This window comes from Triticum aestivum, chromosome 3D, assembly GCF_018294505.1.
Source record: "Triticum aestivum cultivar Chinese Spring chromosome 3D, IWGSC CS RefSeq v2.1, whole genome shotgun sequence".
In the NCBI taxonomy this organism is placed as follows: Eukaryota; Viridiplantae; Streptophyta; class Magnoliopsida; order Poales; family Poaceae; genus Triticum; species Triticum aestivum.
Window position 1 is genome coordinate 91,035,881 of NC_057802.1, and position 72,089 is coordinate 91,107,969.

The following is a 72,089-nucleotide window of genomic DNA, read 5'->3' on the forward strand; positions in this document are numbered from 1 at the left end:
TATGATGCACAGTCAAAAAGATATGCTATTTTCAAGATGCCCACACAATGTCGAGTGTGCGAAAAACAGAGAAAACGAGGGACGAAGTTTTGGCAAGTGTTGGACGTGGTGTGCGTAGATGACAATTGGGACCCACATGTCAATAAAGGCAGAGGCAAAAATTTTGGAGATATTTTCTCTGCACAGGTGGAATCGAACCCGGGCGGAACAGCTGTCGGGTAGTGTCACTCGGCCACTAGGCTAGTTCAGTTGTTTCGTTACTAATAAGGCACTTCCTCAGGTGGTCGGATCTCCTCCTGCGCCTTTGTGCGCTCGCCGCGACGCCGCTGTCTGCCGTTGTGAACATGCTGAACAAACGAGAGGAATCTGGAGAGGACTGTACATGGAGAGGCGGACAGTCGGGACCCACCAGGTCTATGGCCGTACGCAAGCAAGTGCCTCATCGAAAAAATACTTCCTCCTAATGCTATACTGACGTTGGGGCCCACGGGTTTGTCAACATAGTTACATTTTTTAGGTGCTTCAACGTAGTTACTATAGGAGATAAATTCACAACGAAGCTGGGGAGCTGGCAGGTATCATTTATTATCACTGGGGCAGCAAGTATCAGCTGGGTTTTGGGCTGCCCCGTCTAGGCTTTCTTTTTTAACATGCGCAGCCCACGACCTCGGATGGGAGGTCCATAGGCCTGTTTGTATTTTCTTGAGGGCCGTCATGTATCGACCGGCCTATGGACCTCCCATCCGAGGTTTTATTTTTCCTGAAACATCGGCAGCCCAATTTATGTATTTTTTTGAAGAAAACATAGAGGTCTGTTCTATTTTTCTATATAAGAATAGGAACGCCTGGTCCAACTTATGTTTCCCTTCTAACTATATTATATATATTTAAATTATTTTATATGTTATTATATATTATTGTATTGTCATCATATATTTAACAGATACTTACATATGTAAGAAAACAATATCCCACATCTTATTAACTTATAAAAATAATTTCTTAACAATAAAATCCTGGATTTTTTTGGCAACGAAAATCCTGGTGATTGTGTACAAAAGCTTGGTAAGATTAAGGACCAATGTAATAATAAATCACTTATTATTTAAATATATATATATAACAAAATGCTCAGCCCCTGTTTATTTTTTGATAACATTGCTGCGCCCACCCCAACATTATAATTAGAATAAGCCCAGCAAAATCGTGTATTTCGAGAAAGTGTAAATGGCATGTAATTTTTTAGGAAAAACATAAATGGGCCGCATGGACGCTACATTATTTGTTCACCCAGCCCAGCCCAGCCTCGCTGTCGTCCACCACCTTGGATGCGCTCGGCACGGAGTGGTCAACGTGGTCAACGAATGACACCATCGGAAGTAGACTGTGCGTGGAGAGGCCGACAGCTGGGTCCACGGCCGCACGCAAGGAAATGCCTCCTTATTACGCACAAAATAATGATTCCTCCACCTGACAGCTGGGACCCACCGGAAGGGCCTCTGTATTTCATGAAAAACGTTCCCACCGCTGACAGGTCGGACCCACCAGCTATATCTTCGCACGCAAAGAAGTGCCTCCTTATTACGCACAAAAAAATGAATACCCCCTGCTAGCTGGGACCCACAATAGTGGGAGGCTGACTTGTGGGCCAACTAAGTTGACGGGGACGGAGGGCTTTGTCAACTTAGTCAATATGAACGATTCTAGCTCCAGTGACCGTACGATGTCCATCCAACGGTCGTAGTGCTTCTTCAACCCCTGGTCTTCTTGCTCCAGCCGCCCAAAGCAGCGCCGGTCGTGCCTCGTGCTCCTGCCGCCCGTGGCCGGCTGCGATGCCGCGGAGGCCTCACCGCCCCCTACTACTCCCACCGCTGGCCAGGCCATCCCTCTACTCACCCACACCCCCTGTTATTCTGCGGCGACGGCAGCCTCACACCGCAGCGAACCAGTGAACCCTCATACTCCTCTACGCGTGGGCATCCACTGCCGCGTCCTCCCCGGCTCCGCGTCGTCCCCTTCCTAGGCCTCGCCGTCGTCCACCGCCCTGGTGCTCTCGGCGCGGCGTGGTCAACGTGGTCAAGGAACGGCTTCCATCGGACGTGGACTGTATGTGGAGAGGCTGACAGCTGGGTCCACGGCCGCAGCAAGGAAGTGCCTCCTTATTACGCGGAAAATAATGATTCCTCCACCTGACAGCAGGGACCCACCAGACAGGCAACCGTATTTCATGAAAAAAATGTTTCCCCCTGACTGCTGGGACCTACCAGCGACATCTTCGCATGCAAGGAAGTGCGTCCGGGCAAAAAAAAGATTCGCCCCCCTGACTACTGGGACCCACCAGCTACATCTTCGCACGCAAGGAAGTGCCTGACAGTCGGGACCCACCTGGTCGAAGCGTACGTAGCGTTGTCATTCTGGTCGCGAACGTGTACGTACATACTGGTCGATGTAGACGCACACACGTGTCGTAGTAGAGGCGCGCACGTAGCATGTACACGTACGTATAGCAGCCAGGGTGCAAGAAAGTAAATACGTCCAGGTACATACATACGGGCGGGGTCTCGAACACCTACTCGCGCGTACGTACGGCCAGGGCTCGTGTACATGGTTGGGTCGGAACGGAGAAACCGCATCGTCGTCGTGTTCATGGGGAGGCAACGAAATGCGTCGTGTTCATCGGGAGGCAACGGAACGCGTGGGAGCCAACCCGGCTTGGACGGAGCAGCCGATGGAAACGAGGCCTGGCGTACCGCAGAACGGAGGAAACGGCCTTGTGTTCGACCGGTCATGTTTGAAACGGGATCCTGTTCATCGGGAGGGGTCTGGCGTACCGCAAAATGGAGGAAACGGACCTCCTACGGTCGAAACGGGGGTCCTGTTGATCGGGAGGGGTGTGGCTTACCGGAAAACGGAGGAAATGGACTTGTGTTGGATTGCTACAGTCGAAACGGGGGTCCTGTTCATCGGGAGGGGTGTGGCTTACCGCAAAACAGGACTCCACAGGATACTGTTCATCTCCACCGTCGACCCCCTCGAGCCTCCACGGGCTACTGTTCATCCACCGTCGACCTCCTCCAGCCTCCACCTACGACTGTTCATCCACGGGCTCCTATTCATCCAGCCTCCACCGCGCGCTACTCCAGCGGCCACTATTCAACCAGCCCTCTCCACGGGCTCCTGTTCAACAACCCCTCCACGGGCTACTGTTCATCCAGCCCTCCACGGGGTGGTCCTGCTCATCCTGCCCTCCATGGGGTCCTGTTCATCCAGCCCCAACCGGCTCGATCGATCGGGGTCCTGTTCATCCAGAGACAACACCACGGGGTCCTGTTCATCCACCCCCACCGAGAACTGTTCATCCAAACCCCCCCGGCAACGCTCACTGTTCATCCAGAGGCAGCATTGATCGGCTTCAGTTAGCAGAAGTAGCGAAGGAATCGCTCGATCGGGTTCAGTTAACAGCCATCGATCGATCGCTCGGGTTCAGTAACGCGTAGCCTGCAGCGCAATCGCTCGGGTTCAGTTAGAGCCCAACGCCTTGCTCGGGTTCAGTTAGAGCCCAACGCCTCGCACCCACGCGCGTGCGTGTACGAGAGAAACGTGCATCGCTCGGCCTTGACCACCCACCATAACCGGGAACACCCCAATATTTTCCTCACCCTCGCTCCTACCACGGTTTTTTCCGTCATGGACGGCCCAAAGAATGTCATGCAGCTGCGTCTCCGGCCCGCCCAGGACGAAAAGCCCATTTTCTGTCATGATTTTTTGTCATAGAAGTAGGACCCCACCACATCTATGATGATACCGTGTTTTGTCACAATTTTTTTTAACTAAGTTTTGTCACAATTATTGCCATAGAAGTGTCATAAGTATGACAGAAAAAAATTCGTTCGGCCCAAAATGTCACGGATGTGTCTTTTTTTTGTAGTGTTGCCTCAATGCTATTATTTCCAATCGATGCGGTGTTTATGCTTCTTGATGTGGCATGGTTCCTCCTTTCATTCTCGCGGTAGCTTAGTGCTCTACACCGACAGGACCCAGTCCCGAGGAAGGCTTTAGCCGTCGTTGGTATGCAGGTTGTGATGCCGTGGTCAAGGCCAGGAGGTGAACAGCCCAAGGTCCAGTAAGAGCCCCTGAGGCACGATGCTCAGGTGGTCCCCTTTGGCGCGCAAGCAGCTCCCGGAAGACTGAAAGGGAAGCATCCTTGCCCGAGAGAGGTCGTAAGAGGCAAAACGCTGATCATAAGGTTCACGCTTGCGAGTATGGGGTGACTTATCTTGGCGAGCTTGTGGTGATCCCTTCGCTATGAGGACAACTTTTGGCGCAATTCTTGGCCGCGAACTGGTGGTGGTGCTCCCGGGCAGGGCTCGCGCCGACCCCTTCTTCCCCGCTCATATGGATGCTCTACGTCCTTAGGTCCCATCCCTCGAGCAAGGCTCAGCCGCCACTGGTATGCCTGGTCGTGATGCCGTGGTCAAGGCAAGGGGATGAGGGCTCGAGAGCCAATAGGAGTACCTGAGGCGCGATGCTTAGGGGCCCCCCTTTAATGTGCAAGCGATTCACGTGAAAAAGAGAGTGGCTGGCCTTGCGAGGGGTCGCGACTCGAGGCGCTTGCAGGGCCGCTCGTGGCCCCGGCTCCGAAGGTCCCTGTGAGTTAGCCGAAGAAAGAAAACATGGCACATAGTCGCGCTTGCCGTCCTGCCAGTGATCTTTCTACAAGAAGACGAAGGCACTGAGGACCCGGTGAGGTGACATGCGCGGGGCCGGCCGCGAGCCAGAGCTCGGTCTCTCAGATTTATCAGCACTGCAGGGACGGACCCGAGCACAGGCGCCATGCCAGCAACCCCTATTGCAGCATGAGCAAGGGGCAGGTTAGCGACGCGTAGAGGCCGCGAGGGGTGACTCCATAGGTAATGGGAGAACAAGGGTAATGTTAAGCAACCATGATAACACAAGCATGCATACTGGTCCGGAGTACATGAATCAAAGTGGTGCGGCTGCGGGACTGGGCCTAGCAGCTTGAGGATAATGCAGCCCGAGGGGCACCCTCAATTGAACAAACCAAAACGTCACCTGGCAACGTCGTCGTAGAAGTGTTGGGGCAGCTGAAGATACATGCCCGATACGTCCATTTTGCATCATGTTTTCTTACAGTTATTTATAATGTTTTTATCCATAATAATGCTTTTTGGAGTAATTCTAATGTCTTTTCTCTCATAATTTGCAAGGTACACACCAAGAGGGAGAATTCCGGCAGCTGGAAATCTGGACCTGAAAAAGCTACGTCGGGCTACCTATTCTGCACAACTCCAAACAAGCTGAAACTTCACGAAGATTTTTTATGGAATATTTAAGAATTATTGGAGCACATAACTACCAGAGGGGGCCCAACAGGTGGGCACAACCCACCTGGGCACGCCAGGGAGCCCAGGCGCACCCTCGTGGGTTGTGCCCTCCTCGGCCCACCTCCGGTGCCCATCTTCTGGTATACAAGTCATTTTGACCTAGAAAAAAATAAGGATAAGGCTTTCAGGACGGAGTGCCGCCGTCTCGAGGTGGAACTTGGGCAGGAGTACTTTTGCCCTCCGGTAGAGCGATTCCGCCGGGGGAACTTCCCTCCCGGAGGGGGAAATCATCGTCATCATCATCACCAACAACTCTCCCATCTTGGGGAGGGCAATCTCCATCAACATCTTCAACATCACCATCTCATCTCAAACCCTAGTTCATCTCTTGTATTCAATCTTATTACCGGAACTATAGATTGGTGCTTGTGGGTGACTAGTAGTGTTGATTACATCTTGTAGTTGATTACTATATGGTTTATTTGGTGGAAAATTATATGTTCAGATCCATTATGCTATTTAATACTCCTCTGATCATAAGCATGTTTATCATTTGTGAGTACTTACTTTTCTTCTTGAGGTCACGGGAGAAATCATGTTGCAAGTAATCATGTGAACTTGATATGTGTTCCATATTTTGATAGTATGTATGTTGTGATTACCTTAGTGGTGTCATGTGAACGTCGACTACATGACACTTCACCATATTTTGGGCCTAAGGGAATGCATTGTAGAGTAGCAATTAGATGGTGGGTTGCGAGAGTGACAGAAACTTAAACCCCAGTTTATGCGCTATTCCGTAAGGGACCGATTGGATCCTAGAGTTTAATGCTATGGTTAGAATTTATTCTTAATACCTTTCTCGTAGTTGTGGATGCTTGCGGGAGGGTTAACCATAAGTAGGAGGTTTGTTCAAGTAAGAACAGCACCTAAGCACCGGTCCACCCACATATCAAATTATCAAAGTAGCGAACACAAATCAAACCAACATGATGAAAGTGACTAGATGAAATTCCCGTGTACCCTCAAGAACGCTTTGCTTATCATAAGAGGTCGTTTTGGCCTATCCTTTGCCTCAAAAGGATTGGGCTACCTTCCTGCACTTTTTTTACAACTATCGTTACTTGCTCGTTATAAATTATCTTGCTATCAAACTGCTATGCTACTTACAATTTCAGCACTTGCAGACATTACCTTATTGAAAACTACTTGTCATTTCCTTCTGCTCCTCGTTGGGTTCGACACTTTAACTTATCGAGAAGAGCTACAATTGATCCCCTATAATTGTGGGTCATCAATGCTATTCTCTGGCGCCATTGCCGGGGAGTGAAGCGCCTTTGGTAAGTGGAATTCGGTAAGGAAACATTTATATAGTGTGCTGAAATTTATTGTCACTTGTTACTATGGAAAACAATCCTTTGAGGGGGTTTGTTCGGGGTATCTTCACCTCGTCCGGAACCAAAATTAGCTACCCCTCAACCTACTGCACCTACTGAAAATATTGAATATGAAATTCCTTCGGGTGTGATAGAACAACTGCTAGCCAATCCTTATGCAGGAGATGGAACAGAACATCCTGATATGCAATTGATTTATGTGGAACAAATTTGTGGATTGTTTAAGCTTGCAGGTCTACCCCGAGATGAAGTGATGAAAAAGGTTTTCCCTTTATATTTGAAGGGAAAAGCATTGGCATGGTATAGGCTATGCGATGATAACAAATCATGGAATTGGAATCGCTTGAAATTGGAATTTCACCAAAAAAATATCCTATGCATCCAATTCATCGTGATCGGAATTATATAAATAATTTTTGGCCTCGTGAAGGAGAAAGTATCGCTCTAGCTTGGGGGAGGCTTAAGTCAATGTTATATTCATGCCCCAATCATGAGCTCTCAAGAGAAATTATCATCCAGAACTTTTAAGCTCGGCTTTCTCGTAATGATCAAACCATGCTTGATACTTCTTGTGTTGGTTATTTTATGAAGAAGACTATTGAATTCCGGTGGGATCTTTTGGAAAGAATTAAACGCAACTCTGAAGATTGGGAACTCGACGAAGGTAAAGAGTCCAGTATTAAACTTAAGTATGATTGTGTTAAATCTTTTATGGATACCGATGCTTTTCAAAAGTTTAGCACTAAATATGGACTTGACTCTGAGATAGTAGCCTCTTTTTGTGAATCATTTGCTACTCATGTTGAACTCCCTAAAGAGAAGTGGTTTGAATATCACCCACCTATTAAAGAAGAAATTAAAAAACCATAACCAGTTAAGGAAGAAACTATACTTTATAATGTTGATCCAGTTGTCCCTTCTGCTTATATTGAGAAACCACCTTTCCCTGTTAGGATAAAGGAACATGCTAAAGTTTCAACTGTGGTTAAGAAAAGCTTTGTTAGAACACCTAAACCTGATGAACAAATTAAAGTAGAACCTAGCATAGCTATGGTTAAAGATCTCTTAGAGGAAGATATGGATGGGCATGTTATTTACTTTTGTGATGAAGTTGATAGAATTGCTAAACCTGATAAAAAAGATAATCATAGACATGTTTTTGGCATGCCTGTCATCCCAGTTAAAGTAGGAGATCACAGTTATCATGGTTTATGTGACATGGGTGCTGTGAGTGCTATCCCTTACACTTTATATCAATAAATTATGAAAGACATAGCACCTGCTGAGATAGAAGAAATAGATGTTACTATTAAACTTGCTAATAGAGACACCATATCACCAATTGGGATTGTTAGAGATGTTGAAGTCTTGTGTGGGAAAATAAAATACCCTACTGATTTTCTTGTTCTTGGTTCCCCACAAGATGATTTCTGTCCCATTATTTTTGGTAGACCTTTCTTGAACACAGTTAATGCTAAGATAGATTGTAAGAAACATACTATCGGTGTTAGCTTTGGTGATGAGTCTCATGAGTTTAATTTTTCCAAGTTTAGTAGAAATATTCATGAAAAAAATTTGCCTAGTAAGGATGAATTAATTGGTATTGCTTCTATTGTTGTGCCACCTACTGATCCTTTAGAACAATATTTGCTAGACCATGAAAATGATTTACATATGCATGAAAGAAATGAAATAGATAAGATTTTATTTCAACAACGTCCTCTACTTAAATACAATTTGCCTATTGAAACTCTAGGAGGTCCTCCTCCACCTAAAGGTGATCTTGTGTTTGAGTTAAAACAATTGCCAGACACTTTGAAATATGCTTATCTTGATGAAAAGAAGATATATCCTGTTACTATTAGTGCTAACCTTTCAGAACATGAAGAAGAAAGATTATTGAAAGTTCTAAGGAAGCACCGAGCTGCTATTGGATATACTCTTGATGATTTAAAGGGCATTAGTCCCACTCTATGTCAGCACAAAATTAATATGGAACCTGATGCTAAACCCGTTGTTGATCACCAACGTCGGTTCAATCCGAAGATGAAAGAGGTGGTAAGAACGGAAATATTAAAACTTTTGGAAGCAAGTATAATTTATCCTATAGATGATAGTAGATGGGTAAGTCGTGTTCATTGTGTCCCTAAGAAAGGAGGTATTACTGTTGTTCCTAATGATAAGAATGAGCTTATTCCACAAAGAATTGTTACAGGCTATAGAATGGTAATTGATTTTAGAAAATTAAATAAAGCAACTAGAAAAGATCATTACCCTTTTCCTTTTATTGATCAAATGCTCGAAAGACTATCTAAGCACACACACTTTTGCTTCCTTGATGGATATTCTAGCTTTTCACAAATACCTGTTTCTCAACCTGATCAAGAAAAGACCATTTTACTTGTCCTTTTGGAACCTATGCTTATAGACGCATGCCTTTTGGTTTATGGAATGCACCTGCTACCTTTCAAAGATGTATGACTGCTATATTCTCTGACTTTTGTGAAAAGATTGTTGAGGTTTTCACGGATGACTTTTCTGTTTATGGGAAGTCTTTTGATGATTGTTTAAGCAATCTTGATCGAGTTTTGCAGAGATGTGAACAAACAAATCTTGTCTTGAATTGGGAGAAGTGCCACTTTATGGTTAATGAAGGCATTGTCTTGGGTCATAAGATTTCTGAGAAGGGTATTGAAGTGGACAAAGCTAAGGTTGATGCAATTGAGAAAATGACATGTCCTAAGGACATCAAAGGTATTCGTAGTTTCCTAGGTCATGTTGGTTTCTATAGGAGATTTATCAAAGACTTTTCTAAAATTTCTAGGCCTCTTACAAATCTTTTCTAAAAGGATATTCCTTTTGTGTTTGATGATGATTGTCTTGAAGCCTTTGAAACACTCAAGAAAGCCTTAATCTCTGCACCGGTTGTTCAACCACCTGATTGGAACTTGCCTTTTGAAATTATGTGTGATGCTAGTGATTATGATGTTGGTGTTGTTCTAGGACAAAGAGCTGATAAGAAACTGAATGTTATTCAATATGCTAGTAAAACTCTAGACAGTGCTCAAAGAAATTATGCTACTACTGAAAAATAATTCTTAGCAGTGGTGTTTGCTTGTGATAAATTTAGATCTTATATTGTTGATTCCAAAGCAATTGTTCCCATAGACCATGCTACTATTAAATATCTTATGGAAAAGAAAGATGCTAAACCTAGACTTATCCATTGGGTTATTTTGTTACAAGAATTTGATTTACATATCATTGATAGAAAAGGAGCTAAGAACCCCGTAGCTGATAACTTGTCTAGGCTTGAAAATGTGCTTGATGACCCACTACCTATTGATGATAGTTTTCCTGATGAGCAGTTAGCTACAATAAATGTTGCTAATAGTACTCCTTGGTATGCTGACTATGCTAATTACATTGTTGCTAAATATTTACCACCTAGCTTTACATACCAATAAAAGAAAAAATTCTTCTATGATTTAAGACATTACTTTTGGGATGACCCACATCTTTATAAAGAAGGAGTAGATGGTATTATTAGACGTTGTGTACCTGAGCATGAACAGGGACAAATCCTACGGAAATGTCACTCCGAGGCTTATGGAGGGCATCATGCTGGAGATAGAACTGCTCACAAGGTATTGCAGTCTGGATTTTATTGGCCTACTCTCTTCAAGGATGCCCGTAAGTACGTCTCATCTTGTGATGAATGTCAAAGAATAGGTAATATCGGTAAGCGTCAAGAAATGCCTATGAATTATTCACTTGCTGTTGAACCATTTGATGTTTGGGGATTTGATTACATGGGACCTTTTCCTTCCTTTAATGGGTATACACATATTTTGGTTGCTGTTGATTATGTTACTAAATGGGTAGAAGCTATTCCAACCAGTAGTGTTGATCACAACACCTCTATTAAAATGCTTAAGGAAGTTATTTTCCCAAGGTTTGGAGTCCATAGATATTTAATGACTGATGGTGGTTCACACTAGTGCTTTTCGTAAAATGCTTGCCAAGTATGATGTTAACCATAAAATTGCATCACCCTATCATCCTCAGTCTAGTGGTCAAGTTGAACTTAGCAATAGAGAAATAAAATTAATTTTGCAAAAGACTGTCAATAGGTCCAGGAAGAATTGGTCTAAGAAATTAGATGATGCACTTTGGGCTTATAGAACAACATATAAAAATCCTATGGGTGTGTCTCCTTATAAAATGGTTTATGGAAAAGCTTGTCATTTGCCTCTTGAGTTAGAACATAAAGTATTTTGGGCAGTTAAAGAACTCAATTATGATTTGAAAGTTGCTGGGGAAAAGAGGTTATTTGATATAAGCTCATTAGATGAATGGAGAACCCAAGCTTATGAAAATGCAAAATTATTCAAAGAAAAGGCTAAAAGATGGCATGAAAAGAGAATTCAAAAGCGTGAGTTTAAAGTCGGAGAATATGTTCTTTGGTACAACTCTCGTTTCAGATTCTTTGCAAGAAAGCTCCTCTTGAAATGGGAAGGCCCATATGTCATCGAGGAGGTTTACTGGTCTGGAGCCATCAAAATAAATTATTCCGAAGGTACTAACCCGAGGGTTGTCAATGGGCAGCGAATAAAGAATTATATCTCAGGTACACCCATTAATGTTGAAAGTAATATTATCCAAACTTTGACAACGGAAGAACACATAAAGGAGTCCTTCCGGAACACTCCAGAATCGTGAAAATAAGGAGGTACGTGATATGGTAAGTAAACGGACTCAGAAAAATCCGCAAAAATATTTTGGTCAGTTTTGGAATATTTTAGAATTTTGGAAATAAATAAACTACCGGGAAGCGTCCCCTGGTGGGCACAAGACACCAGGGCGCACCTGGCGTCCCCTTCCGTACTCCGTTTTTCTTCCGTATACTTGTCCTCCAAGACAAAAAAAATCTATATATACTTCCCGAACCTGTTAACCACCGTATCGCGGAGAAATCCTCTGTTCTCTTTTCTTGATGTTTTCTGTCTGATCCCATCCACCATGGCCACTTCAAGCTCCTCCAAGGACAAGTTCCTCAAGAACGTCATCACCCCATATCCGCGGGAGGTGGTGCAGCACCCTGAGGTCATTGAGATGCATGAGGGGATGCTTCACCTTCGCGATGTGCCCTGTCCCAAGGGGACGGGAACCGTGGAGGCTAGGCTCGAAGCTATGGAGCAAGACGTCTTCCGGTGCAAGGGGGTGGTGGAACATGGGCTCCATGCCAATCACCTCATGATCACGGATCTCTCCTGCGATCTCAAGGTGGATGGCAAGCCCATGAAGGACATCATCTCCACCCTCAACGAGCAAATCAACTTCCTCCAAAGCCAGATCTACGACCTCCAGAACCAAGTCTTTGAATATGAGGCAAGGTTTAAAGGTATGAGTTTGGCTGCTAGTTGCAGGACCCGTGAGACTCACTCATCCTCTTATGATGGTGGACCACTGCCATGGAAATCCGAGGACAAGACCTCTTCTTCATCACCACCACCATCTTCTTCACCACCAAAGGAGAACCGAGTATCGGGTATGGGCACTCCCCTTGGCTTCTTCCAAGCTTGGGGGAGGTGCCCCGGTATCGTATCATCCCACTATCTTTTTACTTTTACTTATCCTAGTTCAATCTTTTTGCTTTAGATGAAATAAAGTTTAGTTCGATCCTTTCTTATCTGTGAGTTTGCTTAGTGATCTATCATTGTAATCGTGTGCAAGTTATATAATAAAGTTTAGTTTGAGTTTTTGCTTTCTTTACTTTCAGGTTGCAAATAAAGAAAAGAAAATAAAGAAAAAGAGGAAAGAAATAAATAAAGAAAGGAAACAAGTCAATAGATCATATACTAATCCTATGGTAGGTGATGGCACCACATAAGGAAAAGTATAAGTAGAAAATTGTATTAGAGATTGACAAACATAGCATTAGTCAATGATGCAACTCATGAAAGAATTAATAAGGGAAGAGAGGATTCACATATAAATATACTATCCTAGAAATCTTTTGTGATTGTGAGCCCTCATCAAAATATTATATCCCAAAATTGTTGACGTTGGACAAGGAAGACAACTTAATGATTTATGTTTGTTTATATTCACATAGAAGTCATATTCTCATAGATCCTTCAACATGTTGTGCTTGCCCCTATCTTTGCTAGCCAAAACTTCCGCACTAAGTAGAGATACTACTTGTGCATCCAAAAACCCTTAAACCCAAATATTTTTCAAGTGTCCACCATACCTACCTAGGGATTGAGCAAGATCCCTCAAGTAAGTTGCCATCGATGCAGAAAGGCAATAAAAAATTGCTTCTAAACATGTGAGATCATTTAGGGTAAGAGAAAATTGAGCGTTGTACGAACTTGGATGACAAAGAATAAAAGCGACATACTGCATAATAAAGGTTGTCATCTTAAGGGGCAATACAACGTGACGTTCTCTTGCACTAAGGGATTGAGCATGCAAACAAATAAGCGCATGGCAACCTCTGCTTCCCTCTGTGAAGGGCCTATCTTTTACTTTCATGTATTTACTTTTATGCAAAGAGTCAAAGTTTACCTTCTATTCCCTTTTATTTTTCTCTTTTGGAAAGCATCATGTGGTGTGGAAATATCTTGGCACGTATGTCCAGTTGAATATAGATAGCATGAGTTATTATTGTTGACATCACCCTTGAGGTGAGTATGTTGGGAGGCGAAACTATAAGCCCCTATCTTTCTATGTGTCCGGTTGAAACGTTTTGCTCATGTGTATGCGGTGAGTGTTAGCAATCATAGAAGACTATATGATGGTTGAGTGTGTGGACTTGCCTAAAGGCTCCAACACGTGACTCTTCCTGAAAAAATGATGAATTGTAGTTGCAAAGTTGATTGAGAACATAGTTTGTTGGTTTCTAATAGAGTTCTTGCTTTATACTTCGATTATGTGATGAACTGTTACTTATTCATGAGAAGTGTATGATAAAAGTTCTATGATAAAAGTCCTCTATTTAATTTTGTTGTTGTTATAATAATCAACATGATGCTTCTATGTCTGTATTTTGTTTTTATCGACACCTCTCTCTCTCAAAGCATGTGGACATGTTTTCGATTTCGGTTTTCGCTTGAGGACAAGCGAGGTCTAAGCTTGGGGGAGTTGATACGTCCATTTTGCATCATGTTTTCTTACAGTTATTTATAATGTTTTTATCCATAATAATGCTTTTTGGAGTAATTCTAATGCCTTTTCTCTCATAATTTGCAAGGTACACACCAAGAGGGAGAATTCCGGCAGCTGGAAATGTGGACCTGAAAAAAGCTACGTCAGGCTACCTATTCTGCACAACTCCAAACAAGCTAAAACTTCACGGAGATTTATTATGGAATATTTAAGAATTATTGGAGCAAATAACTACCAGAGGGGGCACACCGGGTGGGCACAACCCACCTGGGCGCGCCAGGGAGCCCATGCGCACCCTAGTGGGTTGTGCCCTCCTCGGCCCACCTCCGGTGCCCATCTTCTGGTATATAAGTCATATTGGCCTAGAAAAAAAGGAGAAGGCTTTCGGGACGGAGCACCGCCGTCTCAAGGCGGAACTTGGGCAGGAGCACTTTTGCCCTTCGGCGAAGCGATTCCGCCGGGGGAACTTCCCTCCCAGAGGGGGAAATCATCATCATCATCACCAACAACTCTCCCATCTTGGGGAGGGCAATCTCCATCAACATCTTCAATAGCACCATCTCATCTCAAACCCTAGTTCATCTCTTGTATTCAATCTTATTACCGGAACTATAGATTGGTGCTTGTGGGTGACTAGTAGTGTTGATTACATCTTGTAGTTGATTACTATATGGTTTATTTGGTGGAAGATTATATGTTCAGATCCATTATGCTATTTAATAATCCTATTATCATGAGCATGTTTATCATTTGTGAGTAGTTACTTTTCTGCTTGAGGCCACGGGAGAAATCATGTTGCAAGTAATCATGCGAACTTGATATGTGTTCGATATTTTGATAGTATGTATGTTCTGATTCCCTTAGTGGTGTCATGTGAATGTCGACTACATGACACTTCACCATATTTTGGGCCTAAGGGAATGCATTGTGGAGTAGCAATTAGATGGTGGGTTACGAGAGTGACAGAAACTTAAACCCCAGTTTATGCGTTATTCCGTAAGGGACCGATTGGATCCTAGAGTTTGATGCTATGGTTAGAATTTATTCTTTATACTTTTCTCGTAGTTGCGGATGCTTGCGGGAGGGTTAATCATAAGTAGGAGTTTTGTTCAAGTAAGAACAGCACCTAAGCACCGGTCCACCCACATATCAAATTATCAAAGTAGGGAACACAAATCGAACCAACATGATCGAAGTGACTAGATGAAATTCCCGTGTACCCTCAAGAACGCTTTGCTTATCATAAGAGACCGTTTTGGCCTGTCCTTTACCTCAAAAGGATTGGGCTACCTTGCTGCACTTTTGTTACTACTATCGTTACTTGCTCGTTATAAATTATCTTGCTATCAAACTGCTACGCTACTTACAATTTCAGCACTTGCAGACATTACCTTACTGAAAACTACTTGTCATTTCCTTCAGCTCCTCGTTGGGTTCGACACTCTTACTTATCAAAAAGAGCTACAATTGATCCCCTATACTTGTGGGTCATCAACGCCGCATAAGTCGCTCCTCACGAGTCGTCCGGCTCCTGAGCTTCGGTGGGCTCTGGAGGTCCGGGAGGCTCGCGAGGGTCCGGCGTCTCCTTCGTCAGGATTGCCTGGCGCCTGGCCTCGTGAGCCGCCAAGATGCCCTGCATGTAGCGCTGGTGCGTGCCAGCCATGTTCAGCAGGCCGAACGGCATGCAGACATAGCTACGGGGGCAGCCCCCACTCCGGCCGACACGGGATGACCGGAAGCGCTCCTGAGAAGCGGCCCTGTTGAGCCCTGGGATGTTGACGCAGACGCGCAGCTCTCCACCCATGTCAGGGGCAGTAGCTGCACTGAGCGATGCGGGGCGGCGCTCGTTGCGCATGGCTCGTGCCTCCTGAAGCTCTTCGATTGCCTTGGTAATGAACTCCAGAGCACCTGACGCCTCACGCCCTGCGCCCTGCTCGTGGACGCGCGCGTTGAAACACGCCTCCACATGGTGCCTGAACGCCTCCCTCGTGACGCTGGCCAGGTCAGAGGCCCTTCAGAGGAGAGCCCCCGAGCCCAACCTAAGAGGGGCGCCAGGCGCGCCTTCCTATGCGAGAGAGGAAGGCACCCCAGCAGTGGGCGCAAGACCTGAGGCACAATCATCAGACGCCCCAGCCTCCTGAGGGCCTCTAAGGAGGAGCTGCTTCTTCTTCTTGGGGACGGCCTCAGGAGGATGGATGGCGCCCTCGTCATTTGAGTTCTCGACTGTCGTGGCCTGGTAGGCACGCTCGATGGAGCACACTGCATCCTTTTCGTCGCAGGCAACCGCGATGATGCCACCACTCCCTGGCATCTTGAGGACGTTGTAGCCGTGGTGAGTTACTTCCATGAACATGGCGAGGGCCGGATACCCGAGGATGGCGTTGTACGGGAGGCGAATGTGGGCGACGTCGAAGTCGATAAGCTCGGTGCGGTAGTTGTCGCGCTTGCCGAAGGTGACAGGGAGGCGAATCTGCCCCATGGGAACAGTGGAGCCATCAGTCACCCCTGAGAAGGGCTTGGTGGGGAGGAGCTGGTCGTAGGGCATCTGGAGCCTCTCGAATGTCTCAGCAGAGAGGACATTCAGTCATGCACCTCCGTCGATGAGTGTCTTGGTAACGAGGACGTTGCTGATGGTCGGTGAGCAGAGCATTGGGAGCACGCCCGCGGTGGCTGCACACTTGAGCTGATCCATCGAGTCAAAGGTGATGGCGTACTTGGACCACCTGAGGGGACGCGACGCCTCGAGCTTGGGGAGGGCCGCGTTCACCTCATGAGCGAACTGCTTGAAGACGCGATGGGAGGCGGGGGCCTGAGCGCCACCCAGGATGTAGGCTATAGCACGAGGCTCTTGGAAGCCCCCGGCCCCATCATCTTGGCGGTGGTCATCATTCCTCCTTGGTGGCGGCGACAGCGGAGGAAGGCCGGCGTTGCCCTAAGGACAATCCTCACGAGGCTGGTCCCTCCAAGGGCCGTCGCGAGGCTGGCCCTGCCAGCGGTCCTCACGAGGCTGATCACGCCAGTCCTGGCGGGGCTTGCGGTTGTCCCGGTGGCCTCCACCACGGCCTCCTTCGCAGTCGTAGCCACGGTCGTTGTGCTCAGGGCGGCGGCCAAGGCGCCCATCTCGGATGGCCCTGAGCTCTTGGCAGTCGTTGGTGTTGTGGCTGTGGATGTTGTGGAAGACGCAGAACAGGTGGCTGCCCTTGGAGGACTCGGGGTAGTCACATCCGCGCTTCATCTCTGGCTCGGCCGCGAGCACAGCCGAGCCCTTGCGCTTCACGTCTTTGGCCTTGGCCTTCTTGTCTTCAGGATCTGTCTCCGGGAGCTCAAGGAGGGAGAGGCAACCTTCCTCTGCCCTCGCGCACCTGGTTGCCATGTTGAACATCTCCAGGGCCGAGCACAGGTCCTCGTGTATGGCGAGTTCTTCCTTCATCTTGACATCTCGGATGCCATCAGTGAATGCTGAAATGATGGCCTCGTCCGACACCTTGGGGATCTTGAGGCGAACATTGGTGAAGCGCTGGATGTATTTGTGCAAGGTCTCCCCTGGCTGCTGCTTGATGCGCCACAGGTCGCCCACAGCAGGGGCGCGGTCCCGAGTGCCCTGGAAGTTGGCGATGAAGCGCTCATGTAGCTCATCCCAAGAGGAGATCGATCCCACTGGAAGGTTCAGGAGCCACGAGCATGCGCCATCCTTGAGAGCCATGGGAAACCAGTTCGCCATGACCTTCTCGTCACCGTTCGCCGCCTCGATGCTCAGCTCGTAGAGCTGGAGGAACTCAGCACGGTCAGGGGTGCCGTCGTAGCGCAGAGGCAGATCTGGCTTGAACTTGCTGGGCCAGACGATGCGGTGCAGCTCCGGAGTGAACGCTCGGTAGCCTGCCACGCTCACGAGAGCCCGTCGCAGAGGGGGGCCTGCTCTTGATGCCCGTGTGCTGCCGCCTCGGGTGGCACACGGTCCTGACGTGGCGGTGCTGGGAGCGCACGTGCTTCCCCTTGAGGCCGTTGCACCACGTGGCAGCTTTCTTCGTCGCGAGCAGGCGCCCTGCACGGTGGGTCGCGCTGGGGGCCTCTCGCCTTGGCTCGGGGACGACATCGCGCAGAGAGGAGGAGGATGTGCACCGTGGGTCACGTCGCCCTCCTAAGGCGACGGGGGAGGCAACGAGCAAGACGGTGCGGGTGCTTCTCCAGCAGCTCCGACGAGCTCGGCGATCTGGTCCAGCCAGTCCTCGTAGAGGTCATCGGTCGGACAATAGCGCAGAAGCTCGCGTGCCATGAGCAACGTAGCCTGTGCGTTCACCGGCCTGCGACGAGCATGGGTAGATGAAGCAGCGGCTGGAGTCAACGACTGAGTGGCGGTGCGACCATCACGCCGCACGGAAGGTTGCAACGACGAGGCCTGCTGTTCGTGGACCACAGGGCCGGTGGCAGCGTTAGCCGCAGGTGACGGGGAGCGGTGGGGAGCGACGTCGCCCGCAGCACCGTCTGAGCAACGTGGGCTGCCCGGTGCTCAGCACGAACTCGACGAGCGTCGACCATGAGAACGGCGAAACAGCGGCGAAACTATCGACAGAAGAGAGGCTTTGACACGCCCCTATCTGGCGCGCCAAATGTCGGATTCAAGGCTCCGCAGACCCAAGAAAGGTTCTAACTCTGGGGCGTGTGCGAAGAACTCGACCTTCCATCCAACCAACTCGTCGCTCTCACGGCCTAGCTCAATGAACAAGGAAAAGGAAGGGACAGGATAGTTTACCCAGGTTCGGACCACCTTGCGGTGTAAAACCCTACTCCTGCTTTGGGGTGGATTAGCCTCGCGAGGGGCTGAGGATGAACTAGTACATGGGAAGAACAGCCTCAGGAGGTCTGTTCTTGTGAGCTAGTGAGGATTTGATCTCTCTCTCGGATCCGGTTCGGTCCCCTTCTATGGTGGTGGCTATATTTATAGTGGCCTTGGTCCTCTTCCCCCAAAACGAAGGCGGGAAGGGATCCCATGGTGGCCAAGTTTGAAGGGAGACAACTAGTACATCTTATCCTGACGGAAGGTGGTCTTTGCCTGCAAAGCTTCCGGTCGTGATGCCGTGGTGAGCTCCATGGTGACATCTGTCCTGCAGTCCTGGCGGTCCTGGTCTTGTTGCACGGGAATGTAAACCTTTGGCCGATTCCTCGGGACTCCGCGCCTACGCTTGCCTCCTTAGCACCAAAGAGGAAACCTGCTATACTGCGCCCGCTGGCGCCCGCCTGGCCTTGGTCATCATGGCTTGCGTCACCCAAACCTCATGAGGTGAACGCCTGCATAGAAATCTCCGCTCCTCAGGAGCCAGCCTAGGGAGGCCGCTCCCTCCGGAGGTCTTGGTGTCGTCCTCCTCGCGAGGCTTGGCCCCTCGCGAGGGTCTTGTCTTGACCATTGATGGGCCGTACCAGGCCGTCGATGGAGCCACGCCATGCACCGTAGGCAGGCAAGTCTGGGTACCCTGGTTCCTAGAACGCCGACATATACTCTTTCCAAAACTTCTCATACTAGACAAACCCAATAAAATGCAAATAGAGATCAGAGACCCATAAGCAAATTTAACCGTTTCAACAAGACGAACAACTTTCATGTTGAACATTTTTCAATTCGAGGTCATCTTGAGGGTGTAATCGCCCTTGTACCAATCAGATTCATGAAAGCAGACAGTTTTGATCAGACTGTCTGGTCAGAACAGAAGGTTTGGACGATCTCTGTTACCCGGACCAGATAGTCAGTCGCATTAGGATGTTTTGGGTGTTTGGCCTGACAGTCCTGCCAACTTCATTTTTTTGCAGCATTGCACTATTCTGACTACAACTGTTACATACAATCTCGGATTATGATGATCTAGACATCAAAATCACCCCCACCACCACCACAAAGAATTTTCATCTAAGAAACATTTTTGGGATCGTCTTGATTATGTTTTCTGCCATTGTCGGATCACGGGTTCCGGCAAAACCCTCAAGGTTCGAACACCGGGGTGCGCACGAAGATCTCTCCTCTCCCAAGCTCTCGCACTCCACGATCTCATGGACTAGCTCGCCGAACCCAAAGAACACGGGGACACAAGATTTATACTGGTTCGGACCACCGTTGTGGTGTAATACCCTACTCCAGTGTGGTGGTGGTGGATTGCCTCTTGGGCTGAGGATCAACAGTACAAGGGAAGAACGACCTCCTGAGGAGAGGTGTTCTTGTGCTTGGTGAATGTGTGTGAGTGAGGATTGCTCAAGATCCCTCCTCTTCCTACTATGGTGGCTAGTCCTATTTATAGAGGCCCTGGTCCTCTTCCCAAAATATTGAGCGGGAAGGGATGCCACAGCGGCCGATTTGAAGGGGAACAACTAGTACAAGCTATCCCGACTAAAGGTGGTCTTCGCCTGCCAAAGGCTCTGGTGATGACGCCGTCTTAGGCTCCACGGTGACCTCCGTCCCGCCGTCCTGCTGGTCTTTCTCGTTGCACAGATACGGAAATATTTGACTACTGCCTCGGGACTCCTCGCCTGCCCTTGCCTCTTTAGCACCAAAGAGGAAACAAGGACACTGCGCGCGCGGGCGCCCGCCTGGCGCCCGCCTGGTTGTGGTCGTCATGGCTTGCGTCATAGGGGCCTCGCGAGGTACCCCTTGCCTTGATCTCTCCGCTCCTCGCGAGCCAGCCTAGTGAGGCCGCCCCTGAGGAGGTCTTGCATCGTCCGCCCCGCAAGGCTTGGCCCCTCGCGAGGGTCTTGAGTGTTTGTTGGTGAAGATGGGCCGTACGGGCCCGGTGGTGGAGCCACGCCGTGGGCCGCAGGCAGGCAAGTCCGGGGACCCCCGTTCCCAGAATGCCGACAGTAGCCCCCGGGCCCAAGGCGCGCTCGGGCTTGGCTTCGAGGCAAAGCCAAGGGGCAAGTGCGGAGCGGCGCGGGCCCCAACAGCCTGCGGCCTGCTTGACGCGTGGCGATTGACAGGACGTGGGCATCTTCGCTTCCCCATGCTGCCTCGGCAACTGCCCGACTTGATGAGTCCCTGCTGCATGCAAAAAGGGTTATCATTACCTGCGATCGTGGAGGCCGACGGTTGGCCTCCCTTGGGCTATAAATGAAGAGGGAGGCGGAGCCCCCATCGCCCATCTCTTCCTGCTCCGCTCACTTCTTCTCCCTTGCTCCATTGCTAGTAACAACACCAATGGCGCCAATCTGGAGATTCTCGGTCGCGGAGAAGGGAAAAACTCCCCGCGTCGAGCCCGAGCCGCTTCCGCCGAAGAACAGGCCGGTCCACCGCCGTGACGTGGTCGTGAGGCAGGAGGTGACAAGGCCTTGGTGCGAGCAGCCACCTCCTGGGTATCCGCTGCCTTTATACGCTCAAGCCGAGGGCTCATGAGGGAGAGGCGGTGAGCGGCGGCGCCCACGCCGCTGCCGTGGTCGCCGCGCCGCGGTGACGCGCGTCGTCGCCCCTGGAGTCCACGCCGCAGACTCCTCGCGCGAACTTGTGCGGTGGGCAGCGATGCCTCCGCGCACTTGGATCTGTCTCCCTTCATTCTTCTCTGCTGAGTTGCCACCGAGGGGGCCCCTCGAGCTATGGCTGCAGCACGCCGACTGCGACGCCCCGACGACCGGAGCGGAAGTTGAAGTCATCACCTCGGGCAAGATCTTCATGACCCGAGGCTGGGGTGAGGTCGCCTGGGTTAGCCATACGGAAGGCGCTCTCGCGATCCACTTCGAGTACGACGGCGCCTCCACGATGTCCTTCAAGGTCTTCAACACGAAAGGCCGTCGCTTGGAGTGCTGCCCCGGAGGGGGCCGTCAGGACGGCGTCGCAGCAGGGGCAGGGCCTGCTGTCTGCCTCGCCAGCGGCTTCTCTGGCAGCAGCAGTGACGCTTGGGAGTCCAGCGATTCTCCCGAGCTCTACGAGACTCTGGAGACGAGTGACGACAGCTACGTGCCCCCGAGCTCTCACCGCGCCCGGAGCAAGGCTGCAGCATCCGGCCGCCGTCGTCGCTGATCTGGATGGGTTGGCGCTGGCCTCCTGCGGCCCACTGTTGATGATGACGTCGGCCATGGGGGCGTGTGTAGATAGGGCTCCTTGAAGTTCTTTTCTTTTGTTCCCTGCGAGGAATCGAGAAGCACCCCGCGGGGGCGTGTAAAGGGTCTGCAATGTCTTTTGTTGATATTACCCTTATTATGAAATTGTGCGAGTGCGTGTCCTATTCTGGCTCGGTCTCCCTTTTTTGTCCTCGCGACGGCTTGGTGCTCTACGCTGACAGGTCCCGATCCCCAGGCAGGTTGCAGCCATCGCTGGTATGCCAGGTCGCGATGCCGTGGTCAAGGCTAGGAGGTGAGCGGCCCAAGGTCCAGTAAGAGCTCCTGAGACGCGATGCTCAAGAGGTCCCCTTTAGAGCGTAAGCAGCCACCGAGAGGTAAGAAAGGGAGGCGGCGTTGCCGCGTCAGGGCTGCAGCAAGTGAGAATCTCGTGTCGTAGCGATTAGTTGACCCGAGCGCGAAACTTATCTTGGTAGTCTGGAGTCGTTTCCTCGCGTTGCGCCAGACTCGTGCGTCGGCGGCCGTGGCGCAGCTAGGTTAGGCCCGTGCGCGCTTCCCCCTCTTCCATGCTCTCCTTGGTGCTCTACGTCCTCAGGTCCCGGCCCTCGAGCGAGCTCAGCTGCCGCCGGTATGCCAGGTTGCGATGCCGTGGTCAAGGCCAGGGGTGAGGGCTGGAGAGACAGTAGGAGCTCCTGAGTCGCGATGCTTAGGAGCCCCCCTTTTAACGCGCAAGCGAATCACATGGGGGAAGAGGGAGCCCGCGGTACCGCCCGCTGTTTTCCTCGGGAGGTTCCTGCAAGTCAGCGGGACGAGGGGCACAAATTGCCATTGTAATTGCCGACCGGCCACTGGTCGCTCCGTAAGAGAATGGAGGCACTGAGGGCCTGGTGAGATGACGCGCGCGGGGCGTGCCGCGGGTCAGAGCTCGACCGCTCAGATTTGTCGATGTTGCAGGGACAGACCTAAGCGCAAGCGTCATGCCAGCGTGAGCAGCTCCCGTGGTAGGTGACAATCAAGCAGGTGATAGCCATAGATAGATTACGCATGGAAAGCAAAATAGCTTAGGTAAATGCAGAAGCGATACATGCCACTGGGTAGGACCCGAGCGGCCTAGGGATGATGCAGCCCGAGGGGCGTTCCCAGCAAGGTAAGCTAAAGGCATAAAAGGATACATGCCACAGGGACGGACCCACGCGGCCTGGGAATGATGCAGCCCGAGGGGCACTCCCAGCTAAATGAACTTGGAAAATGTCACCTGGTTTGGCCGTTGAAGAGATGTTGGTGTAGCTGAAGATGCGCGGTGAAGTTGCTCCTCACGAGCCACCGGGGCCCTGAGCCTCGGGAGGCCCTAGGAGTCCAGGCGGTTCCTTGAAGATCGTCTCCATCTCTGCCAGGACCGCGTGATGCCTAGCTTCCTGAGCCGCCAAAATGCTCCGCAGGCCGCGCTGGAAGGCGGCCGCCATGCTCGGCAGGCCGAATGGCATGCGAACATAGCTGTGAGGTGGGCCCTCGCATCGTCCCACGCGCGAAGGCCAGAAGCGCTCCTGGGATGCGGCCCGGTTGAGCCGTGGGATGTCGACGCAGACGCGCAGCCCGCCATCCTCGCCTAGATGGGGGGCCGCGCGAGGTGGGCGGTGATCCCCGCGCATGGCCCTTGCATCCTGCAGCTCCCGCGTGGTCTTGTTGATGAACTCCTAAGCGCCGAGCGCTCCTTGCTCGACATCTTCCTGAGGGAAACGTGCCGCAAAGCACGCCTCCACGTGGTGCCCGAGCGCCTCCCTCGTGACGTTGGCGAGGTCCGAGGCCCTCCAGAAGAGAGCCCCGAGCCCTGCCCGAGGATGGCGTTGGGCGCGCTTTCCTATGCGCGGGAGGGAGGCGCCCCACCTGAGGACGCTGGTCTTGAGGTGGTGCTGCTAGTGGTGTCGCCCTCCTGAGGCCCTGCATGGAGTAGCTGCTTCTTCTTCTTGGGGATGGCCTCAGGAGGATACAGGATATCTTCGCTGTCGGGGTCTTCGATTGCTGCGGCTTGGAAGGCACGCTCGAGGGAGCACACCGCATCTCTTTCTTCACAGGGGACCGTGATGATCCCGCCGCTTCCTGGCATCTTGAGGACGTTGTAGCCGTGATGAGTCACTGCCATGAACTTGGCCAGTGCTGGATACCCGAGGATGGCATTGTACGGCAGGCGAATGTAGGCGACGTCGAAGTCGATGAGCTCGGTGCGGTAGTTGTTGCGTTCTCCGAAGGTGATAGGAAGGCGGACCTTCCCTATCGGGGTGGTGGAGCCGTCAGTCACTCCTGAGAAGGGCTTGGTAGGCTGTACCTGCTCGTATGGCACTTGGAGGCTGTCAAACGTCTCGACGGACAGGACATTGAGCCCTGCGCCACCGTCGATGAGGGTCTTGGTGACTTGAACGTTGCTGATGACGGGTGAACAGAGCATCGGGAGGGCGCCGGCGGTCTGGCACACTTGAGCTGGTCTGCTGAGCTGAAGGTGATGGCGCACTTGGACCACCTGAGCGGGCGCGTGGCCTCGAGCCTGGGAAGAGTTGCGTTCACCTGACGAGCAAACTGCTTGAAGATACGCTGAGAGGCTGGGGCCTGCGCACCGCCCAAGATGCAGGCGATGGTGCGAGGCTCCTGGAAGCCCCCAGCCCCCTCGTCCTGATGGTGGTCGTCGTTCCTGCTTGGTGGTGGTGGCAGCGGAGGGAGACCGGCGTTGCCCTGAGGGCGGTCCTTGTGAGGCTGATCCCTCCAGGCGCCCTCACGAGGCTGATCTTGCCAGCGGTCCTCACGAGGCCGGTAATGCCACTCCTGGCGAGGGCCTCGATCGTCCTAGCATCCTCCGCCACGTCCTCCTCCTCGGTCGTAGCCCCGGTCGTTGCGCTCGGGGCGTCGACCGAAGCGTCCGTCTCGAATGGCCCTGAGCTCTTGACAGTCGTTTGTGTTGTGGCTGTGAACGTTGTGGAAGGCGCAGAATGGTCGACTGCTCTTGGATGACTTGGGTTGGTCCCGGCCGCACTTTGTGTCCGGCTCCGCCGCGAGCACGACCACTCCCTTGCGCTTCACGTCCTTGGCCTTGGCTTTCTTCTTCTCCGGGTTGGCAGTTGGGAGCTCTAGGAGGGAAAGGCGCCCTTCCTCAGCTCTTGCGCACTTGGTCGCCAGGTTGAACAGCTCCAGAGACATGCACAACTCCTCGTGGATGGCGAGCTCCTCCTTCATCTTGACGTCGCGGACGCCATCGAAGAACGCCGAGATGATGGCCTCGTCCGTCACCTTGGGGATCTTGAGGCGAATGTTGTTGAAGCGCTAGATGTATTTCTGCAGAGTCTCTCCTGGCTGCTGCTTGATGCGGCGCAGGTCACCCGCGGCCAGGGGCGGTCGCGAGTGCCCTGGAAGTTGGCGACGAAGCGGTAGCGCATCTCGTCCCAGGAGGAGATCGAGCCCGGAGGCAGGTTCAGGAGCCACGAGCGGGCGCCATCTTTGAGAGCCATGGGGAACCAGTTCGCCATGACTTTCTCATCGCCGTTGGCCGCCTCGATGCTCAGCTCGTAGAGCTGCAAGAACTCCGCGGGGTCGGAGGTGCCGTCGTAATGAGGAGGCAGGTCCGGCTTGAACTTGCCCGGCCAGGCGACGCTACGCAGCTCGGGGGTGAAGGCGCGGCAGCCTGCTGTGGTCACCGAGGCCCTTCGCTGGTGCAGAGCTTGCCCTTGATGATGTCCGCGCACTGCCGTTGCAGGCAGCACGCGGTCTTGTCGTGGTGGTGCAGGGAGCACGGGAGCGTTCTCTCGCGGCCGAGGGACTTCTTGGCAGCTTCTTCCTTCTCGCGCGGGCGCCGGACGCGGTGGGTCGCGCCGGGAGGCCGCGCGCCTTGGCGCCAGGACGCTGTCTTGGGGCAGAGGTGGCGGAGGCGTTCCATGAGCCACGTTGCTCGCAGCCGGCGGAGGGTGAGGCAGCGAAAGGGACGACACGGGAGAGCCCCCAGTGGCGCTGACGAGCTCGGCGATGCGGTCGAGCCAGTCTTCGTAGAGGTCGTCGGCGGGGCGGTAGCGCAGGAGCTCGCGTGCCATGAGCAGCGCGGCCTGCGCGTCCATGGGAGCGCGACGAGCGTGGGACGATGAGCCGGCCGGGGTCAGCGACGGAGTGGCGGTGCGGCCATCCTGCCGCACCGAGGGCTGCAGCGAGGATGCTTGCTGCTCGTTCCCCGCCGGGCCGGTGGCGGCGTTGGCGGCAGGCGACGGAGAACGACGGGGAGGCCCGCCGACAGGAGCCGTCTGAGCGACGCGGGCGGCGAAAGCGGCCCTGCGCTCAGCGCGGGCTCGACGGGCGTCCGACATGGATGCGATGAAGCAATGGGACGCAGATCAGCGAAAGGAAAACTTCGGCGCACCCCTACCTGACGAGCCAAATGTTGGATCACGGGTTCCGGCAAAACCCTCAAGGTTCGAACACTGGGGTGCGCACGAAGATCTCTCCTCTCCCACGCTCTCGCACTCCACGATCTCATGGACTAGCTCGCCGAACCCAAAGAACACGGGGACACAAGATTTATACTGGTTCGGGTCACCTTTGTGGTGTAATACCCTACTCTAGTGTGGTGGTGGTGGATTGCCTCTTGGGCTGAGGATCAACAGTACAAGGGAAGAACGGCCTCCTGAGGAGAGGTGTTCTTGTGCTTGGTGAATGTGTGTGAGTGAGGATTGCTCAAGATCCCTCCTCTTCCTACTATGGTGGCTAGTCCTATTTATAGAGGCCTTGGTCCTCTTCCCAAAATATTGAGCTGGAAGGGATGCCACAACGGCCGATTTGAAGGGGGACAACTAGTACAAGCTATCCTGACTAAAGGTGGTCTTCGCCTGCCAAAGGCTCTGGTGATGACGCCGTCTTGGGCTCCACGGTGACCTCCGTCCTGCCGTCCTGCTGGTCTTGGTCTCGTTGCACCGATACGGAAATCTTTGCCTGATGCCTCGGGACTCCTCGCCTGCGCTTGCCTCTTTAGCACCAAAGAGGAAACAAGGACACTGCGCGCGGGCGCCCGCCTGGTTGTGGTCGTCATGGCTTGCGTCACAGGGACCTCGCGAGGTACCCCTTGCCTTGATCTCTCCGCTCCTCGCAAGCCAGCCTGGTGAGGCCGCCCGTGAGGAGGTCTTGCGTCGTCCGTCCCGCAAGGCTTGACCCCTCGCGAGGGTCTTGAGTGTTTGTTGGTGAAGATAGGCCGTACGGGCCCGCTGGTGGAGCCACGCCGTGGGCCGCAGGCAGGCAAGTCTGGGGACCCCCGTTCCCAGAACGCCGATAGCCGTGAAAACCGGTGTCAAGAAACCATGTGTGATACATTGGTCTAGCCTTTTGTAAAGTTATTTTTTTAACACAGACTTAGCCGACACATCATTTTGAGATTAACGTAGTCGTCACAGACGTTTTCATAGTCGATGGGAATGTCTCCTTCCACTAGACGCTCATCGCTAGAAGGCCTAAAATAAATCCAGGAAAATGCGACCATAAAATGCCAAGTCTAGAATTTGAACCCAGATGGACCACCAATGCGGGCACAATGAACCTAACCATCCGAGCTACGCTAAATTCACTTTTGTAAAGCCGATTTATTTGGTTCATGGTTTGCATGTCTTTTAGATCATGGTTATGTGCATTTGAGGTTCATATCTTTCTTAGAAAAGCTGGTAAGAAAAATAGTTTCCAGGCGAATAAATCTCTTGAATCTCGAGTCTGGTTGGCAAAAAGGGTTACCCTCTTTAGTTCTCTGCCTTTGTTTTTTTATGATGATGACGATGAGGGTAGTCGGTCCAATTGGTCGAAGAGACGGGCCAAGTGGAAATCGCAACGTGCCACGGAAATGGAATGGTCGGCCGAAAGCGAAGAGGCAAAACTCCAAACCACAGCGCACTGTCGAACCGCGTCATCGTCATCCATCCGTGCAACCTTCGTCAACCCCACCAGCCCCCACCCCACCCCACCCAGGGCCCCCCTCCTCCCCGCTCCCTCTTATCCCAATCCGCGCGCCCCGCCGCGCCCATCCCTCATAAATCGCCGCGGTCGGTGGCTCGCTGGAATCCGATCCGATTCCGTTCCCATTCACACTCCAATTCCAGCCGGAGCGGAGCGGCCGGGCGCCATGGCGGCGGCACGTGGCGGCGGATCGGCGGCGAGGGTCGGCGACTGGGACGTCGAGCTGGGGCCCGGCTGGGACTGGCGCTCCATCCCGCAGCTGCTCTCCTCCGCCTGCATCTTCATCTGCTCCGGGTGGGCTCCCCTACCGTTCCCCCCTCCGCATCCGCGTAACTTCATTCAGATTCTAGTCTGCTGATCCGTCGTTGCCAGCGTCATCTTGCCTACTGTCGCGATTACTCTCTAGTGTTTACTCATGTAGTATCTCGAGTGGCATACCTTGTAGGCTACATGCAGTTATGTTATGGTGCTTGATCTTATCACCTATACTTGTGAAATTAAAGCCTCCTGTGGCTGCCTGGATTACTTCTTTCTCTTGCTGTGTCAGTGTGTGTGCCTGTTCAGTTGGTGAATAAATTTTATGCTAATCGTCGATATGTAAAAACTCCTTGCAAACAGAGCAGAGGCTGTTTTGGATGCTGTGAGAAGGCCGCAAAACATGTAGGCGATCTTTCCAAGAGCTTAATAGCCCATGCCCAGAATCCTACGGTGGCAGAGGAATTTTGGAGTACGACCACCATCGAGGTTGATCCGGCAGACCTACGAGCACCATACAACACATCCTCTTGGGACCTTGATCTGCATGGAGTCGGAAGCAGTCATAACCTGGGCGAATCTGCTAATCATGGTAATTCCTTTTTTGAACCAACATATGTGCTCAGCAGGCGTGTTTTCACCACATGTACGCATTTTCCTGATACCTTTGCAAACATCAAACTTGATTTTGGCCGAATCTCCTGTCTTTGCATTCAGCATCTAGTCATGTTAATTGTGGAAAACACCTACGTTTTCGTTTCAGTCTATCTTAAATTATCCATATATTAGCTTGATAGCACGTTAGAAAGATACAATACATAATAACGCTGTTCTCGTCGAGCAGTGTTAGCCTCTCAAATCTTATTTGGTAGTCGGTTACCTATGGTATTTTATCAAGACCAGTGCAATTGCTTTACCATTTTGTCCTAGTTGTTGTGGTTCTAAGAAGGAAAATTTGTTACTAGGAAATTTGAGTTCACACTTTTTTGGTTTAGTTGTGGGAGATCACTTTCTTTCTGTGTGCGAGCTAGAGTTTCGGCAGAGCATTTATTTGGGAACTTCGAGTTCATACTTCATACTTTATTTTGCATGATGTCTTCCATATTTTCCTACTAAATTTGGACTGTAACGAACTTGTGCTGGCAAACCGTTGCTGATTTTTTTTCCCGAGCAGTAAGGGGGTAATAGAAGTCCAATTGCCATTCTTGTCTAACGGAGGATTAAAGGAATCGACACATGTCTGCCTGTTAAGAGTCTTAGTGGACATGGTGATCTGACCAGATGGAAATATCATTGCAGGTTTTTCTCTTTGGCAACAAACTAGGGATGAGTGGACTGAGAATACAAGGTTAAGGCAAGAACCGGTGGTGAAGCAGATCCAGGAACCAGTGTTGAGGTATGAAAATGGAACGTCCGATCTATATGTGGAAGAAGGGCAAGACAAAAAGCTTTACATAATTCAACTGAATAATATGCATGTACAACATTTTCTCTGATTTTGATCAACAGTTTGTTTGCATCGTTCATATGCACTTGGTTGTGCTTATTCACACCCTTTCTTAGACCCAAGTTGGTAAATCTGAGTTATTGTGAACACCTTTTTTTTATCAATGCGGTTTGGATTGTACTGCCCATATTGGGTTTCATTTTGTTCTTAATGGTGCTAGCTCTATGCCTCTATCATAAAGCTTGTCACTTCCCTTCTAAAATCATTGTGAGTGTCTGAAGTGTTAAAGCACATTACTGCTGTATTTTCTTGTTGATCTCTGAATTTATTTGGCTGTATAGTAGATCTATAATGTGGTAGAGAAGCTTAGTTTTTCTGTCTGTAGAGTTCTATAATTCTGGAGTCCTACAAGCAACAAACAAAGTATCTATTGGAATCATATCTTCCAGAAGAGACGTTTAAAAACAAGTTAGATACTTAGACGCAAAAATGTAAAAAATATGGGATGCTTGCTCTTGCTATTTTTTTTCTTGTTCATATCGACATCAGGTTTGAATTTTAGCTGAAGAACATTTTGTAATCATATATCCAACGAAGCTTAGACTAGATAATTGTATGCTGTGCCCTTTTGTTTCGAGACATAATAGTATGCTGTACCGTGAATCTTCATGCTCACCCAAACCATTATTTTTATGCAGTTGGAATGCAGCGTATGAAAGTTTGCTTGGATCAAATAAACCATTCCCTCAGCCCATCCCTCTACATGTAAGATCTAAATCAGTTCAGTTGATCTGAAAAAGATGATCTAAATCAGTTTATTTTAACGTTCCTTGTAAGGCATGTGGTTAAACTTAGACGATGAATTTGCAGGAGATGGTTGATTTCCTCGTGGACATCTGGGAGCAAGAGGGGCTGTATGACTAGCACAGATGTGTTCGTCGAGAATAACATAGCTGTAGTTCTGATGTGGTAACGAGGGTGTGGCCTGTCATACTTGTTTTTTTGTGCATGGAGGCCTGTTGTGCTTGTTGAATACAATCCTGTGGGCTGTGGCGGTTGTATTGGTAGAAAGAACGGTCCAGATTTAATCACCTTGTCGAATTTGTCAAAGAAAGCAGCTGGAGAGAAAGATGCGTGACAGCGATTTGTGAACATAAATGTCATCTGTATTGATTGAGAAATGAGAAGAAGAAATTAGCTTTTAACACCGATGTCTGATGACGCTGATTCTTGATGGTTGAACGATGCTGTCAGTCTTCATGCCTTGCTGACCTATAACCTGTTCAATTTCGATGGCTTCTACAAGGTTTTTTATGCTTGCACTCGACAAATATTTCTCCGTTTACAAATATAAGATTTTTAAAACTTTTTTATGATTCGGATGTGTATAGACGTATTTTAGTGTGTTTGTTTATTCATTTCAGTATGTAGTCCATATTGAAATATCTCATAATATTTGTTGGACGTCGATAACTGCCACACGTGTGGTGTATCGGGTGGTTGTGCCGCACGCCTTGTGTGGCACGGAGACGACCCCGCCCGCACGACCGCGTCCGGGCGCGCGCAGCCACATACCGCACGTCCGGTGCAGCGCGATCGCCCCGGACGAGCACGTACGGGCGAGCGAGCACGCGGCCCGCACGACTCGTCTTGGCCGCCGTCCCTCCCCGCCTGCGAGCCACACGCCCCCATGTGTCAGTAACCACGCGTCCCCTCGCGATTGCCATGGTCCGGACCCTCTTCAGTTGCCATGTTGCTGAACTACAGTTGCCATGTCGGACAACTACAGTTGTCATGGTTGCTCAACTGCAGTTGCCATCTTAGGTCAAGTGCCGGATGCCATTTTTGGGCAACTGCAGCTGTTGCCATGTATGGGCTGGTCTACTACAATTAACATGATTTGAAAAACTTTAGGAATTGCCACCTACTAACACTGGACAGTTGCCATGTAGCACTAAAAAACATGTTTCGGGTAAAGAGAGAGTTGCCATCTGCTTACAAGCACGCTAGAGGCAGTTGCCATATACCCTGCAAAAACACATGGCAACTGATAGTTTTTGGTGTGTGGGCGAGGGGAGACGAGCATGTGGGCCATGGTGGTATCTTTATGAGTTGCCACCTACTAACACTAGACAGTTGCCACGTAGCGCTACAAACAGACATGGCAACAATAACATGTTCGGGTGAAAGAGAGTTGCCATCTGTTTACAATCACAAATAGGGTGGTTGCCATGTACCCCTCAAAAGACATGGCAAATGACAGCTTGGGTATGAGAGAGTGGGAGAATGGGCAGTCGTGGGAGATGGGGAACAGAAGTGGTGCGTGGCGTGCAGGCGCGACATCAGTTTCATCGTACGCCCCGACTGGCAAACCGTTGACCGCGGAGAGAAAACGGCGTGCGGGCGAACTCCCTCACACGCCACACACACGAGTTGTCCTACGGGGCACACAAATCAGTCTTTTTATGCCAAGATTCATGCAAAAAGCGCTGGACGGCGATGGAGGCGTGTGGGCGAGTTGACTAACACCCACACGTGTGGGCGTTAGTGTTTTCGTATTTGTTAAACGGAGGGAGTACATCTTTCTGTTATTTCAAATCATTAGAGTGCTTCATCAGCGGAGAAATTCGATCACACAAATAGGAAAACATGATATGCATGGAAGATAGAGGCGAAACAGATGTGCAACCTGTTTGGAACGAATTAAGACCCTGTTCGAAGACCCGCCACTCCACCACTCCGCTCCCGGATCTGGAGTTAAAAGGCACGCTGCTGGAAACAGATACTCCTAGTTCGCAGCTACTCGTATTTTTAGGAGCTGGAGTGATTCCGAACAGGGCCTAAATCATGAAGTGGAATCAGCTGTTCTGGTACTTTTCTACAAGGAATTCATCCAGCAAATCTGCTGGGATGCCAGAAGGTGATGATTTTAGTCTGATTGCATGGAGGTGGTTGCCAGGAAATCCGTTGGTGCTCCCGGGAGCGCGCGCTCCTGTACGCGAAAAAATATTTCAAAGTGTGAAAAAATTCCAAACATAAATTTGGCGCATACATCTCGACATTATATGTGTGCAAGTCAAGTTTCGGAGAAAACCGACATTTTTTGTGGCTTGTGTAAAAAAGTCAAAAGGATGTCTTGTGAAAAGCATTTTTTAACATCGGATTTTGTAGCGACCCGACCTCAAACGGTCAAGTCTCTGTGCTTTAGTGTCATCCCTGGATCGGTAATGCTGACACACAGTACTCAAAGGATTTATAACAGAATAGCAATCACACACTTATTACATCGAATGTCTCAAAAGAGAACTTATTACAATAAATATGGCATAAGGCCATCTAATACGATAACAGCGGAAGGCTTGGAAAATAAACTGAGTCCATCAACTCCAACGGCATAGCTGAACTGCACGGCAACGACCTAACGAACCTTACTCCTCGTCTGAAAAGTCTGCAACATAATACGTTGCAGCCCGAAAATGGGTCAGCACATGGAATATGCTGGCAATATAACACAGTAGAGCAAGAACAGAATAATGCTATCACTACATGCATATTTGGCTGGTGGAAAGCTCTATGGTTATAGTTTTGCGAAAAGCCAATTTTTCCCTACAACAAAGGAATGGATTTTATTTTAACTATCATGGTAGTTGAAACATCATTGAGAAGGTTCCTCCAACTCAATCCCAATTAAGGTAATTATCAACCCAATATATTAAATTAGAGTGATGAGATACATATGATAATCCAAGTACTAGATACTCAAGATGTTCATAACCGGGGACACGGCTAACCATGATTAGATTGTACACTCTGCAGAGGTTTGTGCACTTTTCCCCACAAGACTCGATCGCCTCCGTTGGATTTCTCGCACTACATGGTGTTTGAGAAACGGATGACCGAGACACAGTCTTTCAGAAGCATTAACTCTAACCTCGGGTAGACAGTACCAACCTACATCCCTCTACATCGGCTAGCCTACCACTGGAAGAGGTCATGCAACTTACTCAACTATGCTAGGGCCCATAATAGCTTGTGGCTGCACACGGAAGTTTCTAGCGTGAAATATCTCAGTTTCCTTTAAGCCTGGGTGGCGGACCTTAGGATGATCACACGGGTACTCCGGGATATCCTAGAACAACACTGGATTCTCCAGGTGCCTGACATGCAATCCACCCAGATGTGTATTAAAGTTGCCACCTTAAGTTAACCATTAATTAACAAACTCATATCTGTCATGGATTCACTCACCCAAACCACGTCTACGAGCATAGCATAGCAATATAAGCATTACGTAGAAGTAACTCCCAAGGGTTTTATAATAACAGGGCAATAGGTTCTACCTCATCAACTACTTCCCAATACCCACATGTTAATCACCTCCTAATCATGCAATGTTTGAGGATTGGAGCTAATGCATAAAAACTGGGTATGAAAAGAGTATGATCAATGTGTTACTTGCCTTGCTGACGATCCGCAAAACCTAGAGACTCGTAGTAGCACGCTTCGCACTCCGGGAATTCTATCGCAAACAAACAATAGCATACATAAGCAATCAAGCAAAGATGCACGGGTAAATCTCAAATAAGAAGATCTAACTAGAAATTTCAACTGCAGAACTCCGGTCTGCAAAAAGAATCAAATCAAACGGAGCAACGAAACTCAAACTGCGAAAGAAACAAGATTCATTTACTAATCTGGACTAAATTCAAATTTTACAGTACCAAAATCTTGTTCAAGTTAATTAAACAGAAAGAGGGTTTCGAGACGAAGATCTAGGCGCTTGAATCACCTGATTCCGATAAACGAGCGAAAAGATGAACTAAAACGAAAATCGGATCAGAAATCGCGATCGAAAATAATCGCGAAAAACCTGAGAAAAAGAAAAACTGACAAACAGGCTAACGAACGAACGTTCGTTGTCTGTGACTAACGGGCGAAAACCGTTCGTTAAAACGAACGTACGGACGAACATCCGCGGAATAAACTAAACCGAGAAAACCGGCGAACCGATCAGAAAAAACGAACTAGGGTTTAAATAAACCGACGGTTTTTACCTAAACCAAAAAAAACCGAGCGGCTCCGGATCGGATCGGATCGGCGGCGGCGGCTCCGGCGGCGCGAGGTGGGGCGGCGGGGTGGCGGCGACGGCGGGGCGGTGCGGCGCGGCGGCGGGTAAGTGCGGCGCGACGGCGGCGGCGCAAGGCCAGGCGAGGCGCGGCAGGCAGGGGCGGGCGGTGGCGGCTGCTGCTGCTGCTGCTGCTTGCGGCGGCGGCGGTGGTGATTTGGGGCGGCGGCGGCGGGATATTTAAGAGGGGGAGGGGCGGGGGCGGCTTGGGGAAGGGGCAATCCGAGGCGGCGGCGGTTTCCCGCACTCCGGCGGAGTCCGGTGCGGGCACGGGGCGCGCGAGGGAGGCGGTGGCGCGGGGTTGGGCCGGCCTGGCTCGGCTGGGCTTCAACCCAGTTGGGCGTTGAAGTTTAAAAAAAAACAGATTCCGCTGAAAATAAATCCTAAAAAAATAAATAAAAATCTAAAAATGCCAAAATAAATTTTCACCGTTTAAATAAAATATTTAGAACAAGATGAACATTTTCTTGGCCCTAAAATGCAATTTTGAAAACATGCAATTTTTCCTATGCAATAAAGTAGCAATAAAAATCCGAATAAAAATAAATATTTGATTTTAATATTTTTCCTCCAATATTTCATTTATTTTGGAGAAGTCATATTATCTCCTCTCATATGTTTTAATATGAAATATTTTCGGAGAGAAAAATAATAAAATAAATAATCCTCGTTCCAATATTTGATAAAATTCAAATATGAAAACAGTGAAATCCCCAACTCTCTTCGAGGGTCCTTGAGTTGCTTAGAATTTCGAGGATCGCGGAACGAAATGCAACAAAAATATGATATGCATGAATGATCTATGTATAACATTTAAATTGAAAATTTGGGATGCTACAGATTTTGTCTTTTTCACACGCGGCGCATAAGTTGTTGGTTTTTCACGAAACGACTTTGTGAACATGTATAATATCGAGATGTACGCGCCAAGTTTTTGTTTGAAACTTTTTGACATTTCAAAATATGTTTAAAACACATTTCAAAAACCAGGAGCGCGCGCTCTCATATGCCAAAACCCCACTCTCGGTGGTTGCCACTATAAATTATGGTGGGTTCACAGGATCGACAACGACTCTAGTCTTTGTGGACATCTGTGTGCAAGCCAGCTCTCTTGTCAAGGTTGTCTACTCTCACTGTCCTATACTAGAAGCAAATTGTGTGGCTCATACACTGGTGAATGATTGTAAGTTCAAGAGTTCCATTTGGGTTGATGATCCTCCTAGCTCTATAATCTCCATGTTGATTGATGATGCAAGCACTATTTAAGCAATAAAGGAGCCATGATGACAGTTCCAAAAGAAAATGTTGTTCTGGTGCGAAGCCCACAAACCGAATTTTAGTTTGTCCTTTCTAGTTTCAAAGACCACCCCCACTGGCTTGAAGGAACCTGCATGGTTCTATAGCCCTTGGCTCTTGGTGTATATGCACCTTATATATAAAAAAGTAATTGCAAAAAGGTCAAAAAATCTTTTAAAAATTGAAAACAAACTTGACCTTCTATTGTAGTTGTATAAAAAGTTCCATGAAGGAAAAACTCCATTTGTCTTCAGTGCAAAGAAAATAAATATCAAGGACAAAAGGTGTAGTAATTTGTATATAGTATTGACTTTATTGTATTTTTCCATTCAGAATACCATGAAAGTTATTCTTTGGCGAAACTTTCTGCACGTAGTTGAACATAAGTTTAAGTTTGTTTCAAAAAAAGTTTCAGATTTTTTGAATCTTTTTGCAATTGCCAAATTATTTTTACATATCGGTGCATATACACCTGAGAGCTAAACATCTGCTTCCGGTTCTATAGCTCAATTCCATGCGAAGCAAAAATCTTGCCAGGGTTTTGCATTTTTCGATAGAGCTCCTCAAGTTTATTGGTGGGATGGGTATCCGACTTGCACGGTAGGATATGCATCACCCATGGAAGTAGCCTATGAGTAATCTGATTAGTCATGAGTTGACTGTCTACTAGACACGATTTGCCCAGATCCGGTGAGGGAGGGGTGATCACGGCAGCGGGCCTTCGACTCGCTCCAGTGATTGCAGTCTTCACCATATAGTCTACGGATCTGAATGTAATGTATGTTACTTCTGGTGTTCTTTATACTTGCATAACAGTTGATGATAGATCGGAAGTCTTTCTCGCAAAAAATCCTGAGTTGTCCATGAATCATGGGCTTAATATTTATATAATAACAAAATAGTTTTTTATTCCACATTTACATTTGGTCTTCATATATGTATCACATATATGTTTTTCTTTTTTTACTTCAGAACCTTCCTTTATTCATTGGTGATCAAGGCTACATCGTGGACAAGCAACTCATCCATCCAAACACTAGGACTAGTAAATCTTGCTAATCTTGCTAATTCATGGGCTAAATTATTTGCCTATTTCTAGGACAATGCTCATACATGACTTGAGGGAAATCACACCACAAGGGGTAGCAATAATCGAAAATAGGGGCAACAGCTCCAGCATAAGTCCCTACGTAGGTCATAACCTCGGCAACCTTCAGGTTGTCCAGAGTGGATCACAAAGCGGTTGCATCCAATTGTTTGTGCAAGGTCAGTCCATACCACATGGCAAGTGCATCGACAGTAAGAACATCATTGCACCACTCAATTCGGCTGTTCCCAGCGGCCAAAACCTTTCACTTTTATCTCTAAGTACAACACCTATTGTTCCGTGGAGCAAACCAGTACCGAATCCTTTATTGATATTCAGTTTGGCGAAATCTCTAAGAGGTTTTGTTTTGATAGATGCTCGTGGAGAGCAACCCGCCGAGTAGTTTGAAACTAGTACACAGATAAAAAGAGCAATTTGAGATGTAGTTTGAGACTTCCCGCCATGATATGTGTTTAGCAAGTCCTTGGCAACCCACATCTGTAGATATGTGTCAACTAGATTGTCTCTAATCATCCTATCCTTATTTGGGTAACTAGATTGTCTCTAATCATCCTATCCTTATTTGGGTACCATAGGCATCTCTTTAGGTTTCTATTGAATCGAGAAATTGGATTGTACATGCTCAGAACGACTCCTAGAAGACAATGGTGACCTCCCTGAATGCCTTCTCCTGGTCAGGAGTAATCGAGTGCCACCTGCAACCTAGAACATATTTATGGCCGTGGGTCAGAATACAGTCTTGGTCTGCCAATGCTTAAAGTGAACACTGATAACCCACAAGTATAGGGGATCACAACAGTTTTCGAGGGTAGAGTATTCAACCCAAATTTATTGATTCGACACAAGGGGAGCCAAAGAATATTCTCAAGTATTAGCAGCTGAGTTTTCAATTCAACCACACCTAAAAGACTTAATATCTGCAGCAAAGTATTTAGTAGCAACGATAACAGTGGCAAAAGTAACAGTAGCAGTTTTTTAGCAATCGTAACAGTGGCAACGGAAAAGTAAAGTAACAAAGATCAATATGAGACGAGCTCGTAGGCAATGGATCAATGATGGATAATTATGTCGGATGGCATTCATCATGCAACAGTTATAACATAGGGTGACACAGAACTAGCTCCAATTCATCAATGTAATGTAGGCATGTATTCCGAATATAGTCATACGTGCTTATGGAAAAGAACTTGCATAACATATTTTGTCCTGCCCTCCCGTGGCAGCGGGGTCCTAATGGAAACTAAGGGATATTAAGGCCTCCTTTTAATAGAGAACCAGACCAAATCATTAGCACTTAGTGAATACATGAACTCCTCAAACTACGGTCATCACCGGGAAGTGTACCCACTATTATCACTCCGGGGTTGCCGGATCATAACACGTAGTAGGTGACTATAACTTGCAAGATAGGATCAAGAACACAAATATATTCATGAAAACATAATAGGTTCAGATCTGAAATCATGGCACTCGAGCCCTAGTGACAAGCATTAGGCATAGCAAAGTCATAGCAACATCAATGTTAGAACATAGTGGATACTAGGGATCAAACCCTAACAAAATTAACTCGATTACATGGTAAATCTCATCCAAACCATCACTGTCCAGCAAGCCTACGATGGGATTACTCACGCACGGCGGTGAGCATCATGTGCTACCTCTTGAGCACTGCGTTGGTTTTCCCTTGAAGAGGAAAGGGTGATGCAGCAAAGTAGCGTAAGTATTTCCCTCAGTTTTTGAGAACCAAGGTATCAATCCACTAGGAGGCTATGCGCGAGTCCCTCGTACCTACAGAAAACAAATAACTCCTCGCAACCAACGCGATAAGGGGTTGTCAATCCCTTCACGGTCACTTACGAGAGTGAGATCTGATAGATATGATAGGATAATATTTTTGGTATTTTTGTGATAGAGATGCAAAGTAAAATAAAAGCAAAGTAAAAAGCAAAGGCAATAACTAAGTGTTGGAAGATTAATATGATGAAGATAGACCCGGGGGCCATAGGTTTCACTAGTAGCTTCTCTCAAGAGCATAAGTATTTTACGGTGGGTGAACGAATTACTGTTGAGCAATTGACAGAATTGAGCATAGTTATGAGAACATCTAGGTATGATCATGTATATAGGCATCACGTCCGAGACAAGTAGACCGACTCCTGCCTGCATCTACTACTATTACTCCACTCATCGACCGCTATCCAGCATGCATCTAGAGTATTAAGTTCATGAAAACAGAGTAACGCCTTAAGCAAGATGACATGATGTAGAGGGATAAATTCATGCAATATGATAAAAAACCCATCTTGTTATCCTCGATGGCAACAATACAATACGTGCCTTGCTGCCCCTACTGTCACTGGGAAAGGACACCGCAAGATTGAACCCAAAGCTAAGCACTTCTCCCATTGCAAGAAAGATCAATCTAGTAGGCCAAACCAAACTGATAATTCGAAGAGACTTGCAAAGATAACCAATCATACATAAAAGAATTCAGAGAAGATTCAAATATTGTTCATAGATAATCTTGATCATAAACCCACAATTCATCGGTCTCAACAAACACACCGCAAAAAGAAGATTACATCGAATAGATCTCCACGAGAGAGGGGGAGAACATTGTATTGAGATCCAAAAAGAGAGAAGAAGCCATCTAGCTACTAACTATGGACCCGAAGGTCTGAGGTAAACTACTCACACTTCATCGGAGAGGCTATGGTGTTGATGTAGAAGCCCTCCGTGATGGATGCCCCCTCCGGCGGAGCTCCGGAACAGGCCCCAAGATGGGATCTCGTGGGTACAGAAGGTTGCGGCGGTGGAATTAGGTTTTTGGCTCCGTATCTGATCGTTTGGGGGTACATAGGTATATATAGGAGGAAGGAGTACGTCGGTGGAGCAACAGGGGGCCCACGAGGGTGGAGGGCGCGCCCTGGGGGGGGGTGGGCACGCCCCCTACCTCGTGGCCTCCTCTTTTGTTTCTTGACGTAGGGTCCAAGTCTCCTGGATCATAATCTTCCTAAAAATCACGTTCCCGAAGGTTTCATTCCGTTTGGACTCCGTTTGATATTCCTTTTCTGCGAAACTCTGAAATAGGCAAAAAAACAGCAATTCTGGGCTGGGCCTTCGGTTAATAGGTTAGTCCCAAAAATAATATAAAAGTGAATAATAAAGCCCAATAATGTCCAAAACAGTAGATAATATAGCATGGAGCAATCAAAAATTATAGATACGTTGGAGACGTATCAGGCATCCCCAAGCTTAATTCCTGCTCGTGCTCGAGTAGGTAAATGATAAAAACAGAATTTTTGATGCGGAGTGCTACTTGGCATAATTTCAATGTAATTCTTCTTAATTGTGGTATGAATATTCAGATCTGAAAGATTCAAGACAAAAGTTTAGTATTGACATAAAAATAATAATACTTCAAGCATACTAACAAAGCAATCATGTCTTCTCAAATAACATGGCCAAAGAAAGTTATCCCTACAAAATCATATAGTCTGGCTATGCTCTATCTTCACCACACAAAGTATTTAAATCATGCACAACCCAATTGTTTCATACTTTTGACATTCTCAAACTTTTTCAATCTTCACGCAATACATGAGCGTGAGCCATGGATATAGCACTATATGTGGAATAGAATGGTGGTTGTGGAGAAGACAAAAAGGGAGAAGATAGTCTCACATCAACTAGGCGTATCAACGGGCTATGGAGATGCCCATCAATAGATATCAATGTGAGTGAGTAGGGATTGCCATGCAACAGATGCACTAGAGCTATAAGTATATGAAAGCTCAACAAAAGAAACTAAGTGGGTGTGCATCCAACTCGCTTGCTCACGAAGACCTAGGGAATTTTGAGGAAGCCCATCATTGGAATATACAAGCCAAGTTCTATAATGAAAAATTCCCACTAGTATATGAAAGTGACAAAATGAGAGACTCTCTATCATGAAGATCATGGTGCTACTTTGAAGCACAAGTGTGGTAAAAGGATAGTAACATTGTCCCTTCTCTCTTTTTCTCTCATTTTTTTATTTGGGCCTTTTCTCTTTTTTTATGGCCTCTTTCTTTTCGTCCGGAGTCTCATCCTGACTTGTGGGGGAATCATAGTCTCCATCATCATTTTCCTCACTTGGGACAATGCTCTAAAAATGAAGATCATCACACTTTTATTTTCTTACAACTCAACAATTACAACTCGATACTTAGAACAAAATATGACTCTATATGAATGCCTCCGGCGGTGTACCGGGATATGCAATGAATCAAGAGTGACATGTATGAAAGAATTATGAACGGTGGCTTTGCCACAAATACGATGTCAACTACATGATCATGCTAAGCAATATGACAATGATGGAGCGTGTCATAATAAACGGAACGGTGGAAAGTTGCATGGCAATATATCTCGGAATGGCTATGGAAATGCCATGATAGGTAGGTATGGTGGCTGTTTTGAGGAAGGTATATGGTGGGTGTATGATACCGGCGAAAAGTGCGCGGTATTAGAGAGGCTAGCAATGGTGGAAGGAAGAAAAGTGCGTATAATCCATGGACTCAACATTAGTCATAAAGAACTCATATACTTATTGCAAAAATCTACAAGTTATCAAAGCAAAGTATTACGCGCATGCTCCTAGGGGGATAGATTGGTAGGAAAAGACCATCGCTCGTCCCCGACCGCCACTCATAAGGAAGACAATCAATAAATAAATCGTGCTCCGACTTCATCACATAACGGTTCACCATACGTGCATGCTACGGGAATCACAAACTTTAACACAAGTATTTCTCAAATTCACAACTACTCAACTAGCATGACTCTAATATCACCATCTTTATATCTCAAAACAATTATCAAGCATCAAACTTCTCATAGTATTCAACACACTCATAAGAAAGTTTTTACAAATCTTGAATACCAAGCATATTAGGATTATTTAAGCAAATTACCATGCTATTTAAGACTCTCAAAATAATCTAAGTGAAGCATGAGAGATCAATAGTTTCTATAAAACAAATCCACCACCGTGCTCTAAAAGATATAAGTGAAGTACTAGAGCAAAACTATATAACTCAAAAGATATAAGCGAAGCACATAGAGTATTCTAACAAATTCCAAATCATGTATGGCTCTCTCAAAAGGTGTGTACAGCAAGGATGATTGTGGTAAACTAAAAAGCAAAGACTCAAATCATACAAGACGCTCCAAGCAAAACACATATCATGTGGTGAATAAAAATATAGCTCCAAGTAAAGTTACCGATGGAAGTAGACGAAAGAGGGGATGCCTTCCGGGGCATCCCCAAGCTTTGGCTTTATGGTGTCCTTAGATTATCTTGGGGGTGCCATGGGCATCCCCAAGCTTAGGCTCTTGCCACTCCTTGTTCCATAATCCATCAAAATCTTTCACCCAAAACTTGAAAACTTCACAACACAAAACTCAACAGAAATCTCGTGAGCTCCGTTAGCGAAAGAAAACAAAAGACCACTTCAAGGTACTGTAATGAACTCATTCTTTATTTATATTGGTGTTAAACCTACTGTATTCCAATTTCTCTATGGTTTATAAACTATTTTACTAGCCATAGATTCATCAAAATAAGCAAACAACACACGAAAAACAGAATCTGTCAAAAACAGAACAGTCTGTAGTAATCTGTAACTAACGCAAACTTCTGGAACTCCAAAAAATCAGCCAAAATAGGACGACCTAGAAAATTTGTTTATTGATCAGCAGCAATTGGAATCACTATTTTATCACGTTCTGGTGATTTTTAACAATTGTTTTCGTGAACAGATAGTTTCTGGAAATTACAATAAGATCAAATAACTATCATCCAAGAAGATCCTATAGGTTTAACTTGGCACAAACACTAATTAAAACATAAAAACACATCTAACCAGAGGCTAGATCAAATATTTATTCCTAAACAGAAGCAAAAGCAAAAAAAACTAAAAATAAAATTGGGTTGCCTCCCAACAAGCGCTATCGTTTAACGCCCCTAGCTAGGCATAAAAGCAAGGATAGATCTAGGTATTGCCATCTTTGGTAGGCAATCCATAAGTGGCTCTCATGATAGATTCATATGGTAATTTTATTTTCTTCCTAGGGAAGTGTTCCATGCCTTTCTTTAATGGAAATTGGAATCTAATATTCCCTTCCTTCATATCAATAATTGCACCAATCGTTCTAAGGAAAGGTCTACCAAGAATAATAGGACATGAAGGATTGCAATCTATATCAAGAACGATAAAATCTACGGGCACATAATTCCTATTTGCAACAATAAGAACGTCATTAATTCTTCCCATAGGTTTCTTAATAGTGGATTCCGCAAGGTGCAAGTTTAGAGAGCAATCATCAAAATCACGGAAATCTAGCAGATCACACAAAGTTTTGCGAATAGTGGAAACACTAGCACCAAAATCACATAAAGCATGGAACTCATGATCCTTAATCTTAATTTTAATAGTAGGTTCCCACTCATCATAAAGTTTTTTAGGGATAGAAACTTCCAACTCAAGCTTTTCTTCATAAGATTGCATCAAGGCATCAACGATATGTTGGTAAAAGCTTTATTTTGACTATAAGCATGAGGAGAATTTAGCACGGATTGAAACAAGGAAATACAATCTATCAAAGAGCAATTTTCATAATTAAATTCCTTGAAATCCAAAATAGTGGGTTTAGCAACATCTAGGGTTTTGATTTCTTCAATCCCACTTTTATCAAATTTAGCATCAAGATAAAACTCCGAATTCTTGGAACGCCTTCTAGGTAAAGGTGGATCATATTCAGTCCCATCATTATCAAGATTCATATTGCAAAACAAAGATTTAATAGGGGACACATCAATAACTTTTAGATCTTCATCTTTATTTTCATAGAAATTTGAAGAACACGCTTTCATAAAGCAATCTTTCTTAGCACGCATCCTAGCGGTTCTTTCTTTGCACTCATCAATGGAAATTCTCATGGCTTTGAGAGACTCATTGATATCATGCTTAGGAGGAATAGATCTAAGCTTTAAAGAATCAACATCAAGAGAAATTCTATCAACGTTCCTAGCCAATTCATCAACTTTAAGCAATTTCTCTTCAAGCAAAGCATTGAAATTCTTTTGCGAATTCATAAACTCTTTAACACTAGTCTCAAATTCAGAGGGCATCTTATTAAAATTTCCATAAGAGTTGTTGTAGGAATTTCCATAATTATTAGAGGAATTACTAGGATAAGGCCTAGGATTAAAGTTTCCTCTATACGCGTTGTTACCAAAATTATTCCTACCAACAAAATTCACATCCATAGATTCATTATTATTCTCAATCAAAGTAGACAAAGGCATATCATTAGGATCAGAAGAAACACTCTTACTAGCAAATAATTTCATAAGTTCATCCATCTTTCCACTCAAAACATTAATTTCTTCTATCGCATGCACTTTTTTATTAGTAGATCTTTCAGTGTGCCATTGAGAATAATTAACCATAATATTATCTAGGAGTTTAGTAGCTTCTCCTAAAGTGATTTCCATAAAAGTGCCTCCCGCGGCCGAATCTAAAAGATTTCTAGAAGCAAAATTCAATCCGGCATAAATTTTTTGTATAATCATCCACAAATTCAAACCATGAGTAGGGCAATTACGTATCATTAATTTCATCCTCTCCCAAGCTTGTGCAACATGTTCATGATCAAGTTGCTTAAAATTCATAATATCATTTCTAAGAGAGATGATCTTAGCGGGAGGAAAATACTTAGAGATAAAAGCATCTTTGCACTTATTCCAAGAATCAATACTATTTTTAGGCAAAGACGAAAACCAAGCTTTAGCACGATCTCTAAGCGAAAAAGGAAATAGCTTCAATTTAACAATATCATTATCAACATCTTTCTTCTTTTGCATATCACACAAATCAACGAAGCTATTTAGATGAGTAGCGGCATCTTCGCTAGGAAGGCCGGTGAATTGATCTTTCATAACAAGATTCAACAAAGCAACATTGATTTCACAAGATTCAGTATTGGTAAGAGGAGCAATCAGAGTGCTAAGGAAATCATTATTGTTGGTATTGGTAAAGTCACACAATTTGGTATTATCTTGAGCCATCGTGACAAACGAGCAATCCAACACACGAGCAAACAAAAAGCAAGCGAAAAACAGGCGAACGAAAAAGAGAGGGCGAATAAAACGGCAAGGGTGAAGTGGGGGAGAGGAAAACGAGAGGCAAATGGCAAATAATGTAATGCGGGAGATAAGGGATTTGTGATGGGTACTTGGTATGTTGACCTTTGCGTAGACTCCCCGGCAACAGCGCCAGAAATCCTTCTTGCTACCTCTTGAGCACTGCGTTGGTTTTCCCTTGAAGAGGAAAGGGTGATGCAGCAAAGTAGCGTAAGTATTTCCCTCATTTTTTGAGAACCAAGGTATCAATCCAGTAGGAGGCTACGCGCGAGTCCCTCGTACCTACACAAAACAAATAACTCCTCGCAACCAACGCGATAAGGGGTTGTCAATCCCTTCACGGTCACTTACGAGAGTGAGATCTGATAGATATGATAGGATAATATTTTGGTATTTTTGTGATAGAGATGCAAAGTAAAATAAAAGCAAAGTAAAAAGCAAAGGCAATAACTAAGTGTTGGAAGATTAATATGATGAAGATAGACCCGGGGGCCATAGGTTTCACTAGTGGCTTCTCTCAAGAGCATAAGTATTTTACGGTGGGTGAACGAATTACTGTTGAGCAATTGACAGAATTGAGCATAGTTATGAGAATATCTAGGTATGATCATGTATATAGGCATCACGTCCGAGACAAGTAGACCGACTCCTGCCTGCATCTACTACTATTACTCCACTCATCGACCGCTATCCAGCATGCATCTAGAGTATTAAGTTCATGAAAACAGAGTAACGCCTTAAGCAAGATGACATGATGTAGAGGGATAAATTCATGCAATATGATAAAAACCCCATCTTGTTATCCTCGATGGCAACAATACAATACGTGCCTTGCTGCCCCTACTGTCACTGGGAAAGGACACCGCAAGATTGAACCCAAAGCTAAGCACTTCTCCCATTGCAAGAAAGATCAATCTAGTAGGCCAAACCAAACTGATAATTCGAAGAGACTTGCAAAGATAACCAATCATACATAAAAGAATTCAGAGAAGATTCAAATATTGTTCATAGATAATCTTGATCATAAACCCACAATTCATCGGTCTCAACAAACACACCGCAAAAAGAAGATTACATCGAATAGATCTCCACGAGAGAGGGGGAGAACATTGTATTGAGATCCAAAAAGAGAGAAGAAGCCATCTAGCTACTAACTATGGACCCGAAGGTCTGAGGTAAACTACTCACACTTCATCGGAGAGGCTATGGTGTTGATGTAGAAGCCCTCCGTGATGGATGCCCCCTCCGGCGGAGCTCCAGAACAGGCCCCAAGATGGGATCTCGTGGGTACAGAAGGTTGCGGCGGTGGAATTAGGTTTTTGGCTCCGTATCTGATCGTTTGGGGTACGTAGGTATATATAGGAGGAAGGAGTACGTCGGTGGAGCAACAGGGGGCCCACGAGGGTGGAGGGCGCGCCCTGGGGGGGTGGGCACGCCCCCTACCTCGTGGCCTCCTCTTTTGTTTCTTGACGTAGGGTCCAAGTCTCCTGGATCATAATCTTCCTAAAAATCACGTTCCCGAAGGTTTCATTCCGTTTGGACTCCGTTTGATATTCCTTTTCTACGAAACTCTGAAATAGGCAAAAAAACAGCAATTCTAGGCTGGGCCTCCGGTTAATAGGTTAGTCCCCAAAATAATATAAAAGTGAATAATAAAGCCCAATAATGTCCAAAACAGTAGATAATATAGCATGGAGCAATCAAAAATTATAGATACGTTGGAGATGTATCATCATGAAATTGGTGATGGACGATGGTTGATGATGACGATGGCGACGATTTCCCCTCTCCGGAGCCCAAAACGGACTCTAGATCAGCCGTCCCGTGGAAGAACAGGAGTTGGTGGTGGCTCTATATCGTAAAATGCGATGAATCCTTTTCTCTAATTTTTTCTCCCCGAACGTGAATATATGTAGTTGGAGTTGAGGTCGGTGGAGCCCCATGGGACCCACAAGACCAGAGGTGGTGGGTCCCCTCTGGTTGATTTTTTCGCCAATATTTTTTATTTATTCCAAAAATAATCTTCGTGAAGTTTCAGGTCATTCCGAGAATTTTATTTCTACACAAAAATAACACCATGGCAATTCTGCTGAAAACAGCGCCATTCCGGGTTAGTTCCATTCAAATCATGCAAATTAGAGTCCAAAACAAGGGCAAAAGAGTTTGAAAAAGTGATATGATGAAGACATATCAACTCCCCCAAGCTTAACTCATTGCTTGTCCTCAAGAAATTCAGTTGACAAACTGAAAGTGATAAAGAAAACTTTTACAAACTCTGTTTGATCTTGTTGTTACAAATATGTAAAATCAGCATTCAAGTTTTCAACAAAGATTATGAACTGACCATATTCACAATAACATTTAGGTCTCACATTTACTCATATCAATGGCATAATCAACTAGCGAGCTATAATAATAAATTTCGGATGACAACACTTTCTCAAAACAATCATGATATGATATAACAAAATGGTATCTCGCTAGCCCTTTCCGAGACTGCAAAACATAAATGCAGAGCACCCTGAAGATCAAGGACTGACTAGACATTGTAATTCCTGGCAAATGAGATCCAGTCACAGTCATATTCAATATAAATTAATACCAATGCATACAAATGACAGTGGTGCTCTCTAACTGGTGTTTTTATAAGAGGATGATGACTCAACAATAAAAGTAAATAGATAGGCCCTTCGCAGAGGGAAGCAGGGATTTGCAGAGGTGCCAGAGCTCGAGTTTTTGAAACAGAGATAAACAATATTTTGAGCGGTATGCTTTCATTGTCAACATAACAACCAAGAGATCTTGGTATCTTCCATACTAGATACATTATAGGCGGTTCCCAAATAGAATGGTAAAGTTTATACCCCCCCACCACCAACAAGCACATTCCACGGCTGGTCTGAAACAACGGGTACCGTCCAACTAACAACAGTCCTGGGGGAGTTTTGTTTGTAATTAAATTTTGATTTGATTTGAGCATGGGACTGGGCATCCCGGTTACCAGCCATTTTCTCGTGAATGATGAGCGGATTCCACTCATCGTGAGAATAACCCACCTAGCATGGAAGATATTGACAACCCTAGTTGCTACATGAGCGATTCGGGCATACAAAACAGATTATTATTTGAAGGTATAGAGTTTGGCACATGCAAATTTACTTGGAACGGCAGGTAAATACCGTATATAGGTAGGTATGGTGGACTCATATGGAACCATTTTGGGTTTATGGAAGTGGATGCACAAGAAGTATTCCCGCTTAGTACAAGTGAAGGCTAGAAAAAGACTGGGGAGCGACCAACTAGAGAGCGACAATAGTCATAAACATAAATTAAGATTAACCAACATTGAGTGCAAGCATGTGTAGAATATAAATCACCATGAACATAAATATCATGGAGGCTATGTTGATTTTGTTTCAACTACATGCGTGAACATGTGCCAAGTCAAGCCACTCGAATCATTCAAAGGAGGATACCATCCTATCATACTACATCACAACCATTTTAAAAGCATCCTGGCACGCAAGGAAAACCATTATAAACTTCTAGCTAATTAAGCCTGGCATGAGTAACTATAATCTCTAATTGTCATTGCAAACATGTTTCATTCATAATGGGCTGAATCGGGAACGATGAACTAATCATATTTACAAAAACAAGATAGGTCGAGTTCATACCAGCTTTTCCTCATCTCAATCATTTCATCATATATCGTCATTATTGCCATTCACTTGCACGACTAAACGGTGTGGATAATAATAATAGTGCACGTGCATTGGACTAAGCTGGAATCTGCAAACATTTATTCAAAGGAGAAGATAAGGTAATATGGGCTCTTTGTTAGTGTTGGAAATATGCCCTAGAGGCAATAATAAATGGTTATTATTATATTTCTTTGTTCATGGTAATTGTCTATTGTTCATGCTATAATTGTATTGTCCGGAAATCGTAATACATGTGTGAATACATAGACCACAAAGTGTCCCTAGTAAGCCTCTAGTTGACTAGCTCGTTGATCAACAGATAGCCATGGTTTCCTGACTATGGACATTGGATGTCATTGATAACGGGGTCACATCATTAGGAGAATGATGTGATGGACAAGACCCAATCCTAAGCATAGCATAAAAGATCGTGTAGTTTCGTTTGCTAGAGCTTTTCCAATGTCAAGTATCTTTTCCTTAGACCATGAGATCGTTCAACTCCCGGATACCGTAGGAGTGCTTTGGGTGTGCCAAACGTCACAACGTAACTGGGTGACTATAAAGGTGCATTACGGGTATCTCCGAAAGTGTCTGTTGGGTTGGCACGGATCGAGACTGGGATTTGTCACTCCGTGCGACGGAGAGGTATCTCTGGGCCCACTCGGTAATGCATCATCATAATGAGCTCAATGTGACTAAGGCGTTAGTCACGGGATCATGCATTGCGGTACGAGTAAAGAGACTTGCCGGTAACGAGATTGAACAAGGTATTGGGATACCGACGATCGAATCTCGGGCAAGTAACATACCGATTGACAAAGGGAATTGCATACGGATTGATTGAATCCTCGACACCGTGGTTCATCCGATGAGATCATCGTGGAACATGTGGGAGCCAACATGGGTATCCAGATCCCGCTGTTAGTTATTGACCGGAGAGGCGTCTCGGTCATGTCTGCATGTCTCCCGAACCCGTAGGGTCTACACACTTAAGGTCCGGTGACGCTAGGGTTGTAGAGATATATGTATGCGGAAACCCGAACCCAGCTGACGAGGGCGGGGCCGAAGGAGACGGCGGGGTTCGTGGACGCGCCGGAGAAGGCGCCGCCGACCAGGATGTTGGCGCCCACGATGAAGCCGATGGGATTGGGGGTACCAGTGGGTGTACTGGGTCGGCCCCCTCATCGGCGGCGGCCTCGCCGGCGTCATCTACGAGCTGCTCTTCATCTCCCGCACCCATGAGCAGCTCCCCACCACCGACTACTAAGCAACCAAGCTTGCATGCGAGCTCGCCGTCCATCCGTGTGATGATCGATCGCGTCTCGTCGTCGTCTCCCTCCTTGCCATCGCCATGAGTCGTTTTAGTTTGCTTTGAATGAATCCATCCATCCATCCCTAGGTCGATCGGTCGGCCAGTACTCAAGTCAGTTTGTGGTGCGTTCGTGCGTGGAGCTGTAAAAGCGTGGATGATCTCGATCTGGGACGACCGGCCCTGTGTTGTTCGGAGTCCCGGATGAGATCCCGGATGTCACAAGAGGTTCCGGAATGGTCCGGAGGTGAAGAATTATATGTAGGAAGTCAAGTTTCGGCCACCGGGAAAGTTTCGGGGGTTACCGGTATTGTACCGGGACCACCGGAAGGGTCCCGGGGGTCCACCGGGTGGGGCCACCTGTCCCGGAGGGCCCCGTGGGCTGAAAGTGGAAGGGAACCAGCCCTTAGTGGGCTGGGGCGCCCCCCTTGGGCCTCCCCCCATGCGCCTAGGGTTGGGAACCCTAGGGGGGGAGCTTCCCCCTTGCCTTGGGGGGCAAGGCAACCCCTTCCCCCCTTGGCCGCCGCCCCCCCCCCTTGGAGATGCCATCTCCCAGGGCTGGCGCACCCCCCAGGGGCCTATATAAAGGGGGGGAGGGAGGGCAGCAACCTACAGCCTTGGGCGCCTCCCTCCTCCCCTGCAACACCTCTCTCTCTCTCTCGCAGAAGCTCGGCGAAGCCCTGCCGGAGACCCGCTACATCCACCACCACGCCGTCGTGCTGTTGGATCTCCATCAACCTCTCCTCCCCCCTTGCTGGATCAAGAAGGAGGAGACGTCGCTGCACCGTACGTGTGTTGAACGCGGAGGTGCCATCCGTTCGGCACTCGGTCATCGGTGATTTGGATCACGGCGAGTACGACTCCGTCATCCACGTTCATTGGAACGCTTCCGCTCGTGATCTACAAGGGTATGTAGATGCACTCCTTTCCCCTCGTTGCTAGTAGACTCCATAGATGCATCTTGGTGAGCGTAGGAAAATTTTAAATTATGCTACGATTCCCAACAGTGGCATCATGAGCCAGGCCTATGCGTAGTTACTAGGCACGAGTAGAACACAAAGCAGTTGTGGGCGTTGAGTTTGCCAATTCTTCTTGCCGCTACTAGTCTTTTCTTGTTTCGGCGGCATTGTAGGATGAAGCGGCCCGGACCGACCTTACACGTACACTTACGTGAGACAGGTTCCACCGACTAACATGCACTAGATGCATAAGGTGGCTAGCGGGTGTTTGTCTCTCCTACTTTAGTCGGAACGGATTCGATGAAAAGGGTCCTTATGAAGGGTAAATAGAAATTGGCAAATCACGTTGTGGTCATACGTAGGTAAGAAACGTTCTTGCTAGAAACCTACAAACCACGTAAAAACTTGCAACAACAATTAGAGGACGTCTAACTTGTTTTTGCAGCAAGTGCTATGTGATGTGATATGGCCAGAAGATGTGATGAATGATATATGTGATGTATGAGATTGATCATATTCTTGTAATAGGAATCACGACTTGTATGTCGATGAGTATGACAACCGGCAGGAGCCATAGGAGTTGTCTTTATTATTTTGCATGACCTGCATGTCATTGAATAACGCCATGTAAATTACTTTACTTTGTTGCTAAATGAGTTAGCCATAGAAGTAGAAGTAATCGTTGGCGTGACGACTTCATGAAGACACAGTGATGGAGATCATGATGATGGAGATCATGGTGTCATGCCGGTGACGAAGATGATCATGGTGCCCGAAGATGGAGATCAAAGGAGCATGATGATATTGGCCATATCATGTCACTATTTGATTGCATGTGATGTTTATCATGTTTTTTGCATCTTATTTGCTTAGAACGACGGTAGCAAGTAGGATGATCCCTTATAATAATTTCAAGAAAGTGTTCACCCTAACTGTGCACCGTTGCGAAGGTTCGTTGTTTCGAAGCACCACGTGATGATCGGGTGTGATAGATTCTAACGTTCGAATACAACGGGTGTTGACGAGCCTAGCATGTACAGACATGGCCTCGGAGCACACGCAATACACTTAGGTTGACTTGACGAGCCTAGCATGTACAGACATGGCCTCGGAACACGGAGGACCGAAAGGTCGAGCATGAGTCGTATAGAAGATACGATCAACATGGAGATGTTCACCGATCTTGACTAGTCCGTCTCACGTGATGATCGGACACGGCCTAGTTAAGCTCGGATCATGTTTCACTTAGATGACGAGAGGGATGTCTATTTGAGTGGGAGTTCATTAAATAATTTGATTAGATGAACTCAATTATCATGAACTTAGTCTAAAATCTTTACACTATGTCTTGTAGATCAAATGGCCAACGTTGTCCTCAATTTCAACGCGTTCCTAGAGAAAACCAAGCTGAAAGATGATGGCAGCAACTATACGGACTGGGTCCGGAACCTGAGGCTCATCCTTATAGTAGCCAAGAAAGATTATGTCTTAGAAGCACCGCTAGGTGATGCACCAATCCCACAGAACCAAGACGTTATGAACGCTTGGCAATCACGTGCTGATGATTACTCCCTCGTTCAGTGCGGCATGCTTTACAGCTTAGAGCCGGGTCTCCAAAAGCGTTTTGAGAAACATGGAGCATATGAGATGTTCGAGGAGCTGAAACTGGTTTTTCAAGCTCATGCCCGGGTCGAGAGATATGATGTCTCCGACAAGTTCTTTAGCTGTAAAATGGAGGAGAACAGTTCTGTTAGTGAGCACATACTCAGAATGTCTGGGTTGCACAACCGCTTGTCTCAGCTGGGAGTTAATCTCCCGGATGACGCGGTCATTGACAGAATCCTCCAGTCGCTTCCACCAAGCTACAAGAGCTTTGTGATGAACTACAATATGCAGGGGATGGAAAAGACCATTCCCGAGGTATATTCAATGCTGAAATCAGCGGAAGGGGAGATCAGAAAAGAACATCAAGTGTTGATGGTGAATAAAACCACCAAGTTCAAGAAGGGCAAGGGTAAGAAGAACTTCAAGAAGGACGGCAAGGGAGTTGCCGCGCCCGGTAAACCACTTACAGGGAAAAGTCAAAGAATGGACCCAAGCCCGGGACTGAGTGCTTTTATTGCAAGGGAAGTGGACACTGGAAGCGGAACTGCCCCAAATATTTAGCGGACAAGAAGAAGGCCGGCAACACCCAAGGTATATGTGATATACAAGTAATCGATGTGTACCTTACCAGTACTCGAAGTAGCTCCTGGGTATTTGATACCGGTGCGGTTGCTCATATTTGTAACTCAAAGCAGGAACTACGGAATAAACGGAGACTGGCAAAGGACGATGTGACGATGCGCGTCGGGAATGGTTCCAAGGTCGATGTGATCGCCGTCGGCACGCTACCTCTGCATCTACCCACGGGATTAGTCTTAAACCTCAATAATTGTTATTTAGTGCCAGCTTTGAGCATGAACATTGTGTCTGGATCTCGTTTAATTCGAGATGGCTACTCATTTAAATCCGAGAATAATGGTTGTTCTATTTATTTGAGAGATATGTTTTATGGTCATGCCCCGCTGGTCAATGGTTTATTTTTGATGAATCTCGAACGTGATGTTACACATGTTCATAGTGTGAATACCAAAAGATGTAAAGTTGATAACGATAGTCCCACATACTTGTGGCACTGCCGCCTTGGTCACATTGGTGTCAAGCGCATGAAGAAGCTCCATGCAGATGGACTTTTGGAGTCTCTTGATTACGAATCATTTGACACGTGCGAACCATGCCTCATGGGTAAGATGACCAAGACTCCGTTCTCCGGAACAATGGAGCGAGCAACCAACTTATTGGAAATCATACATACCGATGTGTGTGGTCCAATGAGAATTCAGGCTCGTGGAGGATATCGTTATGTTCTCACTCTCACTGATGATTTAAGTAGATATGGATATGTCTACCTGATGAAACACAAGTCTGAAACCTTTGAAAAGTTCAAAGAATTTTAGAGTGAGGTTGAGAATCAACGTGACAGGAGAATAAAATTCCTACGATCAGATCGTGGTGGAGAATATTTAAGTCACGAGTTTGGTGCACACTTAAGGAAATGTGGAATAGTTTCACAACTAACGCCGCCTGGAACACCTCAGAGAAATGGTGTGTCTGAACGTCGTAATCGCACTCTATTAGATATGGTGCGATCTATGATGTCTCTTACCGATTTACCGCTCTCATTTTGGGGTTATGCTTTAGAGACTGCCGCATTCACTTTAAATAGGGCTCCGTCGAAATCCGTTGAGACGACACCGTATGAATTATGGTTTGGGAAGAAACCTAAGCTGTCGTTTCTAAAAGTTTGGGGATGCGATGCTTATGTCAAGAAACTTCAACCTGAAAAGCTCGAACCCAAATCGGGAAAATGCGTCTTCATAGGATACCCTAAGGAAACTATTGGGTATACCTTCTACCTCAGATCCGAAGGCAAGATCTTCGTTGCCAAGAACGGGTCCTTTCTGGAGAAGGAGTTTCTCTCGAAAGAATTGAGTGGGAGGAAAGTGGAACTTGATGAGGTGATAGTCACCCCTTCCGAACCGGAAAGTAGCACAGCGCGGGAAAATGTTCCTGTGGTGCCTACACCGACTGGGGAGGAAGTTAATGATGATGATCATGAAGCTTCAGATCAAGTTACTGAACTTCGTAGGTCCACAAGGACACGTTCCGCACCAGAGTGGTACGGCAACCCTGTCCTAGAAATCATGTTGTTAGACAACGGTGAACCTTCGAACTATGAAGAAGCGATGGCAGGCCCGGATTCCGACAAATGGCTAGAAGCCATGAAATCCGAGATAGAATCCATGTATGAAAACAAAGTATGGACTTTGACTGACTTGCCCGATGAGCGGCGAGCCATAGAAAACAAATGGATCTTTAAGAAGAAGACGGACACGGATGGTAATGTGACCATCTACAAAGCTCGACTTGTCGCTAAGGGTTATCGACAAGTTCAAGGGGTTAACTACGATGAGACTTTCTCACCCGTAGCGAAGCTGAAGTCCGTCCGAATCATGTTAGCAATTGCCGCATACTATGATTATGAGATATGGCAGATGGACGTCAAAACGGCATTCCTTAACGGCTTCCTTAAGGAAGAGTTGTATATGATGCAGCCGGAAGGTTTTGTCGATCCTAAGAATGCTAACAAAGTATGCAAGCTCCAGCGCTCAATCTATGGGCTGGTGCAAGCATCTCGGAGTTGGAACATTCGCTTTGATGAGATGATCAAAGTGTTTGGGTTTACACAGACTTATGGAGAAGCCTGTGTTTACAAGAAAGTGAGTGGGAGCTCTGTAGCATTTCTCATATTATATGTGGATGACATATTATTGATGGGAAATGATATAGAATTCTTGGAAAGTATAAAGGCCTATTTGAATAAGTGTTTTTCAATGAAGGACCTTGGAGAAGCTGCTTATATATTAGGCATCAAGATCTATAGAGATAGATCAAGACGCCTCATTGGTCTTTCACAGAGTACATACCTTGACAAGATATTGAAGAAGTTCAGTATGGATCAGTCCAAGAAGGGGTTCTTGCCTGTATTGCAAGGTGTGCAATTGAGCACGGCTCAATGCCCGACCACGGCAGAAGATATAGAAGAGATGAGTGTCATCCCCTATGCCTCGGCCATAGGGTCTATTATGTATGCCATGCTGTGTACCAGACCTGATGTAAACCTTGCCGTAAGTTTGGTAGGAAGGTACCAAAGTAATCCCGGCAAGGAACACTGGACAGCGGTCAAGAATATCCTGAAGTACCTGAAGAGGACTAAGGATATGTTTCTCGTTTATGGAGGTGACGAAGAGCTCGTCGTAAAGGGTTACGTCGACGCTAGCTTCGACACAGATCTGGATGACTCGAAGTCACAGACCGGATACGTATATATTTTGAATGGGGGAGCAGTAAGCTGGTGCAGTTGCAAGCAAAGCGTCGTGGCGGGATCTACATGTGAAGCGGAGTACATGGCAGCCTCGGAGGCAGCACAGGAAGCAGTCTGGATGAAGGAGTTCATTACCGACCTAGGGGTGATTCCCAATGCGTCGGGCCCAATGACTCTCTTCTGTGACAACACTGGAGCTATTGCCCTTGCGAAGGAGCCCAGGTTTCATAGGAAGACCAGGCATATCAAGCGTCGCTTCAACTCCATTCGTGAAAGTGTTCAAAATGGAGACATAGATATTTGTAAAGTACACACAGACCTGAATGTAGAACCGTTGACTAAACCTCTCCCTAGGGCAAAAAATGATCAACACCAGGACGCAATGGGTGTTCGATTCATCACAATGTAACTAGATTATTGACTCTAGTGCAAGTGGGAGACTGTTGGAAATATGCCCTAGAGGCAATAATAAATGGTTGTTATTATATTTCTTTGTTCATGGTAATTGTCTATTGTTCATGCTATAATTGTATTGTCCGGAAATCGTAATACATGTGTGAATACATAGACCACAAAGTGTCCCTAGTAAGCCTCTAGTTGACTAGCTCATTGATCAACAGATAGTCATGGTTTCCTGACTATGGACATTGGATGTCATTGATAACGGGATCACATCATTAGGAGAATGATGTGATGGACAAGACCCAATCCTAAGCATAGCATAAAAGATCGTGTAGTTTCGTTTGCTAGAGCTTTTCCAATGTCAAGTATCTTTTCCTTAGACCATGAGATCGTGCAACTCCCGGATACTGTAGGAGTGCTTTGGGTGTGCCAAACGTCACAACGTAACTGGGTGACTATAAAGGTGCATTACGGGTATCTCCGAAAGTGTCTGTTGGGTTGGCACGGATCGAGACTGGGATTTGTCACTCCGTGTGACGGAGAGGTATCTCTGGGCCCACTCGGTAATGCATCATCATAATGAGCTCAATGTGACTAAGGCGTTAGTCACGGGATCATGCATTGCGGTACGAGTAAAGAGACTTGCCGGTAACGAGATTGAACAAGGTATTGGGATACCGACGATCGAATCTCGGGCAAGTAACATACCGATTGACAAAGGTAATTGCATATAGATTGATTGAATCCTCGACACCGTGGTTCATCCGATGAGATCATCGTGGAACATGTGGGAGCCAACATGGGTATCCAGATCCTGCTTTTGGTTATTGACCGGAGAGGCGTCTCGGTCATGTCTGCATGTCTCCCGAACCCGTAGGGTCTACACACTTAAGGTCCGGTGACGCTAGGGTTGTAGAGATATATGTATGCGGAAACCCGAAAGTTGTTCGGAGTCCTGGATGAGATCCCGGACGTCACGAGAGGTTCCGGAATGGTCCGGAGGTGAAGAATTATATATAGGAAGTCAAGTTTCGGCCACCGGGAAAGTTTCGGGGGTTACCGGTATTGTACCGGGACCACCGGAAGGGTCCCGGGGGTCCACCGGGTGGGGCCACCTGTCCCGGAGGGCCCCGTGGGCTGAAAGTGGAAGGGAACCAGCCCTTAGTGGGCTGGGGCGCCCCCCTTGGGCCTCCCCCCATGCGCCTAGGGTTGGGAACCCTAGGGGGGGAGCTTCCCCCTTGCCTTGGGGGGCAAGGCAACCCCTTCCCCCCTTGGCCGCCGCCCCCCCCCTTGGAGATCCCATCTCCCAGGGCTGGCGCACCCCCCAGGGGCCTATATAAAGGGGGGGGGAGGGAGGGCAGCAACCTACAGCCTTGGGCGCCTCCCTCCTCCCCTGCAACACCTCTCTCTCTCTCGCAGAAGCTCGGCGAAGCCCTGCCGGAGACCCGCTACATCCACCACCACGCCGTCGTGCTGTTGGATCTCCATCAACCTCTCCTCCCCCCTTGCTGGATCAAGAAGGAGGAGACGTCGCTGCACCGTACGTGTGTTGAACGCGGAGGTGCCGTCCGTTCGGCACTCGGTCATCGGTGATTTGGATCACGACGAGTACGACTCCGTCATCCACGTTCATTGGAACGCTTCTGCTCGTGATCTACAAGGGTATGTAGATGCACTCCTTTCCCCTCGTTGCTAGTAGACTCCATAGATGCATCTTGGTGAGCGTAGGAAAATTTTAAATTATGCTATGATTCCCAACAGTTAGATCAACAATAATACATATGAGAGCCACTCAACATTTTCATCGTGGCCTTCTCCTCTCGACCCCCCCCAAAAAAGAAAATAATTTCAAAGAAACACACTGAAATGTTTTTGGAGTTTTTGTTTTTCTGAAGAAAGTAAAACAAGAACGAGAAAAACCATTTATACGTGAAAGCTCCCAACAAGCGAAAGAAGAACGAGAAATCTTTTTGGGTTTTCTTTAATACTTCAACTAAGCATGCAAAGTAAACTAAGCGGGAGCTACAACTAATTTTTTTGGTTTTTCTCAAAGTTTTTCAAACACACAAGAAGAAAGTGGGGGAAAAGAAATAAACTAACATGGATAATACAATGAAAAAGTATGAACACTGATAACTGGAATGAGTGTGTGTACATGAATGTAATGTCGGTGAGAAATGCGTACTGCCCCAAGCTTCGGCTTTTGTCCTAAGTTGGTCTAGGGCCACGACTAGCCCGGACTGTATCTGAAATCATAGTTGGGGTTGTATTATGCTGCGGCAGCTACAGCTTGGCGAGCTGCTTCTTGGAGGCGAGCGGCCTCCGTTGTTCTCTCATACTGGTTTGCCACCTCTCTAGTTATAAAATATCTCCCATTTACCTGAAAGTTAAAGAAGATAGGAGCAGGAAGGGTAACATGGACGGCACGCCGTTTGTCAAAGATTAGTCGGTATTGAAGGGACTCTTCGTTCCTCTCAAGAAACTGATAGAGCACGAAAGAATTATAATCAAGAAAAGCAGGTGGCAACTCTATGTCATTCCCCCTTATGGGTACTCCAAGATAATTAGCTAAACGAGTTGCATAAATCCCACCAAATAAATCTCCATATTTAGCATTAAGGTGTAACCTCCTAGCAATAATAGCCCCTAAATTATATCGCTTATCACCCAACACTGCACACTTGAGGGCACTAAGATACGATGCACAAAGGTGGCTATGATCATGTTTACCATTAATGCATCTGCCTATGAAGAGACACTACTGCAGGATGCTGCTAACGCGACACTACGATCAGAGACCCTTCGACGAAACTGTGTCCGATGCAATAATCGCAAACGGTGGTGTAAAAAACGTCAAAAAAGGTGCAAAACGTTTGCGATGATGGATGCATCAAACACGGTTCAGATTTTAGTTGCATGTGCAAAGTAGGGCATACGGTTGATCCAGACGAACTGTTTGCGATTAAACAGAACAACAGAAATGGGCAGCCATATCAATGTGTGTGCAATATACGGCATACAGTTTGCTCCGATGAACTGTTTGCTATTAGGGAAAGCAACAGAAACGGTCAGCCAGATCAAGGTGTGTGTAATATACGACATACGGTTCAGTCGAATGAACTGTTTTTGATTAGGGAAGAGAACATAAACGGTTCAACTTAACAAGATGTGTGTGATATGCGGCAAAAAGGCCCGGAGGTTAATTTGGGAGCAAGTACACAGAGGTTAATTTGACATACATGACTTATAAGTTTCACAGAAATCATATCACTTTTTTTGGAAAACATTTAATTGTGTTGAATGTATATAGTGCTCCGTCCTATTAGTTGAATTAACCTCGAGGTCCATGTTTTGGAAACATGTCGTAAAAGTAACGGGATAGACCCTTCATCAAGCCAATCAACATGTGTTCAAAAAAATTTATCAAAAAGTAATGAGATAGACCTTCTTCAAGCCAATCAACATGTGTACAAAAAAGAAAAAATGTCAAAAATTACAAAACAAGGACCTCGAGGTTAATTCAACTAATATGATGGAGCACTATATACATTCAACGCAATTAAATGTTTACAGTGACCCATCACATTAGTTAATTTAACATCGAGGCCACTTCCCATCCGGTTACCCATCTGATGACTACTCAAGCCTCAGCACAGTTAACTTGGGAGTTCTGTTAGATGAGCTATCGGTAGGGAAGCTGGTCCTTGCTACTGTAGGATCCCTCTTTGCATCCTTTATTGGGCACCCGGATGACCGACTGTTGCCGCCCAATGATCAATATCATGTCCCCCGCGAATGTAGATGCTTCCCTCCATTGGATGAGTGGCAAACGGTTAATCAAGAAGAACTGTTTGTGATGATGCAGAACAACAGAAACGAGCAGCCAGATGAGGGTGCGTGCGATATACGGCATGCATTTCACTAGGATGAATTTTGTGTGATTAGGCAATACAATGGAAACGGTTCAACTGAACAAGATGTGTGTGATACGCGGCAAACAGGTCCGTAATCAGAAATGTGTGCGAAGACCAATAATAACATAGACGATGGCTGCTAATAAGCCGTGTGATTTGCTCTGTCTACAGAAGAATAACATGTGTATATATATATTATATATAACTGAAACTGAAATAAACATCCAATTACATAAGTGACTATACAGATCATTCGCACACACCTCAATAAACAATTGCATGCATTCTAAAGTAGGAGAAACGACCGTCTAGTCATCTACTTCTTGTGACACTCCCGCCACTGCTCTGTGGCCTGATCCCTCGTTTGGGGCAGGAAGAAGACACTTCATCATGTCAACGATCTGCATGTACATCTCGTAGCTTGTGTACGCGTCCTTGGCCGTGTACTTGACGTGTTGTTCATCCAGTCTCTCATGCCACACACTATGCCAGGCGTTCTTGTCCTTCTTGCTCTCATTCTTCATCTTCATGTAGTAGGGGTCGATGATGGCCGAGGCGAGGTCAACCAGGGAGTTCAGTTTGTTGTTGTTGCTTCCCGAGACCTTGTAGTGGTGCTGGATGTTGACAAGATTCGGGCATTTCAAGCCTGAAACCTTGAGCGCTTTTAGATCGTTGGTGGTGTCCATTGTAGCGAAACTGTAATCGGAGCTGTTGATAAACCTAGAGAAACACTCGCAAGGCCTTGTGGCTAGGTGGTAGTGGTAGAAGAGGACGTCATGTCGCACGCACAACTGGGCGACGACAACCTTCTGATCGTGCCCGACATGACCGATGATGTACTCGAGGTCGAAGCTGACCACTTGGTACTTGTCCTTGGCAAGGAACTGCTCCATTGTTTGGATGGAGCTCTCCACTGAGACCGGATTATTCGTGTACACCACCGAGAGGGCCTTCCCCCTCACGTGGGTGTCCACTACGTGATGCGTGGTGAATTGCCCGCCGTTGTCGTCGTCGGCCGCGGGGAGCGCCATTGGAGCCACGGGGATCGCCATTGGAACCGCTGGATGTCCTCTTTGTATGTGTCGTCATGGGTGTGCTTATTGTGTCGTGTGGCATGAGAGATGAAGGTAATTGGCCGCAGGAATAAATGGGGCCGGGCGGCCTGGATTCTCTGCGCGTCTGCATGGTAGTTTTTGCAGCGGGTAACTGCATTGTCGCGCCGCGCCCGACGCAACCGCATGCACACGAACGTGCGTGATCGTGCGTGATACGTCCATTTTGCACCATGTTTTCTTACTCTTATTTATGATGTTTTTATCCATAATAATGCTTTTTGGAGTAATTCTCATGCCTTTTCTCTCATAAATTACATGGTACACACAAAGAGGGAGAATTCCGGCAGCTGGAAATCTGGACCTGGAAAAGCTACGTCAGGCTACCTATTCTGCACAACTCCAAATGAGCTGAAACTTCACGAGGATATTTGATGGAATATTTGAGAATTATTGGAGCAAATAACTACCAGAGGGGGCCACCAGGTGGGTACAACCCACCTGGGTGCGCCAAGGAGCCCAGGCACGCCCTGGTGAGTTGTGCTCACCCAGGCCCACCTCCGGTGCCCATCTTCTGGTATATAGGTCATTTTGACCTAGAAAAAATAGGGGAGGACTTTCGGGACGGAGCGTCGCCGTCTCGAGACGGGACTTGGGCAGGAGCACTTTTGCCCTCCGACGGAGCGATTTCACCGGGGGAACTTCCCTCTCGGAGGGGGAAATCATCGTCATCATCATCACCAACAACTCTCCCATCTTTGGGAGGGCAATCTCCATCAACATCTTCAACAACACCATCTCATCTCAAACCCTAGTTCATCTCTTGTGTCCAATCTTGTTACCGGAACTATAGATTGGTACTTGTGGGTGACTAGTAGTGTTGATTACATCTTGTAGTTGATTACTATATGGTTTATTAGGTGGAATGTTATATGTTCAGATCCAATATGCTATTTAATACCCCTCTGATCTTGAGCATGATTATTATTTGTAAGTAGTTACTTTTGTTCTTGAGGTCACGGGAGAAATCATGTTGCAAGTAATCATGTGAACTTGATATGTGTTCGATATTTTGATAGTATGTATGTTGTGATTCCCTTAGTGGTGTCATGTGAACGTCGACTACATGACACTTCACCATATTTGGGCCTAAGGGAATGCATTCTGGAGTAGCAATTAGATGATGGGTTGTGAGAGTCACAGAAGCTTAAACCCAGTTTATGCGTTATTCCGTAAGGGACCGACTGGATCCAAAAGTTTAATGCTATGGTTAGAATTTATTCTTAATACTTTTCTCGTAGTTGCGGATGCTTGCGGGAGGTTTAATCATAAGTAGGAGGTTTGTTCAAGTAAGAACAACACCTAAGCACCGGTCCACCCACATATCAAATTATCAAAGTAGCGAACACAAATCAAACCAACATGATGAAAGTGACTAGATGAAATTCCCGTGTACCCTCAAGAACGCTTTGCTTATCATCAGCACTTGCAGACATTACCTTACTGAAAGCCACTTGTCATTTCCTTCTGCTCCTCGTTGGGTTCGAAACTCTTACTTATTGAAAAGAGCTACAATTGATCCCCTATACATGTGGGTCATCAAGGCTATTTTCTGGCGCCGTTGCCGGGGAGTGAAGTGCCTTTAGTAAGTGGAATTTGGTAAGGAAACATTTATATAGTGTGCTGAAATTTATTGTCACTTGTTACTGTGGAAAACAATCCTTTGAGTGGTTTGTTCGGGGTATATTCACCTCGAACGGAACCACAATTAGCTACCCCTCAACCTACCGCACCTACTGAAAATATTGAATATGAAATTCCTTCGGGTATGATAGAACAACTGCTAGCTAATCCTTATGCAGGAGATGGAACTGAACATCCTGACATGCACTTGATATATGCAGAAAAAATTTGTGGATTGTTTAAGCTTGCAGGTTTACCCAGGGATGAAGTTGTGAAAAAGGTTTTCCCTTTATCTTTGAAGGAAAAGCATTGGCATGGTATAGGCTATGCGATGATATTGGATCTTGGAATTGGAACCGATTGAAATTGGAGTTCCACCAAAAAAATTATCCTATTCATCTAGTTCATCGTGATCGGAATTATATATATAATTTTTGGCCTCATGAAGGAGAAAGTATCGCTCTAGCTTGGGGGAGGCTTAAGTCAATGTTATATTCATGCCCCAATCATGAGCTCTCAAGAGAAATTATTATTCAGAACTTTTATGCTCGGCTTTCTCGTAATGATCAAACCATGCTTAATACTTCTTGTGTTGGTTCTTTTATGAAGAAGACTATTGAATTCCGGTGAGATCTTTTGGAAAGAATTAAACGCAACTCTGAAGATTGCGAACTCGACGAAGGTAAAGAGTGAGGTATTAAGCTTAAGTATGATTGTGTTAAATCTTTTATGAATACCGATGCCTTTCAAAAGTTCAGCACTAAATATGGACTTGACTCTGAGATAGTAGCCTCCTTTTGTGAATCATTTTCTACTCATGTTGATCTCCCTAAAGAGAAGTGGTTTAAATATCACCCACCTATTAAAGAAGAAACTAAAGAACCGGTACCAGTTAAAGAAGAAACTATACTTTATAATGTTGATCCAGTTGTTCCTTCTGCTTATATTGAGAAACCACCTTTCCTGTAAGGATAAAGGAACATGCTAAAGTTTCAACTGTGGTTAACAAAAGCTATATTAGAACACCTAAACCTGATGAACAAATCAAAGTATAACCTAGTATTGCTATGGTTAAAGATATCTTGGAAGAAGATATGGATGTGCATGTTATTTATTTCTGTGAAGAAGCTGCTGAATTGCCAAACATGATAAAAAAGATAAACATAGACCTGTTGGTGCCATGCCCGTCATCTCAGTTAAAATAGGAGATCACTGTTATCATGGTTTATGTGACATAGGTGCTAGTGTGAGTGCTATTCCCGACACCTATATCAAGAAATTATGAATGACATAGCACCCGCAGAGATAGAAGACATAGATGTTACTATTAAACTTGCTAATAGAGACACTATATCACCTATTGGGATTGTTAGAGATGTTGAAGTCTTGTGTGGGAAAATAAAATACCCTACTGATTTTCTTGTTCTTGGTTCCCCACAAGATGACTTCTGTCCCATTATCTTTGGTAGACCTTTCTTGAACACCGTTAATGCTAAAATAGATTGTGAGAAACAAACTATCGGTGTTAGTTTTGGTGATGAATCTCATGTGTTAATTTTTTCAAGTTTAGTAGAAAACTTCATGAAAAAGAATTGCCTAGTAAAGATGAATTAATTGGTCTTGCTTTTATTGCTGTGCCTCCTAGTGATCCACTAGAACAATATTTGTTAGACCATGAAAATGATTTACATATGCATGAAAGAAATGAAATAGATAAGATTTTCTTTGAACAACGTCCTCTACTTAAACACAATCTGCCTATTAAAACTCTAGGAGGTCCTCCTCCACCTAAAGGTGATCTTGTGTTTGAATTAAAACAATTGCAACACACTTTGAAATGTGCTTATCTTGATGAAAAGAAGATATATCCTGTTATTATTAGTGCTAACCTTTCAGAACATGAAGAAGAAAGATTATTGAAAGTTCTAAGGAAGCACTGAGCTACTATTGGATATACTCTTGATGATTTAAAGGGCATTAGTCCCACTCTATGTCAGCACAAAATTAATATGGAACCTGATGCTAAACCCGTTGTTGATCACCAACGTCGGTTAAATCCGAAGATGAAGGAAGTGGTAAGAACAGAAATACTAAAACTTCTGGAAGCAGGTATAATCTATCCTATAGCTAATAGTAGACGGGGAAGTCCTGTTCATTGTGTCCCTAAGAAAGGAGGTATAACTATTGTTCCTAATGTTAAGAATGAACTTATTCCACAAAAAATTGTTGGCTATAGAATGGTTATTGATTTTATAAAACTAAACAAAGCAACTAGAAAAGATCATTACCCTCTGCCTTTTATTGATCAAATGCTTGAAAGATTATCTAAGCACACACATTTTTGCTTCCTTGATGGATATTCGGGTTTTTCACAAATACCTGTTTCTCAACCTGATCAAGAAAAGACCACTTTTACTTGTCCCTTTGGAACTTATGCTTATGGACGTATGCCTTTTGGTTTATGCAATGCACCTGCTACCTTTCAAACATGTATGACTGCTATATTCTCTGACTTTTGTGAAAAGATTGTTGAGGTTTTCACGGATGACTTTTCTGTTTATGGGAAGTCTTTTGATGATTGTTTAAGCAATCTTGATCGAGTTTTGCAGAGATGTGAACAAACAAATCTTTTCTTGAATTGGGAGAAGTGCCACTTTATGGTTAATGAAGGTATGTCTTGGGTCATAAAACTTTTGAAAGAGATATTGAAGTGGACAAAGCTAAGGTTGATGCAATTGAGAAAATGCCATGTCCGAAAGATATCAAAGGTATTCGTAGTTTCTTAGGTCATGTTGGTTTCTATAAGAGATTTGTCAAAGACTTCTCTAAAATTTCTAGGCCTTTTACGAGTCTTTTGCAAAAGGATATCCCTTTTGTTTTTGATGATGATTGTTTAGAAGCCTTTGAAACACTCAAGAAAGTCTTAATTTTTGCACCTATTGTTCAACCACCTGATTGGAACTTGCCTTCTGAAATTATGTGTGATTCTAGTGATTATGCTGTTAGTGTTGTTCTAGGACAAAGAGTTGATAAGAAATTGAATGTTATTCATTATGCTAGTAAAACTCTAGACAGTGCTCAACGAAACTATGCTACTACTGCAAAAGAATTCTTAGCAGTGGTGTTTGCTTGTGATAAATTTAGACCTTATATTGTTGATTCCAAAGTAATTGTTCACACCGATCATGCTGCTATTAAATATCTTATGGAAAAGAAAGATGCTAAACCTAGACTTATTTGATGGGTTCTCTTGTTACAAGAATTTGATTTACATATCACTGATAGAAAAAGGAGCTGAGAACCCCGTAGCTGATAATTTATCTAGGCTTGAAAATGTGCTTGATGACCCACTACCTATTGATGATACTTTTCCTGATGAGCGGTTAGTTGCAATAAATGTTGCTCATAGTACTCCTTGGTATGCTGACTATGCTAATTACATTGTTGCTAAATATTTGCCACCTAGCTTTACATACCAACAAAAGAAAAAAATCTTCTATGATTTAAGACATTACTTTTGGGATGACCCACATCTTTATAAAGAAGGAGTAGATGGTATTATTAGACGTTGTGTACCTAAGCATGAATAGGGACAAATCCTACGGAAATGTCACTCTGAAGCTTATGGAGGGCATCATGGTGGAGATAGAACTGCTCACAAGGTATTGAATCTGGATTTTATTGGCCTACTCTATTCAAGGATGCCCGTAAGTTCGTCTCATTAGTACAACAACATGCTATACAAATGGTTTTTAACCCCTTTCCGCGACGGCATTTGGAACCGTCGCCAACTGAGTGTGTGCGATAGGGGGGTCCTTCCCACATGACCCAGAAATCGTCGGGGATAGGTCCTCCTGGGACACAGGCTGGGGTCGTGTGCGATCGAGCGAGGCATCAAAACCAAATCATTTCCGTAGGTATGTACATCCCACACGGTGAATCCCAAAAAATCATTTCCGTAGGTATGTACATCCCACACGGTGAATCACAGAAAATCATTTCCGTAGGTATGTACATCCCACACGATGAATCCCAGAAAATCATTTCTGTAGGTATGTACATCCCACACGGTGAATCCTAGAAAATCATTTCCGTAGGTATGTATATCACACACAATTCTTTGTGTGGAAACGTTTGTGCAAGGTGGCCTAACGCAAACTGTTCGCTGCTGGAAGCCGTGTGTGATTGTTAGTTGATCGAACACGCCTACTTTCTAGAAATTGTGCAGGTTGTTTGAGTTCATCGCCCATGGTGCTGTCTGAGTAACCGTCCGCAATAGAAAACCCCAATAAGCAGGGTAATTAGCCTATTATTGATATCCATGTACTAATCAAACTGATATTTCTTATAAAACACGCCAGATATTTCAAATCCGTATAAAAGCAACCAGGATTTCATAATCGAATTACATCAGATAGCTTCGACACTCAGTTACACCATTACACAACAGCACCAAGTTTCACATGCAGCATCAAAAACCTTTGGAAAGTAGCATCATACATGGTAAATAGACAAATGAATCTTATATGGGAAACTGCAGAAGCGGAAGGCAAATATTGAGCCTTCAGTGATGTTGAATGTCCTTGCAACTTTAGGCCAGTGGCTATGGATAATTGCCAGCCCAACCTTCATCCTCTTCAGCAAGACTTCAATATTGTACCGTGGGTGTTGAATGAATACCTTCCTCGCCTCTTGACCATGCAGGTGGTTTGAGAGGCAATCATCGGTGAACTGCTTTGAAAAGTACTGAAAACAAAGCTATGCATAAATCGATGTTGTAAATTTTGAAATGACGCAAGGGGTAAAAACACGGTAAAAGAGTTGGTACCATCCTATAGTTGACTGATGTCTTCTTCATTGTGCAAACAAAGATCTTGTTGTTATTCGTCGCAAGTTTCTTCATCCTAACAATCTTTCTAAGTTTCTTGACTTGACCGATATTCATGTACATCTCATTTCCCCATATGCAAAATGGGTCAAACAGTGGGTCTAAGCCTCTGACAGCAGGACCTACACGTGCAAGACCAAATTGTAAGAAACCTAAATATTAGAATGATTCCTGCAACTGCACAATAATGTGCTATTAGCCAAAGGACCCTGCTTGAACAAACCTCGATGGTAAACCGCAATGTCCCCCATTGTTTCCCTGCAACACACATAAGGAAGATCTTGATCAGGTTAACTGAGAGTTACCATACTATCAGTAGAATATGTATCGAGTACAGCCAAATTCGATTGGTGTCACATGCATAACAATACAAAATTGTACGCACAGCAAATGAAAATCAAATTGCGAACTGAACCAAACAGTTAAATGGACAGCAAACCAGATGAACAAAAATAGTTAACTGAGCACGACATTGCAGAATAGAAACATGTACTAGAAGATAAGACAGTTAACAAAACAAAGAATGCTTGAGAATAGTACTACAGAATGTAGCAATTGTTGGACCAAAGTGTTAACAGAACATTACATTTCAGAGGACCAAACTGTTAAATGAACATCAGATTGCATATTAACATTATAGAGGACAAATCACTAGAAGGCACTGGCGGTGGCCTCGAGAAAACAGCACGAACTGTATTTTAAAGTAGACAACCGCGTGGCGGTGTCGACGGTGGCCTCGAAGACAAGGTGCTCCTCCAAGATCTAGCGGTCGACACGCATGGCAGCCATAGCGACCTCGTGCGCGCGTGCGGCCGCATGCTACTAAGCTCCATGTTATACTGCATGCAAAATGGCTGTGGGCGGCTCTTAATTGGAGGAGGGGGGCAGTGATTTCGGTGGAAGGTGTCGCGCCATCGGTCGAGGCATGTGGGACGGGAAAGAAGGAGGATGGTGTGGGTGGGGTGTGGATTACCTGACCATATCGACGAGGCCGCGCAGCAAGAAGAAGGGTCGGCGGCGAGGAGGCCGCGCGGCAAGAAGAAGGGTCGCCTGCGAGGAGGCGGCGCTGCAAGAAGAAGGGTCACCGGCCAGGAGGCGACACTGCAAGTAGAAGGGTAGCTGGCGAGGAGGCGGCGCTGCAAGAAGAAGTGTCGCCAGCGAGGAGGCTGAGCTGCCAGTAAGCAGCAGTGAAGGTTTGAACTTGGAAAGCAAGGAGGAACAGTGAAAATGTGGCTTTTGGTAGGAGGGAGGGGGCGGGGCGATAGATATTTCTGCGGTGGCAAAAAAAACTGGCGCACAAGTGTGGTTCAAGCGGGGGCGGTGGACTGTAGACGACGAGGCTTCCTGCGTAAGCCAGATAAGACGGTGCGCCAAGATATTTTATATTGCATGCCACATGATTGTTTCTAGTAAACTGTTCATGGTATACCTGATTTTTTCATTATGTTTCGAAAGACAAAATGGTGTTACGGAGGGAAAGGATGGTGTTTGAATTGCTAGAGCATTTACGTACAGTGAACATGCAACTACTACATGAGTGACGTGTTTAAATTTGGAATTATTCCGGGTTCGTTTGGCATTTTTATGCATTAATTGAGTTTCTGGGCATTTAATGTGCATAATTCAAATTTGAACTACAAGCACATGCTCCAATGCACCAAAGTTTGTTGAAAAATCTCATGTGTGTCTTTGGGTGAATTTATAGGTCCCATGCAAGAAATGGGAATGAAATTCAAACATCTGGACGTCGTGGCTCAGCCAGAGATTCAGAAACTTGGTTTTTAATTCCTGTAAATCCAAAACACGCCTGAAAATCATGAAACTTGGCATTGTCTCATGACATGGCACCAACATGCTGCGGTAAATTTTTTGCCCGAATTGGGACAAGCTTTGGTGTAAGCTTCTTGCAAACCGCAGCTTCCCTCAAGAAGGTTCGTGGTTCCGAGAGGGAACATGTCACCTCCGTGTGCGAAACGACATACGTACACTGCCTTCTCTCGCCTTAATTTTTGTACACTAGAAGATTAGACCAAATAGAAGTATCGTGCTAAATTTTGGAATTATTCCGGGTTCGTTTGGCTTTTTTATACATTAATTGAGTTTCTGGACATTTAATGTGCATAATTCAAATTTAAACTACCAGCACATGCTCCAGTGCACCAAAGTTTGATGGAAAATCACATGTGTGTCTTTGGGTGAATTTATAGGTCCCATGCAAGAAATGGGAATGAAATTCAAACATCTGGGCGTTGTGGCTCGGCCGAAAAGATTGAGAAACTTGGTTTTTTAATTCCTGTAAATCCAAAACACGTCTGAAAATCATGAAACTTGGCATGGTGTCATGACATGGCACTAACATGCTGCGGTAATTTTTTGGCCGAATTGGGACAAGCTTTGGTGTAAGCTTCTTGCAAACCGGAGCTTCCCTCAAGAAGGCTCGTGATTCCGAGAGGGAACGTGTCACCTCCGTGTGCGAAACAAGATACATGCACTGCCTTCTCGCGCCTTAATTTTTGTACACTGGCAGATTAGACCAAATAGAAGTATCGTGCTAAATTTTGGAATTATTCCAGTTCGTTTGGCCTTTTTATTCATTAATTGAGTTTCTAGGCATTTAATGTGCATAATTCAAATTTGAACTACAAACACATGCTCCAATGCACCAAAGTTTGTTGAAAAATCACATGTGTGTCTTTGGGTGAATATGGGAATGAAATTCAAACATCTGGGCGTCGTGGCTCGGCCGAAAAGATTGAGAAACTTGGTTTTTTAATTCCTTTAAATCCAAAACACGTCTGAAAATCATGAAACTTGGCATGGTGTCATGACATGGCACCAACATGTTGCGGTATTTTTTTTTTTGCCGAATTGGGACAAGCTTTGGTGTAAGCTTCTTGCAAACCGGAGCTTCCCTCAAGAAGGCTCGTGATTCCGAGAGGGAACGTGTCACCTCCGTGTGCGAAACGAGATACATACACTGCCTTCTCGCGCCTTAATTTTTGTACACTGGCAGATTAGACCAAATAGAAGAATCGTGCTAAATTTTGGAATTATTCCAGGTTCGTTTGGCCTTTTTATACGTTAATTGAGTTTCTGCGCATTTAATGTGCATAATTCAAATTTGAACTACAAGCACATGCTCCAGTGCACCAAAGTTGGTTGAAAAATCACATGTGTGTCCTTGGGTGAATTTATAGGTCCCATGCAAGAAATGGGAATAAATTCAAACATCTGGGCGTCGTGGCTCGGCCGGAAAGATTGAGAAACTTGATTTTTCAATTCCTGTAAATCCAAAACACGCCTGAAAATCATGAAACTTGGCATGGTGTCATGACATGGCACCAACATGCTGCGGTAATTTTTTTGGCCGAATTGGGACAAGCTTTAGTGTAAGCTTCTTGCAAACCGGAGCTTCCCTCAAGAAGGCTTGTGTTTCCGAGACGGAACGTGTCACCTCCGTGTGCGAAACAAGATATGTACACTGCCTTCTCCCGCCTTAATTTTTTTACACAGACAGATTAGACCAAATAGAAGTATCGTGCTAAATTTTGGAATTATTCCGGGTTCGTTTGGCCTTTTTTATGCATTGGTTGAGTTTCTGTGCATTTAATGTGCACAATTCAAATTTGAACTATAAGCACATGCTCCAGTGCACCAAAGTTTGTTGAAAAATCACATGTGTGTCCTTGGATGAATTTATAGGTCCCATGTAAGAAATGGGAATGAAATTCAAACATATCGGCATCGTGGCTCGGCCAAAAAGTTTGAGAAACTTGGTTTTTTAATTCCTGTAAATCCAAAACACGCCAGAAAATCATGAAACTTGGCATGGTGTCATGACATGGCACCAACATGCTGCGGTAATTTTTTGGCCGAATGGGGACAAGCTTTGGTGTAAGCTTCTTGCAAACCGGAGCTTCCCTCA

General features: G+C 46.1%; 1 protein-coding gene across 1 annotated transcript; it reads left to right on the plus strand.

Annotated features, from left to right (window-relative positions):
- The first annotated feature begins 27,910 nt into the window (after positions 1-27,910).
- Positions 27,911-30,814, plus strand: LOC123077629 (uncharacterized). The gene is made up of 5 exons (XM_044499928.1): positions 27,911-28,201; positions 28,531-28,754; positions 29,462-29,558; positions 30,308-30,374; positions 30,480-30,814. Exons 1-5 carry the CDS (start codon positions 28,074-28,076, stop codon positions 30,531-30,533), a joined length of 570 nt encoding a protein of 189 aa, XP_044355863.1. The 5' UTR covers positions 27,911-28,073; the 3' UTR covers positions 30,534-30,814.
- The last annotated feature ends 41,275 nt before the right edge of the window (positions 30,815-72,089 follow it).

What these genes read in the sequence shown, in the direction of transcription:
- LOC123077629 (XM_044499928.1), top strand. Translation starts at nt 28,074, where the DNA reads ATGGCGGCGGCACGTGGCGGCGGATCGGCGGCGAGGGTCGGCGACTGG. An exon ending in ATCCAGGAACCAGTGTTGAG is followed by an intron (nt 29,559 to 30,307) that starts GTATGAAAATGG and finishes ATTTTTATGCAG; the next exon opens with TTGGAATGCAGCGTATGAAA. An exon ending in CTCAGCCCATCCCTCTACAT is followed by an intron (nt 30,375 to 30,479) that starts GTAAGATCTAAA and finishes ATGAATTTGCAG; the next exon opens with GAGATGGTTGATTTCCTCGT.